The 72,089-nt window shown below is 35.8% G+C and overlaps 1 protein-coding gene across 2 annotated transcripts; it reads left to right on the top strand.

The window, feature by feature from the left end:
• Positions 1–12,683: 12,683 nt before the first annotated feature.
• LOC145674666 (uncharacterized) lies at positions 12,684–57,880 on the top strand. 2 transcript variants are annotated; one of them, XM_081744890.1, is made up of 3 exons: positions 12,684–12,802; positions 45,850–46,500; positions 52,440–57,880. In XM_081744890.1, exons 2-3 carry the CDS (start codon positions 45,920–45,922, stop codon positions 53,617–53,619), a joined length of 1,761 nt encoding a protein of 586 aa, XP_081601016.1. In that variant the 5' UTR covers positions 12,684–12,802; positions 45,850–45,919; the 3' UTR covers positions 53,620–57,880. The 2 variants fall into 2 exon arrangements, with proteins under 2 accessions (XP_081601016.1, XP_081601017.1); XM_081744891.1 differs by lacking the exon at positions 12,684–12,802 and adding an exon at positions 12,809–12,888.
• The last annotated feature ends 14,209 nt before the right edge of the window (positions 57,881–72,089 follow it).

The following is a 72,089-nucleotide window of genomic DNA, read 5'->3' as shown; positions in this document are numbered from 1 at the left end:
GTTCTTTTGTATGAATTTACACACGGAAAAGAAAGTATTTGACGGTTGACAAATTTTCTTTTGCCAATAACTCGGTAACAAATGAATGAATCTGGAACTTTTTGTTTTTATCCTTAGCGGAGTTATAATTTGATAACTTGCAAATCAGTTATCTAATAGGTTAATTTATTGTTGAGTTATCAGAAAATTTTTGTCAGCTGAAATGCTTTATTTCGTTACTCTACGTACTAAATTCAATTACGTTGCTTTTTAAAAGATTCCGCAAAACTTCAGTGAGTGTTGTGGGTTATAACCCATTGACCTTTGTACACCTTGTCTCAAAAACGTTGAGCTCATTCTTTATTGCTGTTTCGAGGCAAAAAGTTTCTAAGTCCAACTTCGGGTATCTTCAAAAAAAAATAAACCAGGTTCGAACCTCGAAGCCAACTTTTGCAATCGGGAAAATACTTGCAGATGTGTTTTTTTTTCTTTTAAATATAATAAGACTTGTTTCCAAGTGTATAAAAAAACAACATAGATTGAAATACTTACTGATAAAATATTTCGAAACTTTGTATAAATATCAGCACATGCTAGTTTTTCAATTTGCTCTCCATACTTAATGGAACATTTAGATACGGTACGTAAACGAATCTTTCCGTATGTAAAAGAATGCTGAAAGTGAAGACATAGAACATAATTCTCGTCTGAGTACTAAAATAAAAGTCAAAGTAGAACAAAAACAGCGTTTGAAGTGGATATGAATGTCATTATTGTCCTTAATGCCGCTATATATCTCTAGAAGTATTTTCTGTGCGCTTGTGCTAGCTCAGTGGTAAGCCGCTGGATTTCAAATCAAAAGGTTTTGAGTTCGATTCCTGTTTGAGTGAATGTTTTTTTTATGAAATTCTGTTTTCCGCAATGCATGAAAAATTATATAAAATAATTACATTAAAATACGTCAGTTGTATATATATATATATATATATATATATATATATATATATATATATATATATATATATATAACATATAATCATTGCAGAACATAGTGATTATTATGTTTAAAATATAACAGATGTTCACAGTACGTTGGTATTCTATATATGAGTGTTAAATACAAATTAAGAAAATTATATCATCGCAACAAATAAATCATGTAGTGTATTTATTTGCAGCTATTTGTCATATAGAGGTTACTTCTCAACATTCGTATTACAACATGTCATTGATGTTCTTGAAAAATTATCCGAGGCATAAAAAGAGGGTATAAACAGAGAATCCAAATTCGGAACGCTCGCAAGAAATTCATGAACTCCAAAAGGCCACGTGAGCAGACTGGAATTGTCCTTATGAAGCATGCCACAGCAGAACGTCTTTACATAGAAGTTATCATACGCGTATCACTTTCATTGTAACACATATCCTTAGGGGGGAGTAGGGGTCCGAATTTTTGCAAAAAAAATGAGTATCTTACAAGCCGTTCAACTTAGAGAGCTGGAATTCAGTATATAACTCTTTATTAAAAATAAACAGAACGTGTCATGGCATTTAAAAAAAAAATGTCTTTTATGAGCGAGCGGGGAAAGGATTTTCTATATATTGGAAATTGGTAGTGGGTTGATTTGTAAAAATAATCAAAAACGATTGATATTAGTTGATAAACTACTTCTAGAAATTGGTACGGCATGCTTAATTATATGTAAAACTAGTTTTTTTTACGTTGATCTACTTTATTTTGATTTGATACTTTCAAATTCCATCCTGTTTTCTACTGAAATGTATCTGTAAGCCAAGAAAGAAATAATTATATGTGATAAATTTAAATTCATCTTAATTTGGAAGATGAGAAACACTTTACCATTGTATATCGTAAAGGTCAGATCCACCGTAACAAATCGGTGCTTGTGCGATTGACGGTAGAAATTCAAACTCGATAAGTGATAATTTCACAGTCTTGTTTTATTTCAAGTGTAACCTCTTCAGTCAATGGAGAGAAGGGCGTGGATCGTGGGTCAGAGTTGATGACGATGAGTTTTGGTGGGTCGGAGTTGGTCACAATGGTTCAGAGCGGTTCATAGTTGGTGGTGGGTCCATTCTGTATTCTAACATTAATTACATAATTCACAATCACCCTGTCCTTTAGCTTAAAGACACAATCATGGAACGTAGAATTTAATATTAATGATGTAATAAACCCATAATGTGGCACTTCTTGTTTTACTTTGGTACATTATACTTTTGCAATGGTATGACAAGTGTTTACCTCTTCTGGGTTGTTTCACAGTTTCACATTTCTAGAGGTGGTCACGGAGTTTTCAATGAAGGATTTATTACCATCCTGAACGCTCGCTATTTTGCACAAGGTAGCATAAAGACTCTAGACTCTTACCATTTTTTTTTTAATTTTAGCAATACTTTTAAAAGACATACTACTTGATTCCCCTTGTCATTTTCAAATTTTGAGTTGTACCCCTCCTGAGACCCTCCGGGGAACCTTGGGGCAAATCTTTTCCCTCGACATGGGGTACCTTTGAAATTATAAAGTCAGGGGTGTAGGCAAGGGGTGCCTATCGGGGCCAGCTCCCCCAAATGGTTTCCTGCCCCCCCAAATGACCAGCTTTTAAAACATCATAGTAAAATTATCTCGCTTCATTCATTTAAAAGTAACAAAGTTTATTGACAATTAATAATTTACGGTCAAATAGTATAGAGAAATATTGTTTTTCCATACCGATCGAAAAATAGTATAGTATCTCTTCCTTATACCGATCGAAAAATAAAATACTTTTTTGTGACAGCAGATTACACAATTTACTGCAATTTATATTTGACGGTTTGAAGACAAACGTTTTAACAAGGTACTATAAATACAGGCATAAAACAAAGGTACTAAACTGATTTGTAAGTACAATATATTTTTATATGCTTTAACAAGTGTTTTAAAAGACATAAAGGATGGAAAATTTGGTGAAAAACAATGTTTTTATTCAATTTGGATTTCATTCGCTCTCTCTTTTATTTCTACTCAGTGTAATAAAATTATTATTTTTTTAGTCACAAATAATAAATATTTTTTTTCAGGAAACCGTAAAGAAATTAAGTGAAATTTCAAAGAAAATCAATGTTGTGTAGGTAGGTTCTGTAAACAAGGTCTTAAATTGAAATATAAAGGTAACCAGGAAAAGTTTTGTTGCTTTTCACCCATCACCTTCGAAGATCGATATGTCACCTAACCTAGAAGATCAAAAATAGTCCTCATCAGCATCGACGACCTTCTGAAAACGTTCTGGAAGGCCATGGGATCCATCGCGGAAGAACTTGGTGGGCCGTGAAACGAAAAAGATATCAGGTTCATTTTGGACTTTTACTAGGGATTTGAACTGGCGTCCTCTAAGGTGATTGTCCAAAGAATGGAACAGGTGATAATCGGACGGTGCAACACCCGGAGAATATAGTGGTTGCAATATTGTTTCCCATCCAAGGCGGAGAATGGTATCCTGAGTCATCCTAGCCACGTGTGATTTAGCGTTGTCCCGTAAACGAGGACTCATTTGCAATTCAGAAGTGATGGCTCCAGAGTTTTGAGTTTTCTTTTTGAGCAAAGCTCAACTGCTGACACTACACAGTTGCATTGATACTCTGACCACCTGGTAGCAGTTCCCGATGCACGATGAATCAAACACACAGAAGGACCTTCTTCTGGTACAGTGCTGGTTTTGGCTGTTTTGAAATCGGTTCATGAAATGCTCACCAATGACGACGGTGTCGTGGAGCTTCGTATAGACCCACTTTTTATCACATGTCAACGCTCTGTCCAGAAATGGCTCCGAAACAGTAAATAAACACAGGCGACTGCCGCGTAGCGTTCTGGCCCGGAGTCAAAACATGTGTGACCCATCGACCCAACTTGTAGTGCTTCCCAAGTTGATGGATGTGCTGCAGAATGGTTTCTCCACACACTGAATTGTAGCCCCAGTTCTTCTTTGTACATGTGTTGGTCTTCTGGCACGTGGTGTTTTCGGGTGTTTCGTCATAGTCCTTAAACTTGTTAAACCTTCGCTGCACTGTCCGCGTCGTCACGACACCCTCACCAAAGGCCTGGCATATCTTCTGTGCCGCTACAGCAGCTTTTGACCTCCTTTTGAACTCGTTCAGCGTACATGCTCTTATGACGCTCTGTGGATGTCCCTTGTTCTCTCTGTCTTTACGCAATTTCACGGTGTATGTGAATTGCCACAACCAGGTAGTATGTTGGATATACCCACACCAACAACTGACGTTCGGTTTATCTCCAGTCGCATTCAAGTGACGGTGTGAGGTCCAATTGAACACAGACCTCCACGAAAAGGGACAGCAGAACTTTCTTGGTTACCTTTATAGTTATGCACAAAAGTATAGCGTTTGGTCCCGGGCAGTAGTTCTTGATTAAGGATAACAAAATATAATCTTGAATATAATTTATGGATAATAATAATAATAATAATAATAATAATAATAATAATAATAATAATAATAATAATAAGAAGAAGAAGAAGAAGAAGAAGAAGAAGCTAAAATACGGTTTTTAGTTTTCCAGAAGGAAACCTAAATTTTCCTTTCTTTCAGGCCTCAAAAACACTAGCAGCAACACATTTTTTGGCTTTGTACATTGCAGCTGCCCCTCCCCCTCAAAAACGACGGGCCCCTCCTACACAAACCTGCTGGCTACACCCTGTATAAAATATATGTTTTCCGGTTTTGACATCTGTTTCATCCTTTCAGGCTTTGATTAGTGCTAACGGGCTTCATGGATACCATGCTTCTTTATTCTCTTAGTTTTCAGATACAAGCCCCCATGCCGTAAGCTTCAGTGGACCACCGATGCGCAACTGGCGACATTTCGCCAAAAGTTGGTAATCCCGCAGCTACGATCCGTGGTGGCCCCACTTCCGGTTTGAAAATTATACCACCAGCGGCAGAGACTCGACGAAACGCCAACGAACCACAAAACTCGTCCCCAAAAATATGTTAAATCGCCTATATGCCTGATTTTTTTAATATTCAGATGAGTGTAAAAAACACTAGGAAAAAAAGCAAGTATCCCGAGGTTGGCGCAAACCTTCAACCTTAAGTTCACTTGCCGCATATTCTTCTGACTTCGCCACGGAAACGATGAAGAAAATCTTTCTTGAAGAAGTATAAATTATTGAGGTCTTAATTTAGCCAATCAAACAAATCCCTCTATCTCGAGTTCTGTGAGATGGTACTGTGAAGCGTTTCGAGATTTATTGCTTTCTGGTGGGGTACTATCTATGTGGAAAATTTGAAAAAATCGCCGACGCGCACCTTTACATTTAGTATATCATTTAAAAGACGTGACATACATCTACACATTTTTTTCTCGATTGCGAAGGCTAGCTTGATACATATACAAGTTGAGATGGTAATTTCTTCTTTAAGGTGAGAAATTAATACGATTAAAAAGCCCATCTTGAAGTGGGTAAAAACTACATTCGAAAGTTATTAGAAACGCTTTCGCAACCCTAGAAAACTATTACTTCCACAAATATTTAAGTAAGATTTTACATTTTATTAATCATATCTCCAAGCCCCTCATCCTGTAAAGATGGGGATGAATTTGGATATAACGCCATTGATTGTCTCACTACTTATCTCAAAGATCCAGAAAACAATGGATAACACTCTACAATCAGTCGTTTTACACTATTTTTACATGTCACTCCTCCCAACTTCCATCCCTTGAGGTATCTGACTTCCACAATATTTTTTCTTAGATTGAAAGTATTATGTCTCTAATGTTAGGTAAAAGTTGCTCCAGACATTCCGGAGTTTCGCTGGAATATACACGCATACACACATCAAAACATTTAGAGGTGTGTGTGCAACGCTTTCGATTTTGATCCTGTAAATTCAAAATCCAGGTGGCATAGTCGCTCATGCCAAAATGCGGCATTAAATGACATTGTGTTTGTAATAGCGTCACGAACTCGAACTATGGATTTGACACTAATCTCAGTCTCTTGAGACATTTTATTTTTCATCCTTTATCGCCCGCCATGATGATGGCTTTTGAATCGATTGAATTGATTTTGAGTTTAACGTCCCGTTCAATAGTAAGGCTATATGAGACGTAGACCTACTAATTAACGTAGAACCCGAACTACATTAGTTCTCGATGGGGGCCGAATCTGGGTCTTCCACGCCGAAAGCGTGTACGCTATACGCTTAACCACAAAGGAGCTTTACGATTAGAGTTAAATTTGGGCTTTAACGCTTTCGGAATTGTAATTATTAATATATGCAACAACGAGAACTATGGATTCGACACTAATATCGATCGCTTTTACTTTATATATATCCACCACCAACTCTCAATAGCTTACCCTGAGAGTACTCTTTCTTAGACTGTAAGCGCTATATGTAGGAAGTTTGTTTACATGATGGAACATACACACACTATATATATAAGAGGCGGAGAGAAAGGGACCACATCCATATACAAAAGCATTGCAGATTATTGAACTGAAATCATTTGGGAAGAAATCCTATTCTGCCTTCTTTCTAAAGTATAAATAAATCTCTTAGACATGACTTCGTGTTCGTAGAGTTCCTGTTTACAAGATTTTTAGGATCGTAAGTTTTGTGTCTGTAACGAAGATTGGAGTTTGTATAATAATTTCAGTTTATACCCGCATAGTCTCTTTACCTTTCAGAAAGCGTAAATGTACTGTGAACACCTGTTATGTTATAAACATAATAATCACTATGCTCTGCAATGATTATATATATATATATATATATATATATATATATATATATATATATATATATATATATATATATATATATAATGATGTATTTTAATGTAATTATTTTATATAATTTTTCATGCATGGCGGAAAAGAGAATTTCATAGAAAAGAGCATTGACCCAATCAGGAATCGAACTCAAAACCTTATGGTTTGAAATCCAACGGTTTACCACTGACCTAACACAAGCGCTCTTCGGAAGCTACTTCTAGCGATGTATAATGACATTTATAATGGCATTTAAGATAATAATGACATGCATATCCACTGCAAATGTTGTTTTTGTTCTACTTTGACTTTTATTTTAGTACTCAGACGAGAATTATGTTCTATGTCTTCACTTTCAGCATTCTTTGCATATGGAAAGATTCGTTTATGTATCTAAATGTTTCATTAAGTATGGAGAGCAAAATGACAAACAAGCATGTGCTGACATTAATAGAAAGTTTCGAAATATTTTATCAGTAAGTATTTCAGTCAATGTTGTTTTTTTATACTCTTGGTAACAAGTCTTATTATATTTAAAAGAAGAAAAACACATCTGCAAGATTTTTCCCGACTGCAAAGCTTGGCTTCGAGGTTCGAACCTGGTTTATTTTTTTCCGAAGATACCCGAAGTTGGACTTAGAAACTTTTTGCCTCGAAACAGCAATAAAGAATGCGCTCAACCTTTTTGAGACAAGGTGTACATACCCCTACTACTAACTAGATATCAAGTATTCGATAAAACGTTGCATTGTTCGGTACACTTTCATACTGCTTCAACTCTAGTCTTGACATGGGCGCGCTGGTAAATACGATAAAAAATGAAGTGATGCCGTTTGAGTCTCATGTTTTGGGTTTACGTGGTTAAGGTTCAATGGAGATTAGGACTTGTGACGTTCAGAACTAGTACCGTTTCCTCTGAGTTACCTAAGATGCGGGAAACATTGTATATCATTCTTCACAAACTCTGTGTAGAGTTCCGCAACGGAACGCAAAGAAATGCAAAATGTCACTAAAACTGCGATGCCACTGTCGCAATTTTTCACTTATGTTGAAACAACAGAACTGATTAGTATTTATCCCACCTGATAGCACAAACAAACATTTTTATAGGCAAAATTAGTGATGGGCAGTGGGAATATTCCCTGTGGGAAGGAATTTAAAAAATGGGAATCTTCCCGGGTTTTTTCCCTGGCCTATAAATTCCCGGGAAGGAATTTATTTCCATTTCTTTACTTATTCTTCCAAATTATAAGAACCATATGACTAATTAGTTTATTTTAATATATTATGATTTACTTCTACGTTTTAAGGAATATGGAAGTTAAAAAAATTTAAAATTATTTGACAGTACTTTGTATAACTAATAATATGATTTTTTAAGTTCAATTTCCATTTGCAGTAAAAAGTAAGATAAATGTTTATTATTGAAGGGGGGGCAAAACTAGCAAAAATAGGATGATTTACGGAAAAAATGAGTTGATAGTGATGTCCAAGTAGTCAAGAAAGTATCGAAAACTTTTTTTTGGGGCAATAAGGGATTTATACAAAACGGAAAGGTAATTGGAAGTGATTTATGTGATAAAAAAAGTGAATTGTTGGTAACGAAGATAGAAAACAACGTGCCATGTGGGGCTCTAACCCGCCTTCATTCGCTAATGCTCGCTCTGCAATGCTGTCTGAATTTAAAGTTGGTAACGTAATTTAACGTATGAAACCATAAAACAACCGCATCGGAATAGAATATCGCAAAATAGTAGGTGCAAAAAGTGGTTCACAATGCTAAAGAACAGCCAAAATTAGCAAAGTACTAATTTACAAATGATGAAAAGGAACCATGTTGTAAGGTAATTTAGAATTATATAGAAATAGAGATGAAGTACTATTAATAAACACCAAACCACCATTAGTAATAGACGTCGGTCTGTCTCCTCTCTCTGACTCGAATTTCTGAAGAGGTACTCGGACGTCTTTTACACGTGAATTAACGTATGGAATTTCGAGGAATGGGTAGAATGAAAGGTCGTGTATGGCAGTGTTACGTGCTAAAATATAAAGTAAGCATCTTGCAAATATGTATGCGCAAATCTTGATAAATTGGTGAGACATGTATCTTTTAGCATTAACTCAATCTAATTGATTTATAACATTTATAAATTTAATGGGCCTTATGCAGACTCGTTCTGAAGTTTGATTAGTGCTATACTAATAATTTCGACTAACATATGTTTCCTGCTGTAGTCAGGCTTTTAGTATGATCCTAATCATATGTCAAAACGACTCTGCATAAGGCGGAATGTGTTTATAATATCAGTAATAAAGTCAAGTTGAGCAAATTGACTTACATATAAATTTAAACTGTTACTATTTAATTTTTTCACACATATTTAATTGATAGAACATGTTGTAAATAAATATTCATTTATCCGTACTCTCTAAATACAATAGTGTTAATAAAGTAACACACTACCGTTCACAGTATATAGATTTTAAAGAATCCTCTGTGGACAACAGTAATAATGTGCTGTGATATAAAAATTAATTCAACTTTGAAATCATATAATAGCAATAGAATGCAATTTTCTTTCTGATTGTACATAAATTCCCGGATAAATTCCCATTTTGGGAATATTCCCAAAAAATATCTTCCCGGGAATTTACCCATCACTAACCACAATTAAGTGATAGTCCTTGAGGATTTTTTAGAAATTTAATATTAGAGTTGCTATTTTGCCTTGAAACTTGTAACAATATTCTGTAACGGTTTGCGTCAACAGAAAGCTAAATTTTCGTTTATTTGTTACAATCAACAACCATTTTTATAAATATGTGCATGCTTTGCATTCCATTAAACTCTCCAGATTTTGATAAAAGCTGATACGATAAGACGTTCTCGGGTAACGTGTCTTTAAGCTTTCTTTTCTTTTTTTCTACAATTTATATTATTAGGCCTCCCCTACCTACTTGTTGAACCAATTTTTGGCAACATTGTACCTGGACTTTCACGTGTTAGGATAGTGTATACTTTCTCTTTTGGGAGTTCGGCAGTGGCTGTCATAGTAGGTGCCTCGTTTTTTGTGGTGCTCCGTGAGGAAGAAGGTTAAGTGGGCCTTGCTATACACCTACACTACACTAACACTTTCTGTTACATTTACACGTACACATATTCCCTTCCTTTTTACACGCTTTCTTTTCCATTTTATACCTCCCACTTACCCCTAATTTTTTGCCCTGTTCATCTTGGCTTTTCGCCCTCCTTCCCTGTCTGAACTTCTTACCCGATTTTGACCTTTCCCTGACTTCGACTATTTTCCTGACTTGTGTCATTTCTTCCCGATTGTGTCCTGTATTTTATTCTATTTTGCTTTTGAATCATAAATCCTCTGTTTGAGGTACACATTTGACTATTTAGCATTTGTAGCACATATGCCTAGAGAGCTGGTGCACCTACCTATTTGACTTATAATAGTCATATAACATAAGACTAAGACAAGATATTGGTACCAGCGTTGCCAGATCTACTGATTTTGCAGGAGATCTCCTTTTTATTCTACGTTCTACTGATCTATTGCGAAAGAAAACGAAAACTGAACAATCTGCTTTTTTGTTACTTCGAGAAGTTGAAGATTATTATTATTGAATTTTCAACGTTTCCTCACATAAAAAGATGAAATTTCTCTGTTAGAATACACAAAGCTCTGTAGAGCATATACGTGTAGTTATAGAGCTTTACTGTATAATGCAAAGAATACAACTGTACGTCATCTTCTATAAGATTCGTCTATATTCTGACTTTCTGTAAGATTTACAAGTAAGTGTTGTTTAGATTGGGGCTTGGGTTGGAAGAGTGGATTAGATCATTTCTCCACGATCGTCAGCAAGAAATCGTCTTACGCCACGATCACGTGTGACCAGTGTGCGAATTAGATAACCTATATTGGGGGGGATAAAATTAGGCTACAGGACATAGTCTGAAGGTTCAAATTTCAAAATGAGACAATAAATGCCTTACCCCCCCATATATATATATATATATATATGTGTGTGTGTGTGTGTGTGTGTGAGTGAGTGAGTGTGAGTGTGAGAGAGAGAGAGACATCTGTAATAAATAAGAGATTTATTAATTTAATAAATCTACCGACAATAACTATGCACATATATATTGTCTGACATACACACACCCCACTAAACCTTTCTGAACGTATTTTAATGTTGTACTCACTCTTGTCCCCGTAGCTCTCTAAGGTTTATTTAGTTAATAATTTGGCTCGAGCGATAGCCATGATCACAAGCATATGTTAATTGTTCCACTCATATTGAAAGCTTCCACTTTGTATTAATACATACAGGTTGCGAAAAGAAACCTACTTCAGTCTTGTGAAAACCACTAAAATTATCAGTTAAACCGGACATTTTTTTTTTTTTAAGAAAATCTAGATACTAGCCTATCAAATAAGAAATGGATTGTTGCTGGTCCCGATTTCTCACATCAAGGTCAAATTGAAGGCCAAATATTTAAAATCTCTCAATTCAAATTTCGAGCTTGTGCTTCTACTTCCCGCTAAAGCTGTGCTCATCACAGCTTTTTTTCTCCAATTATCGATTCCGTGATGGGCACGGAAAGTCAACACTTAAAAATTACTTTACTGTTAGGTTGAAGATTAGTTGATTCACTATGGGCTACGTTATTCAAATAAAGTAAAACATTACACTGAAGTTTTTCAGACAACATTAATTGCGTGGACAGCAAACTGTACAGCGAAAAGATGAAAAAATGAAGGGTTAACTTTAAAAAAAAAACGCTCCAGTTGAAATGCTTATACAGACACGGACAATGACACGGAGAACCAGTCGTATTAACAAATGCTGAAACAAATCTTGTATTATTCGCTTATTCACCTAAAAATCACCTTCATTAACATGTCTGCTCACTAGGAGCGTATCCCCCAGCGTATACGTTACATTTACTTACGAGAGAATACCTATATCTCAGATTTTGAGTACAGTTTCAAAAGTTCATTTCCGTAAACTGTAAAAGCAGTGATCACTATGCTAATTATCACAAATTAAATGCAACTTTTGAGTTGCATACACACAATCTACTAGGGAATGAAGACCATGTGCTAACATAGAGTACACTGGAAAATGAAATAACATGTTATAACAAAAATTAAAATAAGATGATAATCGATACAAATATCGAGGATGAATATGACATATCCAAACTTCGCCAAATATGGTAGAAGAAGCTATTTGTTTACTTCTTCTTGGCCAACCGCTAAGAACATTTATGAATCTATATGTGGCTTTGTTATACGCAATTAGTACATTCAAATTCACAAACGATGACGAACTGAAGGGTACGAAGGTACAGTTGCAAGTAACAACCGTAGTCATAATAATATAGTTCTACTAAACAACATTGAAAATAGTGGGTAATTAGGTGGTAAGTAGAAATGACCAAAACTGAACAGTTTACATCGATCATTTCGAAATACAGCTAGAAGATTAAATTTACAAGAAATAACAAAAATCAGTGAAATTTGGAGTTATACTAAGCATAGTTTGAGGGGGAAAGCGAGCATCCCCGGTGGGGATACTTCAGCTGACTTCTTTGGGGGGTAAGAAAATGTGATTGAGGGGGAAAATCCCCCGGTAATTCGCACCCTGCGTGTGACTGTACCATATAGCTACGTTATCGCCACGTGCATGAAAAGACATTTTCCCACTCCATTTTGCTCTTTCACTACGTTTTACTTCACACACGTGTGTATCAAATCATATTAATATAAATCGGGACTTTCCCTTTTATTTGCTCAACGTAGTTCATCGGAAATGAATTCTGGACTGCTTGTTTTGACTACTGCCCCTTAATAATGGCAAATTTTATTGCCCCGCGGATTTACATTCAAACGCCACCACTGTATGTGTCTACTGCTTTCTCCCGTTTTTTATCTTCGAATCTCCTGCTTTTCCAACTGATTGATCTGGCAACACTGATTGGTACAGATGTGCAGCAGATGAAGGTGGGTGGAATATAATTAATTGCATCTAGATATAATATCCATGAATACGCGGACAATTTAGTCTTAACTTCAAAAATCCTTGTGCGGTATACATATATACAGTTTTACTCTTGTAACCTGTAGGATATAGGTCTGAAGCACATTTTTTTTTTAAATATATATAATCGTTATTGTGTTTCGAAAGGACGAAAAAAATAAAATTTGCCACCCTCAATTTAGAACATGAGTTAACTTAAATTTTAAATTCACAATGTGCAAACACGTATATATATATATATATATATATATATATATATATATATATATATATATATATATATATATATATATATATATATATATATATATATATATATATATATAAAGGTACTGATTCACACAAAAAATTCCGTGCAGGAGTACTTTTGGCGCACCACTACAAATATTTGTTGAAAAATTGTAGTTCTGTTGCAAATTTCCTTCTTATTGTCACCTAAAAGATTTGCGGTGGCTGACATGAAAGTATTTCACTTGTCATAAATAAAATTTAACAAGGTCACCAAAGATGATTGTTAAAAAGTACAATTCTTTCTCAATTTGCATTTACATACGATTTCCGGATGTACGGCTTGAGAACTACACTGCAAAAGCACCAACCAACCTGTGCTAGGTGGCCACTAGAGAGCAAGAATGTTATTTAACAGAGACAGGGTATGGGTGACCTGTTTATTTATGTTTTTTTTTTTTTTTTTTTTTGCTCCACTACCCCTGCTCTTGCCGTTTTCTTACGGACTTACCAGCAGACACATCTGCTCCATTCCCTGTGTTAAACTCTCTCCTTTTGTTTTTATCTCATCTCTCTTTTCGTTTTGTATACCCTAGTGCTAGGGGTTGCGGCTTTTACGACCTGAATCCTAAACTGCCCTAATAGCACAAAACCTTCCCTAGGATGTCCCATGGCCCTCCCGCCCGGGAAAACGGGACTTTCCCGGGACGCTCCCGTAGGACTCCTGCGACATTCATGGGACTGACACGGGAGTTCCAGATGTCCGCGTTTATTTCGGGAAACGGAACGACCCGTGGGACTCCAGTGGGAGTCATGCAGGAAGAAGCCCATAGGACACCAGAGGATATCCTCATGTAGAACGCGGTACGTGAATGGGGTAATCCCGGGACGATCGCGTGGGATTCCTGACACATCCGTGAAACCCTGATGAGAATCCTACGGGATTTCAAACGCAAGCTCATGGGTAACCGTGTAGCATTGCACGGTAACTCTTACCAGAAATGACGGTGTGAATCTATTGACTGTTTTCAGGCTCTGGTTTCAGATTTGCAAACACAATGTACAGTGCAAATCAAGCGGAATATGTGCCATTTCACGTGTAGCTCCTTGAGAGGCGCCTTTGAACAGCCAGAGCCTAAAAATAGTTAAAAGCTTCATCCTGTAATTACCGATAGAGCTATCGTGCAGTACCATAGGGTGGCTTGTACTTGGACTTTCGCTTCAAAGTCCCAGTGTGGATCCCGCCAGGTATATATTTACAGGCTATAGGTAGACATTTCAAGGCTATAGACATTACAGACTGTAGACATTACAGGCTATAGGTTTCACTCGGTGACTTGCACTCTCTATTACCGCAGTAACCTTTCCAATGATATTAGCTATGGTTAGGTAAATTTAAATTTCAAGAGAAAATGAATCGATTGGTGCCTTTGGACAATCTCCTTATTGGCGGGATAAACTGCAAAATGTAGCCAGTGGATGCTACAGAATTGAAACTTGACGCCACATTGTATAATCATCAAATTCTTCAGACGTCTTCCTTGTGATAACGTGATATGTACGATTCAACATAGTCATATATGGGACTATGCGAAATGATAAGAGCGAAGATGTAGCTATTTACAATATATAAGTTATCTGCATATAGTATTTTTCCACATTACTTGTAATAATAACTAACTTATCGTTGTTCAGTTGTAAATTTCTCCTCAAGAAATAGAAACAAAACAAGAATGGAACATGATTCAACTAGAAGAAAAGAACTGCCTTTTCTGCAACATGAAGCTAAATAATCATTAATAAACGAAGGTTACGTTTGGATCTGTGTAGCAAAAATATATATATATATATATATATATATATATATATATATATATATATATATATGCTTAATAAAACAAACGGGTTACACACGTACAATATTTTATTCAAAAGCTATCATACATGTAGGGAGTTTTTAAAATATCCCTTTCAAAATATACATCTAGGATTTAAGAATGTGATCATTTGCATGTGTTTCCCAGCTTCAGTCACATCGCACTTTATGTGTGTTCGTTTGCCTGTCAAGAGCACGCGTTCTTCATCCCCTTTTCCTACAAAAATGAAAAGAAACAAAATTTTAGTAAAAGGACGAAGTGAGTGCAAATATACATAAATATTAGCTACAGAAAAATCTAATAATTACGTTAAATACGTACGGATGTATAGAAAGTAGTAGGGAAATAACACTTGCTGGAATTACTCGCTTCATTATTATGATCCAGTCATAAGACAATGAGACCTGTTTTGCTTGAATTGAAAAACGATATTCGCTAGAAATATTTACGTACATGTAATGCCGCGAATCGGTCGCACTTCTGACAAGAAGTGAATACAATACTAACTAGTAATTATGAACCAACAACGAATTTTTAAAAAGCACACCACGTTTGGATTTAGTTCGCATAGCGATGAACATATAAAGTTAGCCTTTAAATCAGTAATCAAGCCAAAAGGCAAAGACAAACACCATAGCTAACTGTCAAGGGCAATCGAGGCAGACACACATTCCAGTTCGAGCTTTGGATAATGACGGTTGTCTCTCTTATTCATTGTTGAACATTACTATCCCTGGAAAAAAAGAAAAAAAAATGTTTCAATGAAAGAAAAAAACTCAGTCCATTGAATTCATTTACTTCCTTTTGTATCAGATGTCATATAAGAAGTGAAAAATGGAACATACGAAGCCAAATTACAGACATTACTTTGTTACAAACCTTGAGATAGAAGTTAGAAAGGAGCAACTTAGTAAGAAACAAAATATTGATACAAGTATTTCCAATCGGATGACCAAAAATTACCCGAACTATACAAAAAAAAAAAAAAAAAAAAAAAGCTAGATTTCTGCTGGACACACACACACATATGCAAAATGAAGATACTGTGAATCAACTGTGGTGTAGAACAGGGTGTCTACTGGTACTTGATATACTGAAAACCTACTGGTATTTGCTTTCCTTACTGGACATATTGAAATGTACTGGAAATTGTTGTGTAATACTGGAGAAATGTCGAGATTTCCTTTGAGACCCTTCAAGATGGCAGTCCCATTATCTGGGTGTAGGTGATGATAATATTAATTGGTCAAACATTGAAAAACTAGGTAATTCGAGAAAGAAAATGAATAGGGTTTCCTTGTTTTTTTCCGTTTTAACCGACTAGTTTCTATGGATTCTTTCCATCAAAATATTGAAGAATTAGCTTCTTCAACATATTTTACAGCTTCTACAATATCATAGTATGACAATTTTTTTTCTTTTTTTTTAATCCAGGGTAGTGTTGTGAAAATTTGTAAGTCAGGAAGTCAACTCCAGTAAACACCTTGTAGAATCCCGAAGGACTATCGCCACCCAAATAGCCTTTTGGCATGTTTATAAAGTTTATGTGAAAGTATATCGTGTAGGATTTCTTGGGAATTGCAAAACAACATTAAAAACAAAGACTGTCCGACCTGTATGAAGAAAAAAATACAGAACTATAATAATTACAATAGCCATCTACACTGCCGCGTGTCAAGTCATAAAATGTATTTAGGTAGACACATCCCACTTCGTAAATGGGTTTCCATGCCTATTGCGGGTGCGTTACACATGCAAAGATAGTGTATTATTAATTTTACAATGACTCTTCTAAACTATTAAGTATGGTCTATTGCACAATGGTGTCTTTGTTGCGACGTCAACAATACATTATAATACAGAATAACTTTCTGTATTATAATTGGCTGCGTTAAGCTTCCGTTCACCACGTCGACTAAGCAAGATCAAGTCATTTACAAACCTAAAAGTGCCAGTATGTTACTTACGTTTCTCTCTTTTCATTCTTTGTGTTGCGTGACGAAGCCCGCTTTGAACTGGTCTTTTGATCTCAGCATCTGTAGCAAATTTGCTGGACGCGTGTTGCCTTACTGTTTCTTGAAATATAATATTTCTGAATGAGAAAAACTGCAAAATTTCTGCAATAAATGTCTGTCATAACATGAAGGAATATGAAATATTCGACATGCGTTTCAATAGGTGGAATGAGGTACCAAAAGTTATGGGATACAAATATAATTGGTCTATCGTGTTATGCCTTCTCGAGCACTGCGAGTGCAACTCATAATTGAAAAGTCAATTATGATAATAAATAAGTAGTGAGTATCAAGAAACTATGAGAATAAGTTTATGTAAGGTGGTATAAAATACTAAATTCACAATCCTGAATTTAATTTCTGGAAACATGTCGACATTTATTTTCTCATACAAATTCTTTGAAAAAACTAAGCTCTGTGAACAAATCACTTCGGAGAATTGTCTTACAATACTAACCTCTCGATAATTTTGTGATGGATGGTCGAATCGAGTGAAAACACATACAAATTCTAGTTAATCGCCAACTGGAACATCACAGAGTGCAAGGGCTGAGAATGATGTCTTCGTCTTTCCGCCTGTCCAACTTATTTCCGCTGCTAACTTGTTGGTTAGAATTCGCTTCATTATATTCGTAACAATACTGTCAATATTAGTACCCCCAATCTTACGGAGCTCTGCAATCTGAAATATAAAATTTAGAATTAAATTACACACCAAATTTATCAGAGTACAATATAAAATTCTATTGATTGCAGACTTTGTAATTTCAGAAATTATAAGGTTTTAGCACTTAAAACGTTATGAACTTCACAAAAAAATTTTAGAGGTATTGTTTGTATTATTTTTTTTTTTTTGAAAAGAAGTATTTAAATTACAATAGCGATACTAACAGATTGAAGTATACTCCGTTCTTATCTAATTTGTTTTTGTTCTTATCCACAATGTTTCAGTTAAAAATATTTCTCGATCATTAAGGAACACCAAAAAAATACTCAATATATTGTGCACATAGCGAGAACATATACCATTATATTTTCGATACATACTAAGCTTCCTCGCACAACAAAAAATTTTCGAGGACTGGGCTTCGGTCAAATATTTGTCTCCGACGGTCTTGACAAAAAAAAAAAAAAAAAAAAAAAAAAAAAAAAAAAAAAAAAAAAACTAAATCAAGAAAAGAAAGAAAGAAAGAAAGAAAATTTTTTAGGCACTCAAGGTGTATCTGACACATTCAAGGTGTATTTGACAAGGTGTGTCTGGTTCTGTAGATTTATTAGTTTCATTTGGTTTCTCTCTTTTTTTTTTTTTTTATTTAATGTTGATTGATTTGTCTGTTGCACGTATAGTAAATGCCTCTGTTATTGATGATTTTTTTTCCGCATGAGGTGTGTTCTTTTTAAAACCTATTGCCAGAGCACATATGTAACCATGATCAGCGCTTTAAAAAAGGTTCTAGAAGGGTCTTAGCTCTTCGTAGTCTCCTGTGGCAATGGGCCTGCTACAGCTTAAACATACACATATCATTAATAAAACTGAATTACTAAAATGAATTAGAAGCGTATTTGAGGCTAGCTACTCTTTTGGGATTTCAAAACTCCGTTACTCTTCAAGGTTTCTCACAAAATTTTACACTAAATAACTCAAATGGGTACTTTCGAATTTTGAAAATAACACACTTCAGCTATACTATATTATTGAGGTGAGCGAGCCTGTTTTTTTTTTAAACAGAAGTAGACCCAGTTATTTGGTGACCGAACTTGGCACGATTATAGCCGACTAACTTTCAGAACGTGACGATGTTGATGGCTCATGTTTTTGAGGAAACAGCCAAATTTACAACAAATTCTTGATAATGACACAGATAACCGTAGTCTGAGGTCTTTCAAATTATGGTGACCATATTTGGCACGGTGAGATTAGCAATAGCAAGTTTTTTCGCGCCAAAGTTGCACACGCTAATAAGGGACCTTTGCAGTAACAAATATTGGTAATGATTAGAGTTGGCTGGTTTAACACGTTAACTGTCAAGGGTGAATTTTGGCTTCACTGGTAGAGTGACAAACGTTCATTATTCTTGTTTTGTTCACATTTTCTTAATATTAATGCTGAAACATAACCTAAGGCAACATATCAAATCCACGTGCATGAAAGTGGCGAGTCAGATCGGACCTACGTGTGTCTTTTTTATTTACGCGCAAGGAAGTAAATTACAGTCGTACTTGCAGCTATGCTTGATATTCGTTTTGTTCGTGTGAGAGGTATGGATGAATTCCTCTTGCTTTTAGTAGTAATAAGTATTCGCTTTGTGAAGTGAAAATCAAAGAAATATTCACAGAACTTGATCTTATTATTTTTTTTTTAATTTTTTCTTTGTCTAAGTGATTGGAACTAAAAAAACAGCAACATTTGGCAACAAAATTCAAAGCGTCAATCTATCCAATATCGTGTGTGATGGAAATACAAATAGCGTAACAACAACTCGAAGAATTAGAAATTGTGGGTCCGATTGGACCTACGAGGATATTTTCTTAGATTACAGCCGTGCGTTAGCTCATAGACACATGGTAGCTAACGTGTTAAACAACTTAAAGGCAAAAATGTCACAAATAGTGTAAACTGATAACGTTTCCACATATGTCAAACCATCTCAATTAATTGTATCTAATTTTCTCCTTGTAATCATAGGATATCGGGTTTGATTCCCGATTGGGACATTTTTTAAAGAGGGAAAACAGTTCGGATGTTACTTTAAGCAGTAGGTCCCGTTATTGATAACGTTGCTGTTGCGTAAGGACGTTAAGCCTAAACAAACCAAATAAAACCAAGTTATATTTCATCTATCTGCTTCCCTAAATGCCTGTTGTTTCATAAAGAAGCCTGAAGTACTTTTGTTTAAATGTAGTGATAGAAGTTGCGAAACCTTACCGGCTACATCCACATCTTATCAATTGGACCTTTTAGTTTTAATTTTAAAATTCCAGCCATTTTTAAAAAATGAACTGGCGAACTGGCTATTATACAGTGACAATAAAAAAATTTTATCACCATGTGCGTTGATTTTCTCGGGGTTTTCCCATTTCCTTACATTTCTTTCATTTCACCATTTCACTTGTTATTATCATCAGCCTCCTTTAGCCTAGGACGTAAAACTTAAAAACGAAGATGAAAATTAGTATGCAAATTATCTGCTTATGAAAAATCACACTGGCACGATTAAGGCGGGAGCTTTTCGATGTAAAAATTTATATATATCGCTAAGCTCTGTACTGATACTGGACAATCCAGATTCACAGATATACTATCCGTATTAGAGTAAAGTTAAGTGGGCGAAGCCCACATTCTGTTGCTTCCTAGTAAAAAAAAATCAGATTGTAATTGTGCCAATGTACTGATTACACCAAACCGAACAAAGTGCTTTTTACGAAAACTTGTATTTTAAGCGCATGACTTATCTTTATTACGTCATTTTTATCGATGTCTACTTTCGGAACAGCCTTTCATGTTTTGAAAGGGTTCATCAACCTCCTGTTCCATAAGAATATTAAGGCTTAACAAACTTTGTTATATGTAATCTAAATAAATAAAGAAATCAATTTGAACAAAAAGTAACAGTGTGAAAACAATATGGTTTAATAAAATTCTTTTCTTTCGACAAAACATGGTTTCTGCCAACCCTGGCAATAAGAAGGATTTATGAACAGTAAGCACAATACGTTGTAGCTTTCCATTATTTTTACACTCGACACCGCCTTCCATCACCTATTGGCGGGTGTAGGACAGAAGCCCACCAGACCTTTTGTGTAAACTGACTAAACATATAAATAAAAGAAACACATGACTGGGATAGTCATCCATATTTTTCAAATATATTTGCGAATTACTACTTTTACGTAAATCACACCGTGCAGATTAGGAATAAGGTAACCTGTTCCATCCAATATTACCCTTCACAGATATTGTTTTTCACTTTTCCTCCTCTTTTCAGGATACAACCCTCGCTCAGCTTTAACAATTTGAGTTACTGCAATACCTTTGATCTTTCCTTATATTACAAATCGTTGTAATAAAAAAATAAATTAGGTTTACATATTTTGCGCATAAAATACAATGAAGTGGGTGAAGAGTGCAGTTGCCTAATTGGGATGGCATTTAGTGTTTCCCCCAACTCGATCCATGACTCCGGAACTGGTACTGCACCTCAGTGAACCATTGTGCTAATGAAAAAAAAAAAAAGCCTGCGGGGTTTCTCACCCCTTTCGTTCGCTCAGCTATAGTTCGTAACGCAACTAAATCACTTTTTTATCATCAAAATCACTACCGTAAAAGATTGGGGAAGAAACAAAAAGCAACCCTCTAATTGAATTTCATTAAGGCTTTAGTTCTTCGCATAAAATTTTCGTCACTGGCGCCTAATAGCCCGTATCACGCTTCACAGTCTCGATATTTGGAAACTCTAACCTTTCAACCTCCGTTGCGTTTTGAAGGGGTTTGGTTATTATTTGTAGTTGTAATTCGCAAATATGTTCGAAAAATACGGATGACTATCCCAAATTGTTTGTCTGTTTCATTTTCATTATTTATCAGCTGATATGAGAGCTCTGGTGGGTTTTGCACAGGACCCCTACTGACAACCATAGTAAACAGCACCACAGGGGTACTAGTGCAATTCTGTTCAGAATATTATGCTGCACATTTTTGACTCTTCCATTACAATGCTCCTCTTTGACTTTAGTTTAAACTCGCTCACTCAATTTTGTAGATTTCTAAAGCGGACCAAAGTTGATACAGTACAGACGTTCTAATTTATTCCTTCTGATTAACAGTTGGCTGTCTTGATTAACAGTTTTCCAGGGTGTCTACTGAGTTCCATTTTCAAAATTCCAGACATTCCAGATTAACTACCAGCAAAATCCCAGTACCTAATACTTTTTTTTTTTTTTTTTTTTTTTTTAAGTTTTTAGGAATAATCACACTTTTGATGATTTCAGGTTTGTAATCGTTTTAGCATCAAAATAATATTTTATTTTTAATAAATTCAATTAGCCGATCTTCCTCAGAATACACACTTTTATTGACTTTACTGACTAGTTTGTAGCCTGTACTTGAAGCATTGCATATAATATAATGCATCCATTGTTATTATACGTAAAGTATTGCAAAAGAGAACGGAAACTGAAAACAGCATTAATAGAAAAAGGGGAACTTAGTGAAAATTTCTTAATTTTTCCAGTATGTGGATCAAAATTCCAATATATTTCGAGTATCAAAATTAAATTCTAGTATATCCAGTATCAATAGACACCTTGTTTCCTTGCCTTTACTTAGAATAGTTGGCCAAGGACTAGACATACCCAAATTCCGCCTGACACGCAGAAACGCTCCCCCTACATTACCCAGGACTAGTCGCAGCAATGGCAAGAACGCTAGCAATTACGCAACTCTGTCCCACTTCAAGAACATCTAATTAACGAGCGGTTGCCTCTGCCAACATATGGCAGTACAAACTCCGTCTCTTTTCCTTTTATTTTCCTCACGAATTTTACACAAATGCATACGTATCTGTGAATAATTTTCAACAAAGTATATTCATTATGCTTTGAAGGGCTAATTATCATCTACACTCTTCCGTTTATATAAACAGGTTAACTTTATGTACACTCTTCTGTTTCTATAAAACAATCTGCAGAAATTTACAGTACACTTATGTGATCTTTCAGAGTGTAATGTTGCGATTAAAGTAGTATGTAATTTGAGCAGGAGCGTCATTTCAGATTTTGCTTGGGTGAGGGGGACGACCCCTTCATATAAGCAAAATTTTGCGTTTTTCACTGAGTTTCTACTATTCTGTTGATAAAAAGTATATAGATCTTAAACCCAGGGGGGGCAATTGCCCCTCCCTGCCTCCCCTAAATGACGCCCCTGAATATGATAAATTATATGGAGGAGTTGGTGCCATTCCCAATACGCGGAAGGTAACCATGCTTGATAAGCATTGCAGTCCTACAATATGGCGGATCGGTACATCTAACGTGATCTTTTACATCAAATATTGTCAAGAACAGAATACAACGAACCTTTCTGAGCTTCTAATCCCGTTCGCTCGCTCAGGTAGAGCTGCATTTCGTAAAGTAAGTAAAGCACTTTTAATTTGAACATTAATATAGTGGAGAGGTGTAAGTAAAGCTACGTAAAAAAAAAAAAAAAAAAAAAAACCTCCACCACCGTGCCCTTTAAACGGTTTCATTCCGTCACCTTTGCAAGTTTCAACGCTATGATGAAATTTGCATGAGATACATCCGGTTAAAAATTGTAAAACGGCATATTCTGCTGCAACCTTTTCATAGCACAGGTGCTTTTAAGTGCAACACCGTTGGCTTTGCTTAAGTCACTTCACAACAGAAAAATGATGCAAAACCTGTGATGAAAGCAGTTTTAATTGAAAATAATCAATGTTCATCAATTTCGCAAACTAACATCTTGGCGGGTTAACTTTAGCAGACGGCTCTACCAAAAGAAAAATTAATACGTCGAAAAATATTAGTAGTAAAATAGTGAAACGGTAATATAATTCTTTAAACTCATAAACCATATGGGATAACGTGGCTCAGTGGTAGAGCGTTCATCTCTGGTGATTGGGGTCGCTGGTTCGATCCCAGCTCGCGCCAAGTGAATTCTGTGGTGGGCAAAAACCGTATGCGTGGGTTTCTCGGAGTTTTCCCGTTTCCTCCCACTTCCTTCATTCCACCATTTCACTCATCTCTCATCATCACCGTCTCCTTTAGCCTAAACGGCATAATCGTGGGAGGTAAAACTTCAAATATTTTTAACATTTTCTAGTAGTCTGTGGCTGCAAGAACTTGAGCCATAAGAAGCGATTGTTACAAATACTGCCTTGTAATATGTTAGACAATGCTTTGCCGACAGTCTATAGTCTCTTGCCATTGTGTGCAAAATTTTTTATTTCCAATTCCATCTCTTTTAGTTTGTTTATATGGGCTGCAAAGTTCAGCAACTGATCTAACCATATGCCAAGATATTTAAAAATTTCTACTCTGGAAATGGACTTATTACGAATTTTTAGTAATAGGATTTCTTTCCAATTTCCCATTAACTAATATGTATTTTGTTTTGTCAGGAGATATATTTAATTTCGTTAATTTACACCAATTCAATAATTTTTCCATAACTAGGTTTGACCTTGCTTCCAATTCGGTTCGTCTTTTTCCATTTATGATTAACACTATGTCGTCCGCGTAAGCCACTAAGCCAGTTATTTATTCTAAGTTATTTATGCATTCTAATCCTGGTTGTAACTTGATGTCCCTGAGCAGAGGTCTGAATATAAATCCTTGTGGACATCCCTGTGTTATGTTTTTTTCTTATTTCCATATTAGAAGCTGAATAAATTACTTCTCTGTCTGTGCAGTAACTTTTGAATAACCGTGCAGTACCTGCGTGAATCTGTAGGTTCTGCAATTCTTTAAACATTGCAGGCCACCAGAAATTATCAAAAGCGCAAGCAATATCAAAAAAAAAATACGACAGTGCATGTGATGGGCATGCGCTGGGCTACGTCCGATGGAAGTAGGCGTGTCGGCGATAGTGTGTATACGCGTAAGCGTGGACAGTGAAGAAGAAGTGGATTTTGGCAAATATGCGGGTTTCAATAGCACTTTAGCACTTGTAATTTCTTTACACTAGTAACGTTCCAATTGTAAACATAAAATAACACTTCTGTGCACTGTCAGAAATACACCGCCGGCGGAAAATAACATTTAATAGAGTCATCTATCATACGCACAGAGTTATTTTATCCACCGTAAAGCACTTCTAATGATTTTACAGTAGTAGTCATGTACTTGTAAATCTGAAATACAGCTGCTTTGAAAAAAAAAAAAAAAGTCACCTGTGGAAACATGTACACCTTGTCTTTATTGGTGTTTTGAGGCAAAAATTTTCAAAGTCCATCTTCGGGAAATAGTAAACCAGGTTCGAACCTCCAAGCCAGCCTTTGTAATCGGGAAAAAGTTTGCAGATGTGTTTTTCTTTTTTTAAATATAATAAGACTTGTTATCAAGTGTTGAAAAAAAAGCAACATTGATTGAAATACTTAATGACACAATATTTCGAAACTTTGTATTAATGTCACCACATGCTTGTTTGTCATTTAGCTCTCCATACGTAATGGAACATTTAGATATGTAAACGAATCTTTCCATATGTAAAAGAATGCTCAAAGTTAAGACATAGAACATAATTATCGCCTAAGTACTAAAATAATAGTCAAAGTAGAACAAAAACAGCGTTTCTAGTGGGTATGAATGTCATAATTTTCTTGAGAACCGTTATACATCGCTAAATGTACCTTAGTAGAAGTCCTTATGTTAGCTCACTGGTAAGCTGTTGGATTTCAAATCATAGGGTTTTGAGTTCGAATCCCTTCTTGGTCAATGCCTTTTTAAAAAATTATATTTTCCGCAATGCATGAAAAATTATATAAAATAATGATATTAAATACATCAGTTATATATATATAACATAATCATTGCAGAATGTAGTAATTATTATGTTTAAAATATAACATCTGAAATAGTTAGGTGTCCACAGTAGGTCTGTATTATATATATGAGAATGTTAAATACAAGTTAAGAAACTCGTTCACTAGCAATAAATAAATCATGTAGTGTATTTATTTTCAGCTATTTGTCATATAGAGGGTAATTCTCAACATTCATAATACAGCATGTCATTTATGTTCTTGAAAACTTATTCGATGATAAACCGAAGGTTTAAACAGAGAATCCAAAGTCGCAACGCTCGCAAGAAATTCATGAACCCCAAAGGTCACGTGAGCAGACTGGAATTGTCCTTATGAAGCACGCCACAGCAGAAAGTCTTTACATAGATTTTCAATTCAATTCCTGATATATGCTTTTGCAATGTGGAAGTGGTGATGCCTTTAGTCGCTCTCTCTCGCTCGCTCGCTCACTCTCTATTTATACAGAATATAAAAGTGGATGTATGTGTGTGTTTCAACATAATTCTGATATATCTAGCGCAATTATAACTATATTTCTTACAGTCTGGAAAAGAGTACTGTCAGGATACATATCAAAAATGCTAGAAACTGGTCGATATTAGTATCGAATCCATAGCTTCGTGGTCGCTTAGGTGAATAGTTCTATTTTCAATTCAAGTCCAATTAAGTTCCCATTAGCGCACAGGGTGGTTACGTAGCGACATAAAAATATCGAAATCAACCGATATTAGAATCGAATCGTAAATTTTCAGCGCCGCTAACTGCCGCATTTCCCATTAGTCCACATTAGTCCACATTTCACATTAGTCCCATTGCCTAGAGGGCAATATATTTGCAGATTGCAAAGTTTAAAACTTGAATAATATTTTAATTTTTTCCGTATGAAAAAGTTAAAAATCAAGAGCAAATATACTATTTCATGAACAATCCTCTTTTACTGTTCTAATATGTATAATAATAGCGTAAGAAATCTAAAAATAATTCAGAACACGTTTCACATTTGTTATTTTTTGTTACGTAGTTCTAGCTGTAGCATGTAGTGAGTGGTATTTTAATGTAATAAATTCACTAATTAAGCATATTCGAATTAAGTTTTATTTTTAAGTTAGGGATGAAGGGGCGGAGAAATATGTAGTTATTGGGGCGCCGAGAGCAAAAGTGCGTAGAGGCGCCGAGCTTTTAAATGCAACACTGGTCGCTAAATTAATTGGTAGAAATTTTAATGTCATTTAAGACCAAATTTAGTCCTAACGGTGGCAGTATCCGTTTGCTCTCCTAGGAGAAATGAAAGTGGCTGACATCAAAATTATATATATATATATATATATATATATATATATATATATATATATATATATATATATAAAGACCGACATTAGTGTCGAATCCATAATTTTCGAGGTGGATTAAATAAAGAGTGGCACTCCAGGTGCTTAATGATATAGAAAATTAGTTTTTCTTTCTTTTTTTACGTTGGTCTACTTTTCCTTGATTTGAGACTTTCAAATTTCATCCTATTTTCTACTGAAATGTGTCTGTAAGGCAACAAAGAAATAATTATATATGATAAATTTAAATTCATTTTAATTCGGAAGTTGAGAAACACTTTGCCATTATATATCGTAAAGGTCAGATCCACCAGCATAGTAACAGAGAGGTGCTTGAGCCATTGACGGTAGAAATTCAAACTCCGGTAAGTGATAATTTCACAGTCTTGTTTTATTACAAGTGTAGCCTCTTTAGTCAACGGAGAAGAGGACGTGGATCATGGGTCAGAGTTGATGTCGATGGGTCGGAGTTGGTCGCAATGGTTCAGAGTGGTTCATAGTTGGTGGTGGGTCAGAGTAGATCACGATGGATGATGGGTCAGAGTGGGCCAATGGGTCATTTGGGTGGTGGGTGATACTGGATCATGGTGGGTCGTGAATCAAATTTTCATTGACCCACACCATCTCTGGTTAAAATTGTACTAAAGATAAGAGGCACCGAAGATTCATGTCGGCTATTATGCTCAAATTTTGCACATGGATAGTACCCCACCAGAAAGCAATAAATCTGAAACGGTTCACGGTATCGCCTCCTAGAACTCGAGATGTAGGGGTTTGTCTGATTGGCTAAATTAAGACGTCAATGATTTATCCATCAACAAGCAAGCTTTTTATGGTCGTTTCCGTAGGGAAATCAGAAGAACACGTGCCTAGTAATCGTTATATTGATAGTTCGCGTCCACCCCGGGTTATTTGTTTTGTGTTTTTTTGACTCACCTAAATATAAACAAATCACACATATAGGCATTTTAACATATTTTGGGAGAGTAATTTTGTGGTTCGTTGTCGTTTCATCGTGTCTCTGCCGCTGGTAGTAAAGTTTTCAAAATGGAACTGGGGCCACCGTGGATTGTCGCTGCGGGGCCACCAATTTTTGGCGAGAGGTCAATAGTTGACCATCTGTAGTCCACCGATGCTTACAGCTTAGGGTAATGAACGATGTCTTTGCCTTGTAGACGTCATGACTACCGACGTCGGCAGTCAACTAGCTTTTAGTATTCCTTTACTAACCATCTATCGTTCATGTTTATGCACGGTGTTGTACTAATAATAATAATAATAATAATAATAATAATAATAATAATTATTATTATTATTATTATTATTATTATTATTATTATTATTATTATTTGTAGTAATAGTAGTATAATTGATAATAGAATAATTATATTGTCTACGTATTGTCTAGGTAGGACTACACGCAGGATTTGGCTCGTTTTAGTTTGACTCGACTCTAATCCGAGTCGAGTTGGAGGATATTTTTCGCGCCGAGTCCTAGAGTAGACCTCAAAAATGTCTGTTTCGAGTCGAGTCGAGTTTCAAAGAAAAGTCGCTCGTGCCCATCCCTACTAATGAGAGCTTAATCGGAGTTAAGCGAAATCGAAAGTCACACTATTTATCTAAGCGACCCCGAAAACTATGAATTCGACACTAATACCGATCATTTTCTAGCAATCTTTTATATGTATCCCACTCCCATTCACCATAGGTAACCCACTCTTTTTCAGACTATAAGAAATTTGGTTAAATTACTCTAGGCCAGTGGTTCTCAATCTAATTCCTATCACGATCCCCTTTTATCACATCCTCTTGCCAGCGACCCTTTTATAATTTGTGTTTTATAATAAGCTTGTGTGGGATTTTTAACATACCTATTTCTATAATAGTAGAATCCATTTCTGGTTTATAGTGAACAGTGCCGTGGCATGGAAAATCAGTGCTCGGGGCGAGAGTATACGACGATGTCTCCGTACATATGAGTGAGGTCGACAGACTAGCTGCGAAGCGCCACCATGGTTGGCACGAAGCTCAATAAAATTTTCAAAAGTAAACTCTGCCTTTTCTTGATTTTGTGCACATTTTATTACGTTTTTCCTTCTATTTTATACATGTGCACATGCACTTTCCTATAGGGATGCACGCGAGACGCGAGTAGTCTCGTCTCGTCTCGCATTTGCGATACGAGACACGAGACGAGAGTGAAAATTTTATGCAAGACGCGAGACGAGACTAAACCATGCGAGACGAGACGCTAGACGTGACTCGGTTAAGTCTCGCACGAGAAGTCTCGCGAGACTTCTCGCAGTCTCGCAACATTTATGAATTACATTTAATTGTATATTTAGTAATTTTACATTTATTGAGTTTTCTAAGTTGAGCGTTAATGCCTCCAGGAACAAAAAAGTGATTGGGGCAATAGACATTTTATGAGATTTATTATTAATCAAGGTTAATTTTCAGAATTAAAGCCTTCTTTAGTTTCTAAAAAAGAAAAGCTTTGTAAATTGCAAATTTATTACAGCATCGATTTAGGACTTTATTTTGCGACACAAACATATACACGCGGGCACACACGAATACATGAACTTCTATTTTTGGTCTGAAAAGCGAATAAGACTCCCTATTGATGCGAAATATGATATTTCTGTTGTTTCTGTCTTTTTCACATTACTACTAGCGATTAATGTTGGAAAATGGCGGGGAAATCCCCTCTCGTCAAAGTTTATCCCCGGCCCAGCTCGCAGAAATATGATATTTTTACATGGAATAAGTATTTTCTTTCTATATATTTATCAAAAACATCCCCCTCTAGTTCGGAAGTTTAATTCAAATACTGGTATGGCAGGATGTCCCTATAGGTTTCGTGAGAGATGGTAGGAATGGCCCTATATCTGTCAGTAATTTTATTTTCTAGATCTGGCAGTATAAGTTGAAAGCGAAAGTTGATAAAATGCGATAATCCAACATTGCTACAAGCCCGAACGAACCAAAAGAATTGGGTCGTATTGTGTTGTGAGGAGTTCTTCTGTTGTGTACAAGCGCTTTTGGTGGTATAAAAACATCTTTATACTGGAAAATCACCCTTCAAGGAAACGACCAAAACGTGTAAATGTTGATAGTGGCGACGATATTTTAGAAGAGGCAAATATTGCTGGAGACCTCTAAGCTGGAAAACAATGTTGGATCCACCAACAATTTATGCTGGTTTTGCTGTAAATTATGCTATTAATTTGACGAAAATTAATGGTCCAGCGATCAAATTCCAGCACAACTTTTCTTTTAATTTGGAGCGGAGGGGACACAAGTTCGGATACCATATTGAACTCTAGGTTCCGTCTCCTTAGGATGTTATGAACATTCATCCCATGGAAAGCAATGGCAAACCACCATTCACCTTGCCAAGGGACTTTTAGGTCAAATACCTGCCTTCGGACAGAATATCACATCATCATTCATTAACAGCCATAGAATAACACATTGCAAAATTTTGACCTAGAATATATGCAAGAAAGTCTCGCGCGAGACGCGAGATGAGACTCAAAATTTTATGCGAGACGCGAGACGAGACTTCACATTTGCAAGACGAGACCAACGCTTGAGGTTGCGAGACGAGACGAGAGTTTTCCATTTCTCGTCTCGTCTCGCGTGCATCCCTACTTTCCTTACATGAGTAACACACTTCCTACGAAATTTGTGCCCCCTTTTTTCGGCGCCCGGCATTGACAGTGGATACAGTAACTGTACTATCTATATTCCCAACGACGAAGGTGCTGGTTCAAGATGGATGTTAAACTCCTTCTTTGAAGAGGCCATTAACGTATCAGATCTAAGCCCACAACTTCTTAACCAAATAATAGAATGATCATGCTACAAGTCTTTGCAACTGGTTTTCTGTAACAAAGGCTTGGACAAGTTCTGCCTGATGAGGAGAGAAGAATATCCTGGTGTGGTATCTGCCGCTTTAAAAGTAATAATTCCATTTGCTACATCGTACTTGTGCGAAAGTTTTTTTTTCATGGTAAACATTAAAACAAAGACAAGAAATCGCTTATCAGTTGAAAATGGCTTCATACTGTTCGTCACGAAGATTGAACCGGGCATTGCTGCACTAGTGAAATTACACTATGCTTAGGTATCTCATTAGGTTTCAATTTTAATTGTATTTCAATGTGCAGGTTTTGTTCCATGTGTAATTTTCTAGTATTTCTATATACAGTTCTCATTAGTATCATATCATACGTCTTTCATTTAAATTCATTTTTAAACAACTCTGCACCCTTTGACAATGTTCAGTAGACTTATTTTTTATTGTTCTGTACAGTATGTATAAAAAATAAAAGTATGACTATCAGAACAAAATTCAAAATAATTTCCGGTATTAGATTCTAACTATATTTATCTCTTCCGCTTATCTTCGCGACCTCCTAGGGGCCACGACTCCCAGGTTGAGAAACCCTGCTCTAGGCATACATGAGTTATGTTGGAACATACATACATACACTTTTATATGTATAAATGCAGATAAGAGAGAGTTGAGGGAGAGCGATTAAGGTATTACCGCTCTCAATCTCTTCACTTTACTTTTGCGATTCGTGAGTTTCTTACGTGACAGTTTGGGGCTAGCTGGTTTTTTGTCTTGAACCACGATCCGATTTTCGATATGCTCTCTCGAAGAGAGAGAGAGAGAGAGAAAGAGAGAGAAATGAATATACAAAAGCATATTCAACGTACGAATGAGACTCTAAGTAACGATATTCCGTTCTAAAGAGAATTTGTGTTTCTTCCCGTGACGTTAAGGGGATCGGGAAAGTTATGTGTCTTGAAGCAGGATCCGACTTTGGATACTCTGTTTACACACTTTCTATATTCGTAGGAATATACTGTATTTCACGAATGTAAATGACATGCTGTATTGAGAATATTGAGAAGTTACATCTGTATGACAAATAGCTGCAAATAAATACACTACATAATTTATTTATTGCTATTAAACGATTTTCCTAACTTGCATTTAACATTGTCATATATAATACCGACCTACTGTGAAAACTATCTCAGATTTTATATTTTAAACATAATAATTACTACATTCTGCAATGATTATGTTATATATATATACAACTGATATATTTTAATCTAATTATTTTATATAATTTTTCATGCATTGCGGAAAATATAAATTTTTAAAAAGGAATTGACTGAGAGAAGATTCGAACTCATAACCTTATGATTTAAGGTCCGACAACTTACGAGTGAGTAACACAAGGACTTCTGCTAAGATACTTTTAGCGATGTATAAATATTCTCAAGACAATTATGACATTCATATCCACTACAAACGCTGTTTCTGTTCTACTTTGACTTTTATTTTAGTACTCAGGTGATAATTATATTCTATGTATCAACTTTGAGCATTCTTTTACATATGGAAAGATTCGTTTACGTATCTAAATGTTCCATCACGTATGGAAAGCTAAATGACAAACAAACATGAGCTGACATTAATACAAAGTTTCGAAATATTGTATCATTAAATATTTCAATCAATGTTGCTTTTTTTGTACACTTGGTAACAAGTCTTATTATATTTAAAAGAAGAAAAACAAATGTGCAAACTTTTTCCCGATTGCAAAGGCTGGCTTGGAGGTTCGAACCTGGTTTACTATTTCCCGAAGATACCCGAAGTTGGACTTAGAAAAATTTTGCCTCAAAACACCAATAAAGAATGCGCTCAACCTTTTTGAGACAAGGTGTACCTTATGAATATATCTTTTCAAACAAAGTATTCAATTTCACCTGTAAATCTTCCATAATGCGGTGCGTCAAAGCTACACTAACACCAAAATTTCTTTCCCTAAATGTTCTTTTCATTGTCCTTCAGAATATTTCTTCTCGCTAACATGACAATATTCTACTTAGGATAGATGAAGTTCACGGGATCCACCAGAAATAATTGTGAAAGCAATAAGTAGTTTTACGTTATGCGTGGAAATATTGGGCTCAAACCAACAAAAGACACAATGCAAGCCACACAAGCGAGCTTTTGCTAGTGTCTCCAGGAGCACGACTAGGATATAACTGAATCAGGCAGGGTGAATCTGGTGGAGCTGCACAGCAGCTCGAGTGTACTTTCGTAGGGGAAATGATATCAGCATCTGTGCATTTTTACACAAGTGATGACAGCGGAAGTTCGAGACAGAGCTTTTCCCAAGATTGCTAGTCTTTTTTCCTAGGCTGATATTTAGTTCGTGGAGGAACACCTTCTAGAATCGAAAGAAAATGTTTCAGTTTTGTTAATTTTTGTAAATTTTATCTTAGGTTAGATTCTAAATTTTCGGCCCTCTTTTTCTGAATAGAATCTTTTTCCTATATTAAAACAATTAAATCTCGAAAACTACAAGTGCAAAGCAAATATGTCACTGGAAAATGTGAGGTTTCCGTTTTATTTTGGTGTACCATTTTTACATTGGAATGGTACATGTGGCAATATGGTAAAATGAATAATGTATTGCATAAAATTCAGGAAAAATAAAAGGTTAACGAGACATATATGCTGAAAGAAATAACATGGACTACCGGTACGATTTTTGCAGCATTTCTTTATAGTAGTTAAAAAAATTCAGTGCAGTATATTGTATCTATTTGTGATGTGAAATCTTTTCAGTAATGAAAATAATCGGAGCAAGTATCTTTACAGTGTGCGAGTTTTGTGGTGGAATTTTGTTTAAAATGTGTGTTCCTCAGATCAGCCTAGTAATTGCAGATCTTTGAAAGTTTTATGCACCGGTCTTCCCCTCTCTATAGAATCAGTCACTGACATATAATTTTCATACATTATAGAGGAATAATTTGCTGTTGATAAATGTGTTGTGCAGTACGCAACGTTTGACTAAAGCCATTGAAAGATGTGAAATACGTTTACATTAAATTGGTGACCAGCACTTCCTAAATTCCTCTACCAAACTTAGGGTTATGATCATGTTAGGCATATTTTATGGCCATTTTTGCCGTAACACAACATGCACATCTATATGAGACACGATCACGCACAGAACGGTCAGCTGCATTTGCATGTTTCCTAGTATATATAGTACGATATATGAGATCCAATATGTAATTTCAGTTGCTAACTCCATACCAGTATGAGCGAAAACTTAAAATAAACTTTAATTTGACACATGTATTTATGCGTGATCTCAAACCTCCGAAAGTTCGACCACTTCGTATATATAAGTCATTAGCACTCAGAGGGTTTTTATGTCGTTCGAATAATTAACTGTAGCAATGAAGAGTTCAGAAGAATTCTCCCTGAGAATTAAAGAAATACTATGAGAGGGGAGCAGGAAAATTCGGTGTAAGAAAACTTGGTGTAGGAAAATTTGGTGTATAGAAAATTCGGTGTACGGAAAACTCGGTGTGGGGAATGTTCGGTGTAAAGAAAGATTCGTTGTAGTAGACCATATGATTTATTAAAAACTCAACTTTGAGGATAAATGAGCGTATTAGTTTTAAGTTCAAACTTTGTGTAGAACATACTTTTACTGTCTACTATACCAAATTTTAAAAAATTGTGTTCGTGAAATAATTTGAATTCTAAATTTCGACGGATTTTAACATTTCAAGGAGCTTACATGACGAGAAATTTGTTTTTTGATGTTCGTTCGTGTGATTTAGCGAAGCGACCATCGCTACCAATCGACATTTAATTTACAACTTAAGTTTTTTTGTTGTTTTGGAGGATGTCTCCTAGAATTTTCTACTTCAAAAAGAAAAAAAAAGTAGGTTACAGAACGGGTAAAGTTGAAAATTGTAGATTTTTCAAAAATATTCTGACGATTTTATGTCTATTTTATAGATAAATATTTTAAAACTAAATTCTTCAAAAACGACATATTTTATTTATATTACTCAAAGGTGTAAAAATAAATGCCTCAACTAAAGTACCTACGCCTGATTGGAGGAGAAGTCAATAAGGAGTCAATAGGGTTGCAGTGCTTGTTTACCTTAACTTAAGGCAAACAAACTAAAGTGTCTGATTGGAGGAGAAGTCAAGTATTTGTACAAATATTATCTGATAAAACCATCCTGCTATATATTTCCCTTTCCACTAAGACTTTTTTGATCAATATATATTTGCATCTTACATATGTATATACAGAGTGATTCTTTCAAAACTCACAGATTTCATTTGGCTCTAGAATTTCTAACTGAAGTCCGGTTTTCATGCGGTTTGTTGCAAATCATCAAGGGAGGAAGGGAAATTTATGGGACTATGTTTACTGGTTTAAATTCATCCGGGGTAATATCGAGCAGGCCGCAAGAAAAACAGCAAATATTCGCCATTGTACGTTACAGTTCGAATGAGATATTGGATATTTGAACCGAAATTGAAGAATACGAATTAAATGTTAGTGAGAATACAAATTAAGTGTTCGTGGTAACACACATAAATCACATGTTGAATAGCCGGTTTCTCGCTACAAACGACAGAGAGATTTCTTGGGTGACTTAAAGAGTCGGTAACTGATATCTTCCACAACATCCGCCAGCGGGATCCGATGCTTCCCTGTCTTACTGAGAAGGATCCTGTTCCCTGCAATTTATTCACTAACGACCATATTATGTTCCTGTCTGGGGCAGAACGTGAGGCAAATTTGCCCTTTGCGTAGCAACAACAGATCCCGGTCTCCAAAATATTTTTAACGATAAAATCACGTTGCTCCAAAGAGTACATTATTGTAACTGTGTCCTGATGATATTGGTACAGTAGCACAGCATAATTCTCAATACAACGGCCCAGTTTCCTGTTTCTTATTGACCGCCGCGAGGTTGCCATCTAACGAAGAAACTCAAATCTCCACACCGCACCTCATCTAATTCCAATTCGGTAGAGTGGCGAATATTTGCTGCTTTTCTAGAGGCGTGGCCGATATTACCCCAAATGAATTTAAACCAGTAAACATAGTTCCATAAATCTCCCAACGTTCCTTGATCATTTGCCACAAACCGCATGAAAATCGGACTTCAGTTAGTAATTCTAGACCGAAATGAAATCCGTGAGTTTTAAAAGAATCACCTTGTATATGTTCTATGATGTACTATAGGAAAGGTGTTTTTAGTTGTTTCTATAACTATTCTCTGAACTTATAGTTGTAATTGTTTTATTTCTGACAAAAAGTGTCAGCTTCATTGTGTGATGAAAAGTAGTTTATAGTAATACACCGCAAAAGACATGCAAAAGGCATTGGACTCAAGGCAATAATAATAATAATAATAATAATAATAATAATAATAATAATAATTTGCTTTTTTAGAAATAGGTAATAACATTTTATTCGTTACATTTTTTAGTTTTCGTTTTCACAATATGAAGTGTCGTAAATTATCGTAAGTGGTAATATTCAATATGTATTACACCGAATCTACCTTATACCTACATTTCCCCACACTGAGTTTTCCGTACACCGAATTTTCTGTACACCGAATTTTCCTACGCCGAGTTTTCTTACACCGAATTTTCCTAGACCTACTGTGAGAGCACTGGTAAGCCTGGTCGAAAGGAGGCATTTACTCTCACAAGAGAAGAAACTCTTTTACAGTTTAGGAAGAGAGTGTCAACTGTAATAAAATTCTAAAAAGTCACGTCTGACTCAAACCAATATTTATAAAAGAGAACGAAAGTACTGAACCGTCAGATAGAATCATTTCCGATGATTTTTACAATGTCTTTTATTATTCATTAATGGTGATTCAATTTTACGTATTTTTTTTTAAATCTTCCTCGCTTGGTCACATGCTTAAGGTTCATATTGAACATTAAAACCAGTACGTAGTAGTCCATTGTTTTGTTTTGAAAAGTGCTAAATTGTGGCCGATTTTACCATAGTAGGTGGGGTAATTCCGGACAGATAATTCCTTGAAGATTTTGTCTGAATTTATCGCACATATGAAGTTATTTCGAATTCAGAAATAGGAAAAAAAAAATTCACTAATTTTATAAAAGGTACATTTTTAGTTTCCGAAATTTCATTTTTTTACGACTGTTTAGCGGTTCGAAAACTTAGCTTACACAATTTCACATAAGAACAAAATGATATAACAAATGTCTGTGTACTCTTGTCTATATATTAACAATTAGATAACTACCTCACCAAAAGTGAAAACTCCTCGTGTTTTACTTTGGAGGTGGGAGAATCTTGCCAATCCTTTCCTTTGTTACTGTGTTGCTATTCTCATTATTCGGAAACACAAACATTTTTCTACTTCCATTGTTCCGTCGGAAAATTTTCAGACACGTCTCGGGCTCCTATGTCAATAACAACACCAACACACTCTCTTGTCTGGTTTCTGTTTTTACGTTCATAACTGTGGTTCACTATGACAAAACTTTCTAGGTCGAGCACAGGTCCACAAATTTCAGGTAGTTCTTTCTACCTGTATTCAATTTCCCACTTTCATATTATTGCTGGATTTGTTCAACACTTGCTTCATTTTCGGCTTGGTTTCCCAGATCAACTTGATTCCTAGTGAAGTGAGAACTAAGGAGAGAATGGAACGTAAGAACGTTCAATTTGTGATGGTAAACTGTCGTCCTCTCGCGAGAAACATAGGTTGCTTCAGATAATACAGCCTCGATACTGGAAGAACAGAGCACCTTCCATTTTTGCCAGCCGTTTCTGGAAATCTTTTGATAACGCGCTGTGGGTCAAAAGGAATCAACCCAATGCGATGGAAGCCCCTTCTTACGATATCATCACTTCATGCTACTATTTTATATAGCGTCTTAGTCAGGAGGGCAGGAATGGCATCCCTGGAGATAGGTCCACGTGTGATCATTTTCCAGTTCGACAATACCCGTCTCCATGCTTTGTTAAGTGGTCCAAAATGGAACACATTTAACGGCTGAAGGATATAGATGCTTTTTGCTGGTAGAAACGTGAACAAATATGTGTTGTTTCTCACATTCATGTACAGTGAAACCTGTCTTTAGCGGAATCGAGCGGGACTTGCAAAAATTTCCGTTAAAGTCAGGTTTCCGCTTAGTGGAGGTAGACCTTTCCTCTTTAAAAAAAAAATACATGCTTATAAAGGGGCATACTGAGAAAATATATTGCTGTACGTATATTGTTCGATTACAGTACTTCTTTCTTCTACGAATAAATACACAAAAAAATTAAAATGAATACAAAATATACTCTGCACACGTTTTCTTTATTTTTCTAATAGCCAAGCAGGGTTTTCTGTGTACATTGCTGCTTGGCTGCTTTACTTTCCGCATATACTTTAGCCTGAGAAATTATACTAAGTGAATCAGAATCATTTTTCCGTAAGACACATTTTTCAGTTCCTTTAAACTTCTAAGAGCATCTTGATATGTATTTATTATACACTCTTCTTCGAACTCGGTATCGTATTCCTCTTCTTCCTCTATCTCGTTTTCTTCTTTCCGACATTCCGTATGATTTTTGATTAAGTTGCGGGGACAATTTAAGGACAATTTGTGGGGGTGAACATGAGTAGTGGTTGGGGAAGGTAAACACTGTCCAGAAATATTTAACAAAAGAACTAGCATTTTATCGCAGACAGTGTAATGTATATTTCTCACAAAATGTCTAAACATCTTTTAAACGCTGTAGTCCGGAACTCTTCCGTTGTCCGCGTAACACAGTTTCCGCTTAATGAAGGGACTTTTTATACGTTTTGTTCTCCAAAATTCATGGGACCGTGAAATATTTCCGTTTAAGACAGTTTTCCGTTTAATAAAGGGTCCGTTGAAGACAGGTTTTACTGTACCACGGCTGACCATACATAGCTTGACAAATTGTCTTCAATCTTGACTTTATTTTCCTCCAGTGTTAAACATGGTAGTGCTATTGTAAAAACTAAATCTTCGAAAATCGGAAGATCAAACCACCCTCTTGTGGTTCTATTGTATCTCGTACCAGCCGGACCAGCTTTTTGCCATGTGACCCATAAGTATTCGGCCTTGTACAAAACATAAGCTGGAAGTAGCTTTTCATCACCTGTAACACACATCATGGGAGAAATGCTAGCCTTAGAAGAATCTGTATGTCTCTCTCGATGTTTTTGCCGCTCCTCAAAATCACGTCTTTCTTTCCAGGATCATCACACAAGATCGTTTCTCAAAATTGATGACATTTTCGGGTGGGTATTTCTGTAATGTGTCTTGTACATTATTAAAGAACTCTTAAACAGTCTCTGAGGTAACCTCAGCACGAGCTTTGTTGATTCTCTCACGATATGAACCGACATAACATTAGCAGAATTCTGCCCAGTCAACGTCTGGTAGATTCTACTGAAATCATTTATCTGTTTTTTGCAACCTCTCAATGTGTCCTTTCACAATTTACCGTAAATTAGTTGAAGTGAGAGGGTAACCTCACTGTTTAGCCATTAAAAAGCCATGTATCAAAATTTTCTCTTCAGCATCAAGAACAGGAGGAGCTTCGATTGGCTTGGAATTTGTTCGATTTACCTAATTTTCTAGAGTGGACTGTGGTACACCAAGAAACTCCGCGACTTGTGGTATGCCATTTTGGCAGCTCTAGTTGTTTTTACCGCTGCATCCACTTTCGATTGCTCTTAGTTGCAGCGTATATGCGCTCCTAGTTGTCTTTTATATGTAAGTAGCATTGTCTGAAGTTACAGCTGCGTATTCCTCACTATGGGAAAACTGCTGTGTGTAAACTAGAGTACTAAATGCATCCATTTCTTGACACTCACTGTTAGTACCAACATAGCAAATGTGGATGGACAATCACGAACACTGTATTTCATTTGTTCGGCTCACAGACAAAAACGTTACCACATTACTTTTAAAAGCCAAAATAAAAACGAAAGAAGAAACCGCTCTCAATATGATTTGTTTCCGCCAACAACGCAAATGCGTGAAAGGCGATGAGAACACTTATTTTAAATTCAAACAATGCAAGTTTGGTAAATTTAACTTAAACTAAAAAGTACGAGAACAAAATGAGAAAGATATGTCTGAAATTATCACTAGCCTCCGAAATACCCATATTCAGGAAACTGTTGTTTATTTGTAAAGTAGGAGAATAACTGTTTTCTGTATTCCAATAAGAAATATAACCGTTTAAATCATAAAAAAAAATAAATATGAGCAGGCATTTAATTAAAAGAATAGTGTAGTAGAAAGGTAAATTAGTACTTTCACATTTTGTTTTACAGTCATTTTCAAAAGTAATGGAACTTGACGTGATAATATATGCCGATATTACTGTTCGTTGTTAAGATTTGGTGATATTGTTCGGCAGGAGCGGATAGGACGACCGGGCGCTGCCCGGTGCGCCCCCTTCCCAAGCGCCTCCTAGATGCAGCATATAAAATAAATTTTTGAACTGAATGTAACAAGCTTTAAATCCAGAAACTCAGTGCAGTGGAAACCAAGAAACATATTTTGTTTCAGGTCAAAAGCATACGTACAAAACCAGTTGAATTTCCTGTTTTCTGAAAGTTTAATCATTCTCCCCCATGCCGAGCGTAAACACAAATATTTCCGACATTCGTGTATAAGCAGAACTTGTTATATATTAGTTTGCATTTGAAATTGGATTTAGATTATTTTGAAAATTATTCCAGGAATCTTAATTTTTACATACCAGAGAACAGGCACTGAACCAATGCCTTTATCGTTTCTGTAGGATGGCCCGTAAGTTCTATCTCATGAATGGAGTTTTTTTTTCTTTGTTGATATTAAGAAGTGTATTGGAAATTCAACCGATGGTACAAGTAACATGCAAGGGCAATATTCGAGCTTTTCAAAACACTTGAATACCCTGTGTCCTGATCAGTTACATGTGTGGTGTTACGCTCACATACTCAATCTGGTCATATGTGATGCGACAAAAAGTTGCATTGATTCTCTGTTATTGTTTGTTCAGCTGAATGTCTGTGCTGTGTGGTATTTATCTGCTAATGGACATTTAGAAGATCAAATGTCAACAAAGGCGTCTTTTAATTATTGCGGAAGCAAGTTGGTGATCCATTGGAAACCGCAAGTTGGCAAGTTGGTGACCCAGTGTTTGGTCATTTTTCGACCCCAGAAAATGCTTTATACATAGAGTTTCTCAAACAATGACGGAAATTGCTTCTACTTAAAATATCAAACCAGAAATTAGGTGGAAAGTGAAAGGATATATATAGGAGGTGTTCTCAAGTTCAAAACAATTCTGACAACACCAGTGTTTCTGAGAATATTTCAAGTGACGACCCCACTGTCAAACTATCTGGAAACACAGGGTGCTGATGTATTGCAGGATATCAAATGGTGCAGTCTACTCCGCCCCACCTAAAGGAGCAGAGAACTGATGCTGAAACCGTTAAAAATGCAGCATTAAAATCTGCAGGATGGGCAATAAGAAATTTGAAGAAATAGAACGTGATTTCTTGGTGTCTACTGACCTGCCAACATCTCGCCTTCGCAGGTGGAAAACGATGTTTCCCTATGAATATGAAGATGAAGCTGCTTCGGATCCAATAACCAGATACTGCATGGAAGCATTCAACACATGGTAACACAACATCCAGACACAATCTCTCTTAACCTAGCCGGCATAACCGTGGGGCGTAAAACTCAAAAATCATTTGATTTCAGAACTTACAGACACGGCTTTCGATGAACTTTTGCAACTTCTGAAAAATTCAGCATGGAGGTTTCCAAGGATTCTATAAAAAGAATAACCATTGGACTTGTCAAGGAAGAGCAAATCCTTGCAAGTCATTCTTGTTGACGAGTACAACCGAGAAGAGACGACTAATACCGCATACCGTAAGTGATTCAGGATTAAAAAAAAAAAAATCTTCAGTAGGAATGCGAGTGCAAAACGTGTTTTAAAAATTGTCCACCGGCTGCTTTTTAATTTTGCAGATAATTATAATTTGTACAATAATGGTTATCCAAGTTTGCTACTAGCGTACAAATTTCAATTGACTTTGCATGTAAGCCAGTTAACATCTGAAAATAAGTTTTTTTCAAAGTTGAAATATGTTAATAGGTTAAAGAGTGCCCTGTCTCAGGAACATTTGGAATCATTTATATTGATGTCCATTGAAAAGGATTTAATGAAGAATGTTTCGAATGGAACAGTGTTAGATCTTGTAGCATCATAAAGCGGTATACGAAAACATCTGCTAATATTTTAATATTGTCTACGTATTCCTTGAACTTTGTGTAATACTTAGAACAATTCAGAATGATATGCTGATAAAAGAATATAAGGTTTTAATTATCAATTGTTAACACTATTGACTTACTGTAGAAGAAAACTGTGGCATTGAGATGCTAGGGGCCCTTGCGGGCAAAAGCGCTCGCTCCCTTCTAATGATACCTATCCGCCACTGTTGATTTGGATGTATTGAACATTGAAAGCAAACATTACATCGAGTAACAAAAATACCATAAGAACACTTATCAATTTTATATTTTTTTTTTCAGTTCAGTCAAATACAGCGTTTACTTACAATCGTAATTTGTTTGTTCTTTCCTAAATTAGTAGGTATGCGCTGGTATAAAAAGATTAAGTTGGTAAATGCCCCATTACATCCCAATAAAAGGGCTCTGTGGTTGCTAAATGATTAGCATACGTGGCTTTTGCACCAAAAATCGGTTCATTTCTAGTTGGATCTCATGTTAGGATCCAAAATTAACCAGCGTTTCATATAATATTTGTATATTTTATTCGCTATCCTCAGGTACAGTTCCTGTCCGATTCCGAAACACTGGCTTGGTGGAGGGTGTCCCCAAACTCAATATGAGGCTTATTTATGGCTAGTCGAAGGATATTCGTTGAGGGTGACAGTCTTCTTCTTGCCACATACTCCTTTTCGTATCATTTCGAAGGATAGTCGTTCAGGGTGACTTCTTGTTGCCAGATATTCCTTTCGTATTATTTCTAGAGATTCATTTTTAAATAACACTCCGTTAAACGCTACACAATACCTATAAATTATGTGTAGTGTAGTGTAAATACGAATCAAGCAATATGAATTGTTTAAACAGGAAATAACCCTTTATAATTTTAACAAAAACAGAATAACAAGAATTCACCCAATGCTCATTCGTTATTTATATTTTAGCCAAATTGTACTGAAACTTTTTACTTTTATATTATTTTTACTAGACCCTAGGATTTTTGCTAGTGTAGCTTTAATTCTATATATTTTCTACACGGCTAATTAAGCGTCATTTATTGTTAGGATTTATAATGTTACACTAGTGTTGCCTCAAGATGAGAAGTGTCGTTTTCAGTTGGAGATGAGAATAGAAACATGTCAACTCTCGTCTCATTTTGGAGACTAGAATCAAGACGAAACGAGAATTTTCACGAGTCTGGTCGGCAAATCTAGTTTATGCCAGTCTTAATTCTCAAACTGTGATCTTTTGTTACATGAATGGAAAGATATATATATAAAGTAGCAAAATGATGGTACGTATATAACGTAGAACGTTTATCATTATTTTTAAAGATATGCGAGTCATTACACTATATTCTTCATTGGTTTGAATGTTATATGATTCCGTTCACTAACCTCTCGTTACACTGAAGCATTCTGATAACTTATAGATGAAATTAAGACAAATGAGTTTCTTTTTACAGTGTCAAACAACAGAAGACTTCCAGACCATCCGAATAGAATACTCACACTTCGAAGTATGGGCTACGCCTACAACTAGTAGTTGTAAGAGAGGGATAAGATCACAGAAAAAACCTGTTCCTGAGTCCATATCAAAACAACATTGCTCCCTGTTGGTTTCTGCTTCTGTTCTGTGGCAATAAATTTTCAGATCAAAAATTTTTAATTTGAACGACTTCCGGTTTGGAAAGAGGGTTAAGGGAGAGTATAAATCCTATTTTTGAGACGCTGAATCGATTGAAGCAAAAAATAGTTACCAATATGTTTATAGTTCTTTGTCTATGAAACTCAATAGTGAAAGTAGAAGTACTAGTAAATTCAACCATTTCCGGTTTTAATATAGTGTTGCGGGTTGTGACAATATATATATATATATTGATACCTTGAATCGAATTCAGAAAGGCGTTTGTCGCTATCTATTACTATTTTTGTTCTATGGAGATAAATACTGAAATCGGAAGTGGTCAATTTTAACCACTTTGGTTTGAATAGAGTTGGAGAAGAAAACGTTTCTGGGACGCTGAATCGATAAAAAAAAAGAAACTGCATCTCGATATCTCCTAGCGGCTTCCTGTGATACCTGACGACAGACGAGCGGACGGACAAAGTTGTTGTAAAGCCTTCCGACACTTATGCATAGCGTAGATTGGATCAAGTCAAATTTTGTATGTGAATTTGCTAAATAAAACGAGACAATCATATTTTTTGATAATAGAAACTAGATAAAAGTTTTCGAGAAATGAGACGAAATATAACTTCCAAGAAATAAGAAACCATATTTATCGTCGGCGGCATTATATTAGACGCATTTATTATTATATTGGTAATAATATTTGATTTGTGTTACACAATGGACTTCAGCGTTTATCAAATTTGGGAGTTTCTCTAATACAGTACAGTTCTTTGGTTTTCCTACATTCCATAATTACTATTTATATAACGCTTATTGTTCTATTGCTGTACCATTCAATCATTGTTCTGGGATGACGTTTATTCTTGTTGTTTTACACTGCTCTACTTTCGCGGCAAGTACAGTTACTATATGTGGATTACGGGAAGGTAAAAGCAAAGTGTGTTGTGAAAAGAAAAGAAAAATGGTCAGTGACCATCAAAAACCTTTCTTGACATAATGCAACGTCGTACAAAAATTGACAAATCGGTTTCGCGAGCGGGAGAATTATTTGATAGCGTTATTTGAGTGCTGTTTCGGGGGAAAGAGGCGGAAACTTTTGAGTTTCTGAAACTGTACGTGAGGAAAGTAAAGGAAGTATAATAAATTGACACCAAAAACCCATACTATTAATTAACCAAGAAATACCATAAGTTAAAAAAAATCCAGTGAAATCAAGCACTGAAGAAACGAATATACGTAATCAGCAAAGCCAGAAAATTAAAATACGTAACAACGATGAGAAAATAAATTTAACTATAAATTTCTAGCGTTACATGTATTTGAGTGAAGATGAAAGACTGGAGCGAACAACTATAAATAAATGTATCATCAGAATATTACAGTGGGTCTTGATAAAGTGGAATATTTGTATAACATTTGTTTTCATATTTTATTTAAGAATTTGGCCGTACTGATTCAGTGGTAGAGCGTTCATCTCTAGTGCTTGGGGTCCCGAGTTCGATTCCAGCCCTCGCCAAGTGATCTTTGTGGTGGACAAACACCGTGTGAGTGTGTTTCCTCGGGGTTCTCCCGTTTCCTCCCACTTTCTTCATTCCATCATTTCATTGAGTACTCATCGTCACCGTCTCCTTTAGCCTAACCGGCATAGCGTGGGACGTAAAACTCATTAATTTCATTTTTTATTTAAGAAGTATATGTTAGTAATATAGCAAAGAAAATTTTCATTTTGGAGTTTTCTGTCCTCATGCAACACTGATCGTAGCTTGTGAATTTGTAACTTTTTTTTAAAAAAGGAAGAAAAACAAGATTCCTACATCGATAAAATGTGCTTATGTACAACAAATAGATAATAATATACAAGAATTATAATATTGGCTTATACTTGTATATAAAGTAGAAGAAAAAATAATTAGATATGTGCTTTTTCAGTAGAGAAATATATATAAAAACAGAAAATCAGATATCGATCAGTATTTAAATATTTCCGTATGGTTCTTTGTTTTTGGGTATTTAAATGTATCGATATTTTTGTATGATTAGTAGCAGAATTTCGATATCTGAAATAATGGTTTCAGTATCTTTTATATCCCTAGCCTGATCCCAAGCCGTTCCTCCCACGAACTCTGTTTCAGCTGAAGTGGCGTTTACAATTGTCTTACAGTAGCTTGGTTATAAATTTGGTTAAAACAAATAATATTTTTCTTATTGCTTTCAGATTTGTTTTCCTTGAACATTAAGTGCTGAAGGTTTCACATCGTCAACGTGATTTTTTTTCTGATAGCAAAATGGCTTTTCATTATTTCACTGTTGCTTGCAGTAAACTTGAGTTGAAAACAGAAAACGCTCCCATTAAAGTTGAAACGAAAGAAGAAAATAAGACACTTGAAGGATATAATTATGAAATAGAAACAGAAAACGAGTCACTTGAAGGATGCCCTCGTGCAATTAAAACAGAAAAAAAATCACTTAAAGAACGCAATGATAAAATGAAGACAGAAAACGAGTCTCTTCAAAAACGTAATTATAAATTATTTACTAGTAACGCTAATGAACATAAAGATCCTCTTACAATGCGTTTTGAATGTAAGGAACAAGAAAGCAAAACTGGAGAGAATATCGCTTTAGAAGGTAATGAGGATGAAACAATACCAGATTGGAAACTAACTTCGATAGCAATATGTTTGGTCAAACGTTTATCAACATCTAATGTAAATGCCAAACGCTTTCATAGTAACGTCAAGTCAGAATCCACCGATTTTACTCAGAACACTGAGGAATCTGCCATAATTAGAGGTAAGAACGATCACGAAGGGAACGTTCAAGAGAATTATAATCGAGAAGCAGGAAGCAATGCTCAGGCTCACAGGTACGTTGAAATACTTTTATTTTTTACTATTTATATTATATAAATATTTGCTTTCAACAGTTGCAATACTACTTTATTTTCTTTTTTTCATTTACTGTAAACTGAGTTAATAGAATCGCAGACATTTGAACGCATACATGAAAGCAACATATTACGAGGGAAGGGCGCGATGTCATTCAGAGATAATTGCACCAAATTTGTTGTAGAAGTTGGTTATGGGAATAGAAACGAACGTGTGGAAGCATTCGTTTCGCAGACGTTTGGAATCAGAAATAACGGGCCAAACAATTCAGGAGAAGTATGGTCTGTCACTTAGGTATTTGTGGGACATAGCCTTTGCTCGCTGTTGCGACCAATGCAGAAGTTAAATAAAGTAGAATGAAAACAGAAAAGACGAGCTGAACGAAAATGCACCAATATTCGCTCTCAGTCCCACCAGATGAATGCCGGGATATCTATCAACTGCCCTTGCAATTATTCATTGGGTATGCATCATAGTCCAAAAGTAGGTATACCGTACAGTGCTGATCAGCTCATCGCTTTTTATGTCATTCCGTATTTGTATCCATCAGTTAGACTCGGTTTCATTATTCTTTGTTCTTAATGTGTTTTTACTTACATCTTAAGCTCGGAAGAGTCGAAGCAAATAAACCCATAAACTAGAATGTTATACTTGATCAATGCAAGGGTGTATACCTACTTTTGGAGGTCACCAGCAGTTTTTGAGGGAAGTGGTCGAAATGAAGTTGATGTATTCCTTCACACTATAAGATGCTGTCCGTACACAAGTATTAAATGTTTCAACCCACGAATATTAACTGATTTCGTTTGTACGGTTGTTTAATACCTACGACGTGGCCCACCAGAAACAAGGTATTGTGTGTTTGTGAGGGGAATTTAAATATATATTTCACGGTTAGTGATGTTTAAAATAGTAACGACTGTGGACGGCCAAGACAAAAAATAACCGACTGAATGCATACAAGATTGTTCATTAACACAACTATTTTAACAAAAGGATAAAGAAAATATTTGAATTTAGTATAGTCACCATTAGAAACCAGCAAAATGTATTAGGTAGAATCAGCCTCGTAACAACTTGGTTAAAGACTTCAAATATAACTCACACATGGTTCACCAGTACTGCATTTTAATAGTATGAACACAAAGTGAACATGAGTGTTTCGTGACATCGCTTTATATCTGTGTATATATTTTCTTTACTTCATTAATATAATTCCATTGGGCTAACTACTGATGCATACCCAACGTCAGAGGCTGTTAATAGATTTAGTATCCCTGCATTCGCCTGGTGGGACTTAGGGCGGACATTGGTATATTTTCTGTTCAGCTCATTTTTTTTTTTTTTTTTTTTGTTTTTGTTTTCATTCTACTTTATTTAACTTCTTCTATATTGGCCGCAACAGCGAGCAACGGCTCCGTCCCGTCAATATCTGGTTGACAGGCCATACTTCCCCTGAATTCTTGGGCCCATTATTTCTATTCCGAACGTCTGCGAAACGAATGCTTCCACACGTTCTTTTCTATTTCCATTACCTAATCCTACACCAAATTTGGTGCAAATGTTGATACAATTCAGAAATGAAATATATATCCAAACGTAACTGAAAATTGCTATAAACTTGCTCGTTACGCCAAGCCTTGAGTGTTAGGAGTTGAGTGGAGCCTTGAATACCCACATGATTGTGAGTAATGTCAAGAGCGATTTTTCCTACAAAAAGGTGCTCGTTAGTAAAACGACCACTCATCAATACTTTAAAAAAGATACAAAGTGGGTAAAGCCTTAAGACTACTTAGTAAAAAGTTTTGTGAAACACTAAGTGCAGTTGAAAGGTTTTTATTTAGTGGACGGAAAATTCAGTAATTTGCTTTCTATTAGGAACGGTACCACAATGGCTTAATTGTAACTTTCCTCTTTCAGACAAAATATTTTGTTTATATTACTGATCATATTTTTTATATTAGTTTATATATCGGTTCTGAAATTGTAACATTATTTTATATACAGAATGCCATAATAAATAAGAATGTTAAATACAGATTACATGGAGATATTATCGAGTTCTTCCTTTAAGCTATTAACTTTAGGGAATCCTCTTTTACTTATTGTGATTGCCCTAACATTGATATATGTTATATTTCGAACGAATTCCTACTATACCATCCAGAAAATCGGCTTTTGTAAATATTTTACAATATGGCCTAATTTACTAAATTGGTAAGCATTCGTGTATCTGTGCAGGTGTTTATATATTATTATATACTTACCGTTTATAATTTATGGTGGCTGGTCTGATTATACGACCTTCTGCCGTTGCGTTGGCAGCGCTTATAGATAAAATTACCTTTCTTGCTACTTTCATATGACATTTTCCGGCAAAATAATATTTTCTCTGAAAGAAAGCTTCCGTCTGTTCTTTGAACTCTGACAATGCTACGGTGACCACGTTGGCGCACTGGAAGGATGACCATCTCCAGCACGGGGGCCCGGTTCAATCTGAAATCCCAAGTGGGCTTTCTGGTGTATGAACATCTTTCTCGTAGTTTTCCTGTGCCTCCCACTTTCCTCATTTCACCACTGTCATTCATCTCATTATCCTTTTCTTGCTTAGCCTGATAGCCGAGTCATGAGACATTCAACTATTAACTAAGCAAGTTACAATTAAGTGTAGACAAGCTACTTCCTGAAGAATACATAATTCATGATTATCAAAACTCGATTAGAATGTGGCAATATTAAAAATAAAGAAAACTCTTAATTCTATTCAGTTCTTTTCCCACGAGTTGTTTAACGATTCTGTTGATTCGATTTTTAAAATCGAATAGATTTACTCGATACTTAGCTTTACTTAAGTCAATTTGAGTTTGAGTTTAATGTCCCTTTTCAGGAGCGAGGCTATATGAATTACTTAAGACAGCAATACTTTGTCTATATCGAAATATCATCACATGATAACTTTAGGGTCTTCTCTTCGTGTTTAATGATAACTCGTTAGATCATTTTTCAATGAGTAACATTGTAAACGGTGTTTTATAATTGTTTAATGTAATGGGAAGCTAACAATATATTAGGATAATGTATGCTATGCTCCGTAAGTCAAATTTAAGATCTTCAAGTGAGGAATTGAGTTGTATTTTAAAGAACATTTGTTCGATATATGTTCCTTGATTGACAGTTATACCGTTATTTGCTAGAAGTAGATTAATGCATAATTAGATTACGCAATGTTCATCTGTATTTGATTGTGAACGGGAGGAATGCCAGTTCTGTGTATTTCAAAATGATACGAGATATACGGGGATTACATGCAGATATTCTTCGTGGCAAAGCTTACAACTGATAAGGGTACTTGAGATATGTACCTTGCGTGAGAAATAAAACAGAGATCTTTTGATAGAAATAAAGTGGGTTATATCAAAGAGAAACAAGAAGAATAGAAACATATAAGACTTTCAGTTACAGTGCCTCACTTATATAGGAAGTGACTTCTTCATTTTGGAATCACTAGAACCTCTCTCCAGGCAGTTCCGTATATCTCTCATTGAGGCTAGGTATAATTAATATTTAGCCCTGCTTATTTCATAATTTTCTAATCCAATTTTACTATGGAGGAAGGGGACGTTTGAGTGATTAACTATAGGAATTCACACTCTGATTGACTACAAAATGTACAAGTTCTGTGATTTCTTCCTTTCACCACGTAGAATTTAGTTCAGTCATATTATATTTAACTAAATAAAGCACATATAAAAAAAATCTTAACATATATATTCTCTTTTTGAGCAAGTTTTGCATACACGTCGACCTGCGTTGCTGGCGGTGGATCACAGTGCTTGCGAACAGTGATAGTTGTTTGCTTAGTGGATCGTGGTAAGAATTGTTGAGTGTAACACGGGTGAAATTTTTATTGAACCACGCCCTCTCGGATACACACACTACCTAATTAGTGTAATTCAGAGCCCTTCATGGTATAAAACTTACGGTATTTTTAAATACATATGAACCATTCCATGTGAAAACCAAATTTTCAGGATAAAACATCGTCGACTCAGAATTCGATGAAACTTTGTGTACATATAGGACCCTATGAGAGATGATCATGCACCAAATTTCAACCCAGTATCCTCTGTTGTTTCAGAGTACAGGGTTGTAAGAAACGGACAAATTTGATTTTTTTTTTTTTTTTTTTTTGTATAACCTTGTTAGCTTCATATTGAGCTAGATATGAAAATGTTATACCATTTTGAAGAGGAAAGAATAGGCTACAAGATACGTCAAGAACATTTATATGAAAATCAAATATAACTTTCCGGAAAAATTTTTATTACTGATATCTCAGAAGTACCCATTTAATTTCTTTGAAATTGGACAACAAGGTGGCCCCATATGTCCGGCAGAAGTGTGCCAAATGGTAACTTGGGATTAGAACGGGCCTGGAGTCTACAATGGTTTTCATGTGACCATCTTGGGAGAGACGCTGGTGTGCCAATGTGGCAACTTGTCAATTTATCAATACTGGTGAAGTAAAGTATAACAGAGGTTCGATTCCCGGCGGGAGCTTATGTGGTTCGGACTCCACGTTAATCAGTAGGTCTACGTCTCATATAGCCTCGCTGCTGAAAGGGACGCTAAACTAAAATCAACTCATTAACATAGTCGCTCTTCAGATATTGTATTTTTGGCGTAGAATCAAAACCCGTTCTTTTACTCATAGGATATTAATTTCAATGAATGCAACGTAAATTCATAAATAAATGAAATAAAGCCGGTTGAGAGACACTACTAACGGCAGTGTAAAATTTAATTTTAAGCGTTTCAACTTTTCCAGAACTACGGACAGACAAGTTGAGTGTTAAGTTTACGTGTTGAGGAATAGTATGCAGATTGTTTCTCTTCTCCCAGTTAAATGCAGTATTTCCCAAAACATTGGTCCACGCGACAGTTTATATATATATGTATATATTATGAGCTTATGTGCTAAGCTTTGTCTTTTTAAGAAGAGAGATTTCTGGCATGGTACTTTTTTACCTATTTTTAATCCCCTCCTCGTTATGATACCTATTTCAATGAAAGTACCATGATAAAAACTCAGTTGATGATATGGAGTAAACCTATTAGAAAATTCATTTCAGTGAGTTCTGCTTTACTGTTAGCTTTTATCTTAGCACGCCTTTCCTTACCTTTTAAAATAATAAACAATATTCATTTAATTTTTCACGATGCAACATTGTTGGGCGCGGGAAATATTTTTTGACATGCCTTGCAATGATAGTGTTGCAAGTGCAGTATAATATCTTTTCCTTTTTTTGAGTGACTCTTAAGGAAAACTAGTAGAGATTGTATACGGTTTAAAATGAAGTAAATGTGAAAATTTTACATATTGTTTTCCAGGCTTCCTTTGTTTCTCTTATATTGTTTTTAGTAGGTGTAAGTTCAACAAACTCCAGACATAATTAGTTTTTCTGGCGCAATAATTAATGATATAATACATGAAGATCTACAGTAAGTCTGTACCTCCATACTCATCTGTAATATTGAGATGTCCGTTCTATACTATAACATCAATTCGTTTTTACTTGAGTTCAGTCTGATATCGTATATATAATCATAGTGACAATTTGAGATAATAAAGAAAGTATATTCTCTCGTTCTGAGGGCGGAAATGATAGAAAAGAACGTCTTGATAGTTCTCGATTCTGTGTTTCTACAAGATTTCATGTAGTAGCACAATCATATCAGACTACACTTTGTCAGTAAATAAAACGTATGAGTGCCTTTCAATCTCTAAGAGTTGGTATGCAATATTAGGAAACAGACTCCTTTGTTGCTGTATTTTACATGCAAACGTTTGCAGTTCTGAGTTGTTTCGTATGATTTTCCGCTATTTTGATTTCTTTGTTCGTTGAATTTGTTACAGGTTCGACAAAAATGCCCTTTCCATAAAAGGGAGTATGGTTATTACACAAGAACAAATAATTTCTCATTCAAATAATAAATGTAATACTTCCAAGGAGTTTCACAAAAAAAATAATCGATCACATTTCGCAAGACAGTTAACACATACGAGTAGGGAACCTGACACCTGTGATAAATGGCGAAAGGGATTGAATCAAAGATCAAATTCGGTAAATCACATGTTGGTACATACAAGACAAAAGCTTCACACGTGCCGAGAATGTGGTAAAGGATTTAATCATTTTTCAAAGTTGGCAAGACACGTGTTGATTCACTCAGGCGAAAAATGTTACGCACGCGAGGATTGTGGAAAAGGATTTATTGAAAAGTCAACTTTGGTAAAACACATGTTAGTACATACAGGTGAAAAATCTTTTACGTGTCAAGAGTGTGGGAAGGGGTTTAGTCATAAATCAAATTTGGGAAAACACATGTTAACACATACAAGAGAGAAACCTTACACGTGCCAAGAGTGTGGAAAGAACTTTAGTCAGAAATCAGATTTAGCAAGGCACATGTTAATACACAGTGGTGAAAGACCTCACATCTGCAAAGAATGCAAAAAGAATTTTAATCAAAAGGCAAATTTGATAAAACACTTGTTAGTACATTCAGGTGCAAAGCCTCATACGTGTCATCTGTGTGGTACGGGATTTAATCAAAGATCAAATTTGGTAAAACATATGTTCGTACATACAGGGGAAAAACCTCACAGCTGCAACGAATGTGGAAAAAGATTTAATAACATTTCAAACTTCAGAAGACACTTGATAATTCATACAGGTGAAACATATTCTTCGTGCGGGGAGTGTGGGAAAAGATATACTGAAAAATCAAATTTGGTAAAACACATGCTAGTTCATACAGGTGGAAAAGCTCACAAGTGCCTGGAGTGTGGAAAGGTATTTAATCGAAGATCATATTTGGTAAAACACATGTTAGCACTTACAGGAGAAAGAACTCATACGTGCCAAGAGTGTGGAAAGGGCTTTAGTCAAAAATCAGATTTAGCAAGACACATTTTAGTACACACTGGTCTAAGATCTCACTTATGTGAAGAATGTGGCAAGTATTTTAATCGAAAATCAAATTTGATAAAACACATGTTAGCACATACAGAAGAAAAATCTTGTACGATTTAATTAAAGATCAAATTTGGTAACCCACATGCCTCTACTGGCAGATCTAAAACCTTACACGTGCCTAGAATGTGACAAAACATATAATCATGTTTCATAGTTCACAAGACACGTCTTAATTCATACGGGTGAAACATATGCGTACCGCGAGTGTGCAAAAAGATTTGTCACAACACGTGTTAACAGATGTAAAAAGCTCACATGTCCCGGAAGAGTTGAAAGAAATTTAGTATAAAATGTTCAGCACGATACATGTTATTAAATATGTTTGAGAAAAATCAGATATGTCGAGAGTGTGAAAGGGATATTTAGTCAATGCTCTAGTTTGGCAAGTCTCAACACATGTAAGAGAAAAGCCTCACATGTGGAAGTAGTGTTTGGAAAGATTGATTGAATAAAAGTTTGGCAAAAGACAACCTGATACGCACATGTGTATGCTTGCACATAGGAAAAGTTCGAAAAAGGATTTATCATGAACCTCGACGAGCCACGTGTTCATACAAACAATTGAAACATATCATATATGCCAAAAGGGTAAAAATTAATTAATTCAGGTTTGATAGGGTACTACCCACATATTAGTTATTTGAAAGAGAAACATCTTACCTCTTAAAATAATACTACTTCAAAACTTCATTTTTGGTAACAAAATATTCATAGGGATGAAAAAAGTCGATACAAGAATACCAGGGATATAGTTGAAGATACATGTTTATTTATTGAAGAAAAAAAAATTAGAAAACACATTGGGATACCCACAGGTGAAAGCTGGCATGCCATGAGTTCGAAAAGGAATTTACTCAAATTTGAACCACGGCAAGGTATGTGTTAACACAAACATTTGGAATAAATCATGTATGCCATAAGTGTAAAGATAAATTTATTCAAAATAGATACTCTACAACTCACATTTTAGTCATTCGGAAGAGAAATTTCTTACATGTAAAAAACTTATTTCTTAAAAAATTCTTTTTTGGAATACAGAGTATTTATACGGATGAGAAAATCGCTAAAAGAATCGCAATTATGTAGTTGAAGTTTAAATTTTTAAGACAAAAGTTTGTACCCACAAGTAAGAAACATCAGCGGTGCCAGAAGTTCGTGAAGGAAAGTAGGAGAATTTCACATGTGGCAAAAATTAAGAAAAAATATATATAAACCACCATCAAGACACTACGTGTTTACACATACAGACGAAAACCTTCATCCGTTTTCGTGGTTGGGAGAAGTTTAGTTAAAATCACATTTTTAATCGACTTGAGTTCATGATGAGTTTAACGTCCCTTTGAGCAGTGAGACTATGTGAGACCTAGTCGAAATGTTTGATGTGGCATCGAAACCACGTAGGCTTCAACCAAAAACTACCTGGGGTCTCCCATGCCAAAAACGGCTACGCTAACCACTTAGCCACTAAAAAGCTCAAATTTTCAACCGAATATATCAGGCCGTATTTGATAATAATATAAATTTGAGAAAGCATTTAAATATATATATACAAATACGTGAACATGCATATAATTTTTATATATACAATTTACAGTATATGAACGAAAATTTTATTTTAAGAAGAGAAATCTGTCAAAAATGTTATTGATGTTTTTATTATTATTATTATTATTATTATTGAAAATTGCTTAGTAAGCTCTGGATGAACACTTACATGAAGTCAATTCCTATACTGCTTGTAGAAGGTGACATATTTATTATCTTTACACTTAGGCGGAAATACCTTGTTTTAGTGTATTAGTCAACTGCTCTCATGTAATAAATATGTCACCTTCATGGTTTAATGCTCATTGATTGGGAGAGGAAGTTTCTTTTAATAACCGCATTTGTTCAAGTACGATAAATAGCTCAAGCTCACCCAACTGCTTACTTCGCCTCCTTTTGACATGCATCGTCTCAGATTCACGTTTGGGGAATTTTAGATTATAGTTAGCTCTAATTGTAGGATTACTTTTGAGCAATGCCAATACAGGTAGAGTACCAAACCAATCATTAACACGGTGATTGAGTAACATCAAGAATGTGGAATGTCTTTCCTCTAGATTGATATGTCAGAAAGCTAACCAGAAATAGATACTTTTAGTAAGGGCAAGATTCTATTAAGCAAATGAGTTATATGGCATGCTTTGATACATGTATTTTAAAGTGTACTTAATTGTCTTGGATAAAGGGCAAAAGTTCAAAATCTTATAATGGGAGAATCTTGCCACAAAACTGCCCAATTTCAGAATATATAAAATAACGAAGAAAGTTATGTCCTTCTTGTGGTGGTTTTTATTCAATTGGACCTCACACTCTGAATTGAATGCGAATGGAGATAATGGTATGGTCAGTTGTTGATCTAGGTATATCCAACATATTACCTGCTTGTGGCAGTTTAGTTACACCATGAACTTTCGTAAGAACAGACTGAACATGGGACCTCCATTGAACTTCATAAGGGCGTGTAGACTAAAGTTCAAACTGTGGTCAAACTCCGCTGCAGCGAAGCGGAAGATAAGCCAGGTCTTTGATGACGTTGTCGTGACTACGCGCACAGTGCAGCGGTGGTTTAACAAGTTTCAGGACGTACCACTTACTGGAAGACAAACGGATGTATAAAGCGAAGATCTTCAGGCAGCAATTGAGGCGAACAGTAGCCAGACGTATGAAGAATAACGACAAGAATTAAGTGTGAGTTGAGAAACGATTCGGTAGCACCTCCATCAACTTGAGAAACACTACAAGTTTGGTCGATGGGTCCCACATTATTTGACTCCGGTCCAGAAGGTGGCGCGAGCAGACACCTGTATGTCTTTGCCATCTCCTCTGACGAAGGAGCCAATTCAGGAGAGGGTGTTAACATGTGATGAGAAGCGGATCCTGTACGAAGCTTAACGGCGCCGGCATCATCGGTTAGCATCTCATGAACCGGTTCCAAAATACCCGAAACCAGCACTGTATCTGAAAAAGTTTTTCCTGTGTTTGGTGGACTGCTCGCTGCATCGGGAACTACTATCAGTTGGTCAGAGCATCAGTGCAACTGTGTGCTTTCAACAGTTGAGCTGTGATCAAGAAAAACACAAAACTCTGGACCCAGCACTTCTGAATCGCAAAGCGGGCCTTCTGTTACAGGACAACGCTAAGCCCCACGAGCTAGGATTTCGCGGGTCACAATTTTACGCTTTGAATGGGAAAGTATTGGATTCGCAATTTTCCCCGGACATTGCACCGTACGATTATCACCTGCTCCATTCTTTGGTCAATTACCTGAGAGGACGCCAGTTCAAATCCCTAGAAGAAGTGCAAAATGCATTTCAACCTTCTTCCTTTCACAGCCCACTAAGTTCTACCGCGATGGAATCTATGGCTTTCCAGAAAGTTGGCGGAAGGTCGACAATGCTGATGGGGACTAGTTTTGAGCTTCGAGATACATTTAAGTGACATATCGATATTCGAAGGTGGTGGGTGAAAGTGCGTCAGAACTTGCTTGTTTACCTTTATATAGGTTTATAATATACCGTTTTCTGTTTAATGAAATGGGTATAAAGGAAAACACTTGAGATGTAACACGGACATTAGTTTTTATCCTAACTATTCATAGGTGCTTCAGTAATTCCTTGCTGCAAATCTTTATTTGAGTAATGAAGTAGTAATATTGTTAAGGAAAAGATCTCTTATGATGGCAACCAGAAATGTTCAGTACTAATATAGTGGCTAATAATAGTCAAATTGGATAATTATTGTGTTTACGCATGCACAGCGCAGGTGTAACCTGTCTGCAGTTGACAGAAGTTTCAAGTCAAGAAATCATGTGCTATTGTCCATCCCCTCTGAAGGTGACCATATTTAAGCCTATTAGATCGTTCTATAACAGAAAGGTACAAACATTTTTGTTTACGTCCGTTTAGAAGTGACAGTGAATAGAAAATAGTTCCTTCACCTTTGGGGATAACTACCGAACACTTGGTGCCTCTAAAAGGGGTGTAAGAGATATATCTTTCAGTCTTATGTGCTACTTTCATCTTTGTGACTTGTTCTTTGAATTTGCTTTACATAAAATCTAAGAATATTATGACTTTCGTGGCGCCTTGCTAAGAAAATCTAGGAACTCTGTATGTTAACAATACTTAGAGCTGGACTGGACTTTACACGTAAGGAGTGTTCGTCCATTACCATGTAATTAAATTACAGTCATAATGTTATTTTAATTATACACAGAAATAGTAAAAATTTTCGAAATTTGAGGAATTACACCAGAGAACGTTCATTTTTGTCTTCAGCAAGCAGAGAATATGATTTCAAATGTAGAATTTTAGAAAATCTTGACAAGTTTTGTTTGTATGATTCTTCCATCTCTTCATCTTTACAAAATGTATTATCTTTATATACTTTGTAGTATATGGCAAAAACACCAAGTACTTCAACATCGACAAAGGAAACAAAGAAGTGATATAGGGGCCACGCTTGAGTGTGTTCCCTATTCATAATTCTTGGAGCTGCCAGTGGTATTTATTCATATATTAGTCCAGTTAAAACTCATAAATGAGTTCAAAGTTGAAATTTGAAATAACAAGCTGAAGTTTGCAGTATCAATTCCACTAGACCTATGTACAAACAAAGTAAAAGTCCTATGGGAGCCCAATTGACAAGTCAGGTATACGGTTATCTATGTAGATGCCAAGGGAACTCCTTTCTAATTCCCTTGACCCTGCGTAGTGTAGTCGCTAACGCTCTCGCCTTCGGTGAGAGCGGTCCCGTGTTTGTTTCCTGGTAAAGACATTCGGTCGAAAAATAGTAAAACGCTTTTTCAGGCCAGCCACCCTGAATGAGGTTTCCCTCATTCACACCAGCCAAATACCGGGGTGGTACCTAACTTATAGGTCCCAGGCCGCTTACTTCTTTCCCCAATCCTTTCTTCTCTTTCCCCGGATGCTGTGCTCGCCGAGGGACGTCATCCCTCAAACGTGATGGGCAAATGGCCATAGATAGCGAAAGCCCATAATCCCTAAATTCTAATGCTTTCTATTTCGAATTGTTTTAACTATGAAATATTTTAAGATGTGAACATTGTTCTTGCATTATTTTTAAATAATATTAGAAATTATTGTTTATGGTCAACTTGTTCCATATATTACCATTGTTTTTAAATATGAAACTAGTTTGAATGTTTCGAAGTTTATTTTCGATGTTTAAGCTCAAATGTCTTTGTAACCTCTATGAGTACCAAAAACAATCCCAAACAATCATTGTTGTGTACTTCAAGAGATTTTTAATGAAGTACAAAAGAATGCATTATTGATTATGAACAACAATTCCGTACAATTATTGTTAGCTTCTTCAAGAGCTTTTTAATGAATTATGCATTATTGACGTATCTTTAAATTTAAGGTATCTAGTAGATGTCATGTGTAAGTTTCCGTGACATCGTTAATGATAGTGTAATCGCTTTAATAATTTACAAATTTCGAGAAATTTTGTACCGATATACTGGATAACATGATTTACTTTACATGAGATATGATATTCACAGTTGTGTTAGAGTAAAAATTACAGTGATAACAAAATTAATGAAAACGACCATCATCCGGTAGATGTGGTTCTTTAAACATGTGCACATCAGTAAGAAATTATATAACATTAACCGTTCCGTTCACTCTTAAACAATCAATAGATATTTGCTTGAGCAATACAAAAAGAAATTTGAAATTTGAAGAATATATTAAAATTTTACTACGTTAAATCAGTAGTTAAATATCCTAATTGAACCTTTTTTTTAATTCTGTGACGGCGATAAGGTGGCTCAGCATTTTCATTTTCACGCGCTTATTTTTCGGCATCATTAGCAGAAATATTAAATAAGTCTTTCTCTTCTACTACACCACGGATACTGCATCCATAGGCAACGAAATGATTTCAAAATTTGCTGCAAGTTAGCTTCTTGTCTCAGGTATATGCATATTAAATTCCAACTCTCCTTAAACTATATAAAATTAAGATTAAAAATGTAACGCTCTTAATTTTGCCAGACGATCCAATAGAATCTATAGTAAAAGAGAGAATCAGAATAAATGAAGGGTGATTTAGAAGATAGGCAAGAGTTGAAAATAATGGCAGTAAAAATTATATATATATATCTGACGTTATATCTGTCTAGCACAACTAATATAGCTCAACTGCTGGGGAAAATCTTTATTTGGCTCCGAAACAGTTTCTTGGGGCATTACCATAATTTTGTGTGACCGTTTTTAATCTGTAGCGATCAATGATATAACCGGAAGTTCTTGATTTTTGCATCTTCTGGTTTAATTAGAGGTTTAAGAGAGAATGTGGCACCTACTCCCACAACGCTAAATCAATTATCACAAAGAGTTTCTCACAATCTCTTACAGTTTATGCTCTACTAGATAAAATTGAAACTGGATCTTGTAGTGAGTTTTTTCCACTTCCGGTTTGGTAGGGTACTAGGGATGATGATAAAAGCTATTCCTGAAACGCTATTCTCTGGCTCTTCCGTTTCCTACCACTCGCTTCATCCCACCATTCATCATCATAATCTCCTTTAGCCTACCTGGCATGATTGTTGGACGTAAAATTCAAATAATTCATTGTTTAATCATACAGTTTATTTAGAACCACTTGTTAAATTATTTTAATAATACCACTTAATACGTGCCCTTGCAAGTGGTCTGATGGGCAGAAAGCGTGATTTTAGAACACGGGGCTGGATTCCCGACGGTAAAGCATACTACTTCGCACAATATTTTGGTTTGGATTACATTTTAAACTGTAAGTCCACGTCTGATGTAGTCTTTCTGAAAAGCGAAGGTAAACTTCAATAGTGAAACCACATCGAAAATATTTTCACATGTATTTATTATCACAAGCAAAACAGGCATTTGTATACTTGTCTGTAAATTTTATTTTGCTTGTTTTCTTTTATATTTTATAACAATTCAAGGATTGTTTCCCTCCTGTGCTTCAAAGTAGTGTTGCCCGTGAAGAGAGGCGAGACTGACTTTACCTCTTGCGTTAAGAGACGAGATAGAGCTCTTCTAATAAAAACATACATACGTCTCCAGATGATACTGCATATTCTGAACAGTATTTCGAGATGAGAAAGTTCTAAACCTTGACTTGTGGGCAACACTCCTAAAAGCACTAACTGTGACGATAGCAATTGACATTCTCCGACTAATTTACATTGATTTGAATAGTGCATATTTTGCAGAAACTTCTGTAGCTCATTTAAAATATTCGCAGTCTACATAATAAATCAGTCTTTAGCGGGCAAACTGATTTTGCAAATCATTGCTGGCGCTGTTTCAGTGAAATGCCACTTTTTACAGTTTAGTCAACTACGTAAAAATTATTATTCACTTTTAAGAAAAGTATAGAATACAAAATGAAATTTGCAATGATGTATCCTCTAATGTAAGAGAGTGATGATATGCACTGTTTTATTTAATGCTTTCTTGCAGGGACAACATACTAGAAATTTGGAAAAACATGTCAAAATACACCATAGAGAATACTATTCAGTTCTCCTAAAACAGAAGGAAACAATTGTTGCATCAACATCCAAGAAAAAATGTAAGATTTAGGTTCTAAAGTGTGTCAAAATGAGTGGCAGACGTCTCCGAACGCATTGTCTTTACCTCATCATTGAACATTGGCACGCATTCAAATTTCTAGATGATGACGCCTTCTAGAAAACCATCACACCCGTGATTGATGCCATGCCCGCTACAGATAAGTAAGTCCTGATTGATAAAATAATATTAAAAGTGTTAAGTGCGTGCGTTACCTGTCTTATAGTTCATTCATATCTATGGGATACTGTATTCTTGTTTCTCTAAAAGGAACTGAAATTATAAAGGTATGATCTTGCTGACTTCCTCCTCAAGACTGGATAAATGAACCTTGCTTTCAGAACATTAAAGTCTGTGATATATAGTTTATGATGATACGTTTGAGATGTAAGGTCGAGGGTGGAGTGAATTTCTAAATCTAAAGTTAAATCTGGTATGCTTGCAGGTTTATTAGGTGTCAGCGCGTATGCTGATGAAAAGAGATGAAAAGTGAGTCCTGTCGGCGAGAGTAGACAATTTAGCGCATATGGCTTTAGGTAGTATTAGTAGTCAAACAGCCCTGCATGAAGAAGTACAAAACTGTTTGTTATATTTGGTATATTTGGTAGCGTCTAGCAGAGAATTGCTTACTTGTGACTTTCCGGAGAATAACTACAACAAATACAAATTATCTAATACCATTAAGAAAGGCACAGCTTGCACATTGATAGGGGATCCCGCTTAAAAGTGTTGTGGCATAATACATATTATTTTAGGACATATAGAACGTAAACTTAATACTTCCTCAAAATATTTTATTTGTTAAATCGTAATTTCTGGTAAAAGGATCCATGTAAAAGTGACTATGGTGGGAACATCAGTCAAAGGCTGAGATTATAATTACTAAACGCTAAACTTAGGGATGTAAAATATGGGGATGAAAAATGATGTCCTACACGGTACTTAACTAAAGAGGGTTATGTTTGAAGTTAAATAGAATTCGAATGTTTTATTTATTTTTTTTTTTTAAATATAAAAGTGACTAGTTAGAAAGGTGAAGTGAAGAGAGTACGGTTTAGATTATGAGATAACAGAACACTAGCCTGTAGTTCCTGGATGACTGGGGTCGTACTTGTCGTCTCGGTTAAAAAATTTAGCTTTAGAATGAAAATAAACTCATTAAATTCAACAAATTGTGATAGAAGTACACATAACTACGAGTTACTTCACAATATGCAGTTTTAAACTTTTTGAGAGAAAATCCGAACTTGAATTCTGTTTCAATGAAGTACTCTTTTCGAGGACATTCCTGTGTTCAGGAAGTAGGACGTATACACAACGCAATTGAAAAATCAATAAACAATACAGACTTTTACTCTTGTTTGGATCTCGTAAGAATACTAAAGAGTGTAGACCGTCGCAACTCAATGCCTTGTTATTCAGATGAGGTCCACTGACATTAAAGACTTTGGGACGACAGCAAAACTTCTAAATTTGAAAACTATTTCACTCAGTCAAGTAGCTAACTTGACCTTTATTCAAGAATTCACTACCGTATTTTTGAAATCAAGCCATGGTAGTTATGAGCCTGTTAATGCAGCCAACATCAAATTTCTGGAAACTCCAAGACGACAGGCTAAATTGTCTTGTTTCAGTAGTAGTTTGAGTGTTTTCAACACCAAACCAAAACAAGAAAACATAGTGTGAATTCCAGAATTAAAGAGAAAAAGACATTAAAGAGTCCGTTCTATCCATGCCGCTGGAAGACACGGAATATTAGATTGCACTGTTAATCTTAATCTTGTAACTACTATTCGACACATATTTCATGTAATTAAAATATGAATTGTTAATCTAGTCAGTTGCAGTTACACCCTTGTCTTCCTAAGTCACGCTTGTTCTTTTTTTTCGTCATTTTAGTTTGACATGGTTTTAAGTGCAGTTAGAACCTTGTGCCTCTGAAAATGATCGTCTCAGTAAGACAAGGTTCTAACAGCAGTTTACTAGTTGTCCAGAACAGAGAAAGTAAAGCCCTATTTCCAACATTAATTATTTAAATGTAAACTCTGTAGGCAGAGAGTTAGACCAAAAAAATCCCGTTTTTCAGGATTTTCCCGCCTCACATACATGATGGAAACACGTGAGTCATACCGTCTTAAAGGCAGTTCCATTCTGAAGAGAATGACGGTCGAGTTTTTATTCTAGGGTAATTAGGGACGTCTCAGTGATTTTTTTTCAAAATATACTTCTGTATAGGGTAACATGGGGAAATTTCTGAATGTTTTTTTCTGGCGGGTCTATTTTTGCACCTAGAAGATTGAAATTGTGCACAAACATTCAGTCCACCGAGTGGTATTTAACGGATTTTTTCAGATTTCTGCATTAAAACAGGGGGGGGGGTCCAGAGGGGCTAAAAGTTGAAAAAAGGGAAATTTAGACCAAAAAATCCCTTTTTTCTGCAATTTCCCGCCTTAGATACATGATGGAGACATGTGAATGGTACCGCCTGAAAGGCAGTTCTAAGCTGAAGAGAATATGGGCGACACATGACCCTAGGGTAATTAGGGATGTCTCAGGAATTTTTTTTAACTGAGATCATAGTGTTTTGTGGTAATTTGGGGCATTGTGGGAAATTTTGATAAAATTTCTCCCTCCCTTACTATTCAAGATAGAAACTTGAAATTTGGCACACACGTTCAGTATACCACGTACTATTTCTCAGATTTTTTTAGATGGCTACGTTCACACAGGGGGGGCCAAAGTTCGAGAAAAAAAATTCCCTCCGAAACTTTCACTTTGACATTTTTTTTCTGGTATATGGTATGAGCATGCAAGTGGTACCATTTGAAAGCCAGCTCTATTCTGAAGAGAATGAGTTATGAACCATGATCCTAGGATAAATAGTGACGATACAGTAGCTGCTTAACTGAAAGTCAAAAAAATAGCCCAAAAAGCCAGGATCCGGAAAGGGTTAAACCTGGGATTAACACTACATCTAACGAGGAAACCTATCTAAGTGGAATTGACTTCGAGTCGAGACCATGGCCGTTGGATACCTTGTCCCAAAAGAACATAACACGAAAAGGGATACATCCTCGATCTCAACCGTTGCGGAGATATAAGCATGAAAATGTTAGAAATTGAGCTCCATACTATACATTACAAAGTCAGATATCGGGTCAGATTTTTCGAAAACGGTCAGGTAAGGAAACTCAACGAATGCATATCAAATTAGTGTGGGGAGCAGAGCACCATTTGATTGAAAAAAAAATGTGACCCCGGGGCAATCGCAGGGTTCCAGGCGGGGTCCAACTCAAAACTTGCAAATGGAACCGGGGTCAAGTAGCATATTGTATGAAAGCTATTGCTAAATAAAGGAAGATAGAACAAATCTCAACTCTCTACGATAACCCTGTGCAAACGGGCAACTGGTCAAAATGTCAATACAACCTACATCAGAAAATATATGGCCACGCTTGTAAATCCGTTAAGTTGCGACAATAACAAAACAGAAAAACACGTTTGAAAGTGCAAGGTATTGAAGTAAAGCAAGTTGCTGCAGAATCTCTCACAGAATCGCACAACCGACCTTATCCAAGTATAAGTGTGACTTCGAATGACCAATGGACCATACAATAACCATGACCATTGCATTTCGTGTCCTAGGATACATTGTAAATCGCAATCGTCGTAGAGGGTGAGGTCAAAAGGCAACGGTATATGCTTCGCGCATGGGGATTCCAAATTCACAGATGCACTGTGAAATTTATATCGGGGGATTTGCTGAACGAGAAACATGATGGTAAAGACGAAAAGGAGTAACCTTGAAACTGTGAGGCAACTTAGAGAGGAGTGGGTTTGGAGAAAACTGGAAGAATGGCGCAGAAATAAAATATGTCGGAGGATTCTTTTGAGAGAGTGACTCTGCAGCAGTTTCCTTTACTTCAATACCTTGCATTTTTAAATGTGTTTTTTCTGTTTTGTTGTCGTAACTTAACGGATTTAATAGCGTGGCCATATATTTTCTGATGTAGGTTGTATTGACATTTTGACCAGTTGCCCGTTTGCACAGGATTATCGTAGAGTTGAGATTTGTTCTATCTTCCTTTATTTAACAATAGCTTTCATACAATATGCTACTTGACCCCCGGTTCCATTTGCAAATTTTGAGTTGGACCCCGCCTGGAACCCTGCGATTGCCCCGGGGTCATTTTTTTCATTCAAATGGTGCTCTGCTCCCCACACTAATTTGATATGTATTCGCTGAGTTTTCTTACCTGACCGTTTTCGAAAAATCTGACCCGAAATCTGACTTTGTAATGTATAGTACGGACCTCAATTTCTTAATTTTCACGCTTATATCTCCGCAACGGTTGAGATCGAGGATGTATCCCTTTTCGTGTTATGTTCTTTTGAGACAAGGTATGCAATGGCCATAGACTCGACTCGAAGTCAGAGTTACACTTGGATAGGTTCCCTTGTTTGCCATTGTGACACTAGGCTTCTTATAAATGTTGGGTGCTCAAACAAGCTGTAATTGAAAATATATAATTCATATCGTGAAAGATACTGAATGTTTGCTTTCGACTGATCGTTCCCCAGATATTCGAAACTATTAGGCCTACCGTTCACTGGCGACAAAACAGTTAGGCAACTATCTCGTCACTGTCGCCTACTGTCAGCAACTTCACGGAGATAAGACAGTTTTGTTGCCACACATTCGCTCACTGGCGACGACAACAGAAAAGTTGCCGTGCATTTGATATCACAATTTGGCGGGACTAAACAGTAAAATGGATTTCGAAGAGTGCTAATGCCGAATTTAAGAATAAAAAAGAACGAAAAGAAATACTGGGTGAATCCTCAATACACTGAAAGATTGCTGAAGGGAGAATTTTACACGCTATATAATGATTTATAAAATTATCCCTCGAAGATCATTATAGTTTGTTATAACAGCAAAACACACTTCCTTCCACAATTTCTTCTTTAAATTTATATCTGAATATTCTTGCAAACCTTTTTATATAACGCTCAGCGTTTCTCTATTTCCTGAATTTTTATTATCTTCATCGCTAATTAAAGACATATTAGCTTCACTGCAAACACTTCTTTTCACTCGCTACACACGGAACGAACTGCTATCCGAAAATACGTGCATAAAACATAATTTTTGTATCTCCCTGCTTGGAGGCACCCGGCAAATTTTCTGTCGCCGTCGCTGCAGTGAATGGACTTCTACAAGACTCAACGATTATTTAGTTTTTGCGCAACTTTTCCGCGACTTTTCGGAGCTATTGACCTTTAAAATTTACTTTTTCATGCTTTCGGCAGACTATAACTCCGAAAGGAAACATTTCTGCACCCAGGTTGGTCTACACTTTTCGTCTTATCACCTCCCAAACGTTGTCGGTGTTGTTTTGAACCATTCTATCTCTCTCTCTCTCTCTCTCTCTCTCTCTCTCTCTCTCTCTCTCTCTCTATATATATATATATATATATATATATATATATATATATATATATATATATATATATATATATATATTGAAGTTTGACTAAAATTTTTGAAAAACAATTTCTATGGGTATGAGTGATTCAACTCTTTCAGGATGCGAGGAAACAACTTGAATCTGCCTGTGGGTGATGAAAAACATTCTAGAAGCAATTTAGTGAACATTTGTGAGTATAATTTCAGTGAAATCGAACTTACATTGCGAAGTATTTGAAATCAGAATATGTTGCACATAGCTTTTATACATTTTCTATAAGCCTTGTTCTTTCCGTGCGAAAACGGACAGTTTGTTGGTTTTCTCGAAAATTACATTTGAGGATTTACCTGGGTACGTTCGATCATATCACTTTCTCCAGTTCGACGATATCTATCGATTGGTATAATGCCTCACTTTGCGTTTTTTTTTTTTTCATTAAACCTGATAATTTGGTAGAGTTTAGCATCAGTATTAAAACTTTATATTTCACTTACTCAAAAACCTTCCCTGACCAATATACATCACAAAATATTCCTATTTACAAAAATGAAAGTGATGTCGTTCGTGAACGCATCATGGAAATTCGCTGAACTAGTTGGAAGAATGTTTTAAATGCAGATAACATATACGATGAAGTAAGTGTTCGTGGAAACTAGAAAGCCCAATTTCGAAATTAAAAATAAACGAACATGTATCCCAGCGTTATCGCAAATTTTGCTTTTTAAAGACGAGCAATTTCTATACGTCCTTTTCCATATTCAAATAAAAGTTGTCTGTCTTAATGTCACAAGAAAATTAATGAACTTTTAGTAATGATTCTTTAAACCTGTCTATGTTGGCCACTATCGCTTCTATTAAAAAGTGGCTAACTTAGACAGGTGGCCAATTTAAGAAAATAAGTTTGATTGATGTATTTTAAAAATAGGATTTCTTGTATTACTTGATTGTAAAATTTTAATAAGCAACGGTACGACAGTTACTTTTAAATAATTTATATGGTGCATTCCTAGTGAAATCAGCACATCGGTGTAGTTGCACCATCTTCGATTTGGCTCGTATTTTGGTAGGTTATGAGGTATCAAAAGAGGTGTTGAAATACAAAGTAGCAGATGCTAATGGTTCATCATTTCCAAGATAGAAGGCACTGAACAAGTGAAAAATGCTCCAAACAAGCATAGACTAATATATCTGTAGTTACAGTTTGGTGAATGTGAGAAATTGATCCTTTGACACAGTATACATAGTAATAGAGGGGTACACACAAAAAGTAAGAAACCAATGTTGCCATCATGATGGCGGATCAAATATAAAGGTCATTAACACAAAAGTGACCCAAGTTTGGTCATATTTTTGGAGTAGAAGAGGAAAGAACCTCTAACATTTATTATGTGACTGGTAACCTTGGTCCTTCGTCAGAACATCGGTGTATATTTCAGCTGGTGGTGTATTACCCCTTCCTGTGTATTGATGTTATTGTAATTCAGTGTTGTCAATATCGGTCATATTAGGGCGGCCATATTGCAAAAGGCTTGGAGGAAAATTGTTCACCATATGGGAAAATAACCTGCCGTTGTATGTCTCCTTGCACAAAAATATGATTTGGTTTTACAGTATTGTCCGAGCTATGAAAGGTGCAAAATGGCTATGTTCAGATAGTGAAAAAACATTCGAATAGTACATGTAGCAATCCAAGTAATGAAGAGAAAAAACCCAGTTGAGAATGTTAGACAAAATATAAATAGGGATGTGTGAGTGCCCAGACCCTCTAAGAGATGTAAAAGGAAAAAAGCTAATTTTATTACTCAAAGAATGTTGTTGCTCTTGATCGATAAAAGTTCACTGATAGAGCAGCAATACATATTTTGACAGCGACGGCAGAAGCATTAGACCATAATGTAGAGGAACTAGTAATAAATGGGTATTCCATTCACCGATGCTGAGAGACAATCCGTAGCGAAGTTGCAAAGAACCATAAAAAACAATTTCAGAGTGTATCAAGTGCGTTAGTTGTGAATTGCACTGAGAAAAAATGTTGGTGGCGTACTTAAAAAAGAGTTTACATGCGTAATTGCTGTAGTGTTTGGACTTAACGTACAGCAGACGTATAACTGAAAACGCATGTTTAACCCTCTCACAGAGGAAGTCGACTTTTGTAGACATAAACAAAATTTCCTTAACATGCGAATGTTGACTATAGTCGACGTGTTAAAATTTGTTTGTCCGCATCTTGGCTTTGTCGAGAGTAGTTGCCAAAGTTGTACGGTTCATTTTTTTGTGTTCTATTGTTTTCGATAAACAAAAGAAATCACACAGAAAACCTTTGGCGACTACAATCGACAAAACCAAAATACAGACAAATTTTAACACGTCGACTATAATCGACATTCGCAGGTTAGGGATTTTTTTCCGTCGCCTTCCACAGTGAAAGGGTTAATAATACTTTCTGTATAAGAGTTCCATCTATACGTACTTTCCGTATGAAACAATGTAGGCGGTCAGGATTTCACATACAAATGGACGTATATAATATATAGCTGACTAATGTGACATAAGTATATGCATGTGATATACGGAAAACTGTTAGATGTCAGACATCCTGCAACAGCATGATGGAACATCTAAAAGCAGTGACTATGTAGCATATGGATGACGTATTCTCCGTACTGATTTCTATAGTAAGCAAGAGGATGCCGTATATTTGTACAGTATACCACAGTCCTGAGAGCTGATTTTTCTCTGTGTGGAGCGGAAAACTACTACCGAATTTGACTGGCAGAGAGACTGCAGACAGGTTATCAATAATTATTATAGGAGATGGTCATGAAAGACTAATTGGTGTTCCCATTTTGTCATCATCAAGAGAAGAACATATTGCTTCTACTATAGTACATTCACTTGAAGAACAGAACTTGGTAATCTTCGTGCAGGCAGTTTATTATGACACTACTCCCTGCAATATGGGTCATGTCAACGGTGCTTGCATTCTGCTAGAGCAGTAGCTCCAAAATAACCTTCTATAGCTCCAAAATAACCTTCCTTGTGGACACCACATTTATGGATTAGTTTTAAAATGTGTATTTGATAAGTGAGGCGTTGGAAGGTGAAGTGGCGTAAGACATTTTTAGAGAAAATTGAGATGCAGTTATTTCCGTGAACTTCGAACCACAATCTATTGGATGGCACCGTTGTGTATCTCAGAGTGAAAAGACCAGGCCATACGCACTACAAGGAACAGATTTTGTTCGATTTTTCACTATCGATTCTAATAAAAAGTCTCAGTATCTCACAATATATCAAAACTGACTTGCGCTACTTTGCCATCCAAAGCCTCAAAAGTTATGTTTCGTTTGCATCTGGACCGGACATTCTCCTATTGAAGTGTTTTCAGAACGAGTGGTCGAAAATAGATGGCACTAACTTTATTCCAGAAATTGATGATGGTGATGTAAGGAACAATATTTCGGATGTAAGGCATGAAGTGTTGAATTTTGCTGTCAAACTTGTAGAAACAGGACACCGCAGGGAAATTCACAGGGAATTTTTAGAACTGACCATTATATTCTTGGGTGGCATACCGTCTTGAGGAGTTTTCTTTCGTTTGTCTGGAGCAATTCACCATTAAGATGGATGGAAAAGCAATCTACTATTTAAAAATATTTCTCTTTCGCCAAAAAAATTGTTTAACAAAGCAAGTAGAATAGGGGTTTTCGGAGTGTATGCATTCTCTGATTCCATCATATGTTCAAGCTTGGCTTAAAAGTGATCAGGCATCCCATTCACCATTACAAGATGTACAATGTTTGAAGGTTTATACAGTTATAGACAAATATATGCTATCTTGAGTGTGATCCCATTATGGACAAATCACAATGACTATCTTGAAGGAAAGACAATAGTTAAATGCATCCACCTAACAAATGGTGCAGCAAAAAGGGGAGTGTAACTAATACAACATTACAACATCATTCTTACAAAAAAATAGGACCAGAAACAGTTTATTTTGCGGATAGTGTAGGCTCACAGACAATCGTTTCCTAGATGCTACAAAACTGAACTATGCGTAAAATAAGATTCCTAACTTACCAAAAAGCTACTACATAAATAAGGGATATGTCAATTTCTTCCAAATTATAATTTTTCTTATTCATCATAATGGTCTACGAATCATCTTGATAGAAAAACTTATTTGCAGTTCATAACGAAGCAAGAAGTTTGTTTCAATACTTTCAAAATTCTTACAAATCTGTGTTACATAACTACAATAGAATAATATTACATCGAAGTATTTTGTTTTTCACAAGTAATGACTCTTAAATAAATATAGGTAACTTAAAAATAATACCAGAGTTGTGCTTCTGGTGAAATGCTACCTCAAAAAGACATGTCAGATGACTCTGTCCTTATTTAAAAATGTTGACGTGTATTCAAGATAGCCACTATGACAATGCTATACAAGATTAGGTTGGTCTCCGCCTCTAGTTTCATTATCCAAGATATCTTTCTATTCCCTTAGGACATTTCTAAATTACAAGAGTTAATTCTAGCTTTTCATCATATACTATGTATTGTAAACGCATTCAAAACTTTAGGTCGTTTGGGACTCCATTTTAAATTATTCAATAGATGTAATTTTTCTCCTGGCTTAATTTGGTCAAATATGAAACCATTTTAGGGGAAGAATCGAAGAAAATTCTTAAATTTATTTGTCTCTATGCAAATAAGGACCACCCTAATATATATATATATATATATATATATATATATATATATATATATATATATATATATGCAGGGGTAGACAAAAAATCTTAAAGCACTTCATATAGGACACGTAAGTTTTTCCTTCCACTGTACAACACGTGATTCGGTTACTGATCGTTTTTTGTTTTCAATGTGTCATGTGGAACTTCCTCTTCCGTCAGCAGTAACCAGTTCACCTGTGAGTGTCGTGGTTTGAAAGTGCTGCGGTAAAATGGGCGACCTGACAGACTTCTAAAGAGGTATGATCGTTGGTGCCCGTCTGGTTGGAGCTTCGGTGACAACAGTGGCGAACATTGAGGGGGTACCGAAAGGTACTGTGTCCAATGCCACGAGGGCATACACAATTCATGGGCAAACGACGTCTGCAAAGCACAACAGTGGTCGAAAGACAATCCTTTTAGACGGGGACCAGAGGGCATTAAAACGAATTGTAGCAGCTAAAAAGAAGACCACTGTAATAACAATTACGTCTAAACTCAATTCCGGCCTACAGAACACGGTTTCTTCGAAAACAGCGCGACGGAACTTCTTAAAATGAAAATTCATGGCAGGGCCGCTATCGCCAAACCCCTGGTCACAGCAGTAAATACGAAGAGGCGTATCCAGTGGTGCAAGGACCACAAGGCGCGTACTCATGAGCAGTGGAAACACATAATGTGGTCCG

The sequence above is a fragment of the Thermobia domestica genome, chromosome 17 (genome assembly GCF_964235325.1).
Source record: "Thermobia domestica chromosome 17, izTheDome1.hap1.1, whole genome shotgun sequence".
NCBI lineage: Eukaryota > Metazoa > Arthropoda > Insecta > Zygentoma > Lepismatidae > Thermobia > Thermobia domestica.
This window is presented reverse-complemented; position numbering and strand designations above follow the sequence as displayed.

Excerpts from the sequence above, each read along its gene's own strand:
- LOC145674666 (XM_081744890.1), top strand. The coding sequence starts at position 45,920 with ATGGCTTTTCATTATTTCACTGTTGCTTGCAGTAAACTTGAGTTGAAA. Across the intron at positions 46,501-52,439 it reads AGCAATGCTCAGGCTCACAG|GTTCGACAAAAATGCCCTTT; the intron begins GTACGTTGAAAT and ends AATTTGTTACAG.